The following is a 69616-nucleotide window of genomic DNA, read 5'->3' on the forward strand; positions in this document are numbered from 1 at the left end:
TGGTACCAGCATGGATTTCTTTATGTTCAGCTGCAGGCCCAACTACCGGAACAGAGCAAGGGCCATGTGGGTGGAAGATGGCACTGTCTCGAAGGAACGGCCCTTGGGTAGCCAGTCATTGAGGGATGGGAAGACCAGCATGGCTTCCTCCCAAAGGTAAGCTGCCGCTACCACTAGGACCTTTGAAAATACCACTGGGGCTGACGATAGGCTGCAGGGGAGCACTTGGTACTGGAAATGGTCTTGGCCTATGGTGAAGCATAGGTATTTCTGATGTGAAGGGTGTATCGTTATATGGAAGTAGGAATCTTCTAGATTGAGGGCCAAAAAACAATTTCCTTCCTCCAGTGAAGGAAATATAGTCGCCAGAGTCACCATTAGGAACTTTTGAGGCTTTACGAACATGTTCAGCTGTCTTAGATCTAAGATCGGTCTCCAACCTCCGTCTGTCTTTGCCAGAAGGAAATATATTGAGGAGAACCCCCGCCTCTGTGAGGGGAAGGGATCAGTTCTATTGTTCCTAGTCAGAAGAGAGAGGGAGGGAAGTGACAGAAAATGGATGGTATAGCCTGACATTATGACCTCTGAGACCCACTGCTCCATGGTGATCCATTCCCCAGCCTGGTGGAAATGGGCAAGGCAGTCCCCAAAGGGAGTGAGGGGGGGCTAAAGATGCATCTGTAAATCCAGAGGAGTGGAAGGACTCGAACCCTCGACCAGCCCATCAAAACTGCTGTTTAGATGATGCCTGAGCGGTTGTGGAGGGTGGTTGGGTGGCCCTCTTCCTCTGAAAGCTATCTCTTGATTAAGCAGTCTCATCAATGATTTAGATAATGGCATAGAGAGTACACTTATAAAGTTTGCGGATGATACCAAGATGGGAGGGGCTGCAAGTGCTTTGGAAGACAGGATTAAAAATCAAAACGAGCTGGACAAACTGGAGAAATGGTCTGAAGTAAATAGGATGAAATTCAATACGGACAAATGCAAAGTACTCCACTTAGGAAAGAACAATCAGTTGCACACAAACACAATGGGAAATGACTGCCTAGGAAGGAGTACTGCGGAAAGGGATCTGGGGGTCATAGTGGATCACAAGCTAAATATGAGTCAACAGTGTCATGCTGTTCCAAAGAAAGCAAACATCATTCTGGGATGTATTGGCAGGAGTGTTGTAAGCAAGGCACGAGAAGTAATTCTTCCGCTCTGCGCTGATTAGGCCTCAACTGGAGTTTATGTCCAGTTGTGGGTGCCACATTTCAGGAAGGATGTGGACAAACTGGAGAGAGTCCAGAGAAGAACATCAAAAATGATTAAAGGTCTAGCAAACATGACCTATGAGGGAAGATTGAAAAAATTGGATTTGTTTAGTCTGGAGAAGAGAAGACTGAGAGGGGACATGAGAACAGTTTTCAAGTATGTAACAGGTTGTTACAAGGAGGAGGGAGAAGAATTGTTCTTCTTAACCTCTGAGGACAGGACAATAAGCAATGGGCTTAAATTGCAGCAAGGGAGGTTTAGGTTGGACATTAGGAAAAACTTCCTACCTGTCAGGGTGGTGAAGCACTGGAATAAATTGCCTAGGGAGGTTGTGGAACCCCATCATTGGAGATTTTTAAGAGCAGGTTAGACAAACACCTGTCAGGAATGGTCTAAATCAGGGGTGGGCAAACTTTTTGGCTTGAGGGTCACATCGGGTTTCCAAAATTGTATGGAGGGCTGATTAGGGGAGGCTGTGTCTCCCCAAACAGCCAGGGGTGGCCTGGCCCCTGGCTCCTATCCGACCCCCCCCCACACTTCTCGCCCCCTGATGGCTCCCCCGGGACTCCTGCCCCATCCACTGCTCCGTCCCCTGACCCCACACCCCTGACTATCCCCTGCCGCCCCATCCAACGCCCCTGTTCCCCGTCCTCGGACCGCCCCGACCCCTATCCACACCCCTGACCACACCCTCAAACTCCTCTGCCCTCTATCCAACCCCCCGCCTCCTTACCACGCTGCCCGGAGCACTGGCTCAGGACACAGCTCTGCAACAGCGGCACGCTGAGGCTGCGGGAGAGGGGGGGAACAGCGGGGGAGGGGCCGGGGCTAGCCTCTCCGGCCAGGAGCTCAGGGGAAGGGCAGGAGGGTCCCGCGGGCCGTAGTTTGCCCACCTCTGGTCTAGCTAATACTTAGTCCTGCCATGAGTGCAGGGGACTGGACTAGATGACCTCTCCAGGTCCCTTCCAGTTCTATTATTCTTTCTGGGGGGTTCCATGGGTCCATGGTACCTCAAGAACTGAGCAGTGTATGACCTCTGGGCAAAACCTATTAAAACCAGTTAATTCCCCTAGAAGGAAATTGTTGATCTGTGGAACTCCCAGCTCCAAGATCTCAGTGAGGAAAACAGCTCACCAGGCTCCAGGAAAGGGCCAGCCCCAGACGTGAGTGATAAGCATGGCACCTGCCCATGCACTGGCTGGCTGTACTGGCGTATCTCATGCTCCTGGCAGAAACCAATCAGTGACAGCCTGGGCTTATTTCCCCCAGAGGCATGGTAGGACCTGAGCCAGCGCCTGCTGAAGACTGGAAAGACTCCCCCAGCTTCCCTAACTTCAGCCCAAACCCTGGGGCCGGGTTTTCCACAGCCCAGCACTCTGGGGTTGGGGGTGATGAGTAGAGCCGAGCAAAATGTTTTCAGCAAATGTTCACCCCAAAATGCCATCGGACGGGGCGGGACCCCCGAGCTATTTACAAAGACAGGTGGAACGCAGGTCAAATTCAGCAAATTTTTTGGCCCCAAAAAATAAAATGGGGGGGAAATCCCCAAAGTTGAACCAGTTCATTTGGGGGTTTGCTTTGAAATTGTGTTTCTTTCTGAAATTTAGCTAATTTTTTTTAAAAGCGTTTTTTATAAAAAACCTGAAAATGACCCAAAACAAAAAAAATCACAAATTATTTGCAGGTCAAACACAATGTTTCAATTGACCTGGAATGAATTTTTTTAAATGTTTTGTTTGTGTCAGTGAGAAAAAATGAAACCCCTGAGCTTCAGTTCAAACGAAACACATTTTATACAACTTAGTTTATTGTTATTTTTCAGTTCGGCCCCAGAGCCAAACCCTGCCCTACTCACCTCGCTCTGTGCTGAGCCCTCGGGTGACTGCCCTGATACAGAACTCTGGGAAAGGGTCAAACCTTCCTCTGCAGCCTCTGGTGCTGGCCAGTGGGAGACACTGGTCCAGCTGCGTCTGCAATTCCTCTGGCCCCCTGGCAGTGCCCAGGCCCCCATGAGAGTAGTGAAGAGCTGCGCTAGCCACACCAATCAAGCAGAACGGAGGAGGCAGGGCTGTGTGCTGGATTTAGGGATGCAGGGTCAGGTGTTTCGCTGTCAGAGGCAGAGATTCCAGGTCAGCAGCCAATTAATGAGAGGAATCGGAGAGTCCGATTCCATCCCTGGATGATTCGGTAACCGGAACCCTCCGTGTGCTGACTGAGAGCAATGGGGCTATCTCAGGCAGGGTCAGGAGCGGGAGCCAAGCATATGATCTGCCTGCAGCTTGGGGGAGCAGCTTGGTGAGGCCGGAGGCCAAGGATCAGGGGGTTAGTATGCAGATGGCTGGCGGAGGCTGGCCCAGTGAGTAAAGGGCTGGCTGCTGCATGAATGAATGAGGCGCTGTTCTGTTTCTGTGCTCCTTCTCCTCCCCAGCAGCTAACTGGTGTGATCCCTGGTACAGTTCACCCCTCTTCCCTCCCCCAGGAAATCCCCTAGGAACTCTGGCCAACCTCTTCCAGCTCTTGGGACCTGATTCCTCCTAGTACTTGTTTGAAGGGGCACAAGGTGGAAGCAGCTCTCCCCCGGGAGCAGGTTGAGCGACACCGGAGTGCCCTCTGCCTAGGTGAATAGCGCCTGTGCACGGCACTCTGGGACCTTGTTGAGTCACCAACAGTGTGCCCTTGTTGCCAAGAAGGCTAACAGCATTTTGGGCTGTATAAGTAGGGGCATTGCCAGCAGATCAAGGGACGTGATTGTTTCCCTCTATTTGACATTGGTGATGCCTCATCTGGAGTACTGTGTCCAGTTTTGGGCCCCACACTACAAGAAGGATGTGGAAAAATTGGAAAACGTCCAGCGGAGGGCAACAAAAATGATTAGGGGACTGGAACACATGACTTATGAGGAGAGGCTGAGGGAACTGGGATTGTTTAGTTTGCGGAAGAGAAGAATGAGGGGGGATTTGATAGCTGCTTTCAACTACCTGAAAGGGGGTTCCAAAGAGGATGGATCTAGACTATTCTCAGTGGTAGCAGATGACAGAATGAGGAGTAATGGTCTCAAGTTGCAGTGGGGGAGGTTTAGGTTGGATATTAGGAAAAAGTTTTTCACTAGGAGGGTGGTGAAACACTGGAATGGGTTACCTAGGGAGGTGGTGGAATCTCCTTCCTTTGAGGTTTTTAAGGTCAGGCTTGACAAAGCCCTGGCTGGGATGATTTAGTTGGGGATTGATCCTGTTTTGAGCAGGGGGTTGGACTAGATGACCTCCTGAGGTCCCTTCCAACCCCGATATTCTGTGATTCTATGACCTGGGACACAGGCCAAGGGCCATCAGCCCTTCAGTCTCCCCCTCCAGAAGCACGACTCTTGACTTCTAATGGACACTGACAAGACAAAGCTCTGAACATGAGACCCAAAGAAGCCGTGAGCCCCTTCCATTCCCAGCCTCCTCCCCATGAACAAACATTCTCCCCGACCCCACAGGGCCCTGCTGCCAGGACTGGGAGCCACAGGGTGGCTCTTGCTCTGTGGCATCTCTAGGCCCTTCATGCCCACCATGCCTCATGCCCAGGCTCAAGGACAGAGATAGGTGGGAGTGCAACAGTGAACCCTCCTGTGGAGTAGCTCAATATTCTCCCCACTTTGCAGATGGGTAAACTGAGGCACAGAGCCAAAGTACTTGCCCAAAATCACACAGTGACTCAGTAGCAGAGCTGGGAATTGAACCTGGGAGTCCTGACTCACAGTCCTCTGCTCTGTCCAACCCATCACACATCCTCTCCCAGGAGCAGATTACCTATGGTGTGTAACATTCTTGTTACAAGAACGAGGAGTACTTGTGGCACCTTAGAGACTAACAAATTTATTTGAGCATAAATACATTTGTTAGTGTCTAAGGTGCCCCAAGGACTCTGCGTTCTTTTTGCTGAGACAAACTAACACGGCTGCCCCTCTGATTCTTGTTACAGTAACACAACCTTGCTGCTGTGAGAGCAGCACCTGTGATGTCCTGGGAACAGCTCCCTGCAGGCTTTGGAACAAGCAAGGAAGTGACAGCCCCCGAGAACCCAGGCCAGCTGTTACACTCAGCCTGGGCAGGACTTGGGGGTGGTTTGGGACCTGCTGATGGATGCGGGGCAGGGCAGTCTGGGTCAATAGAGGGTCTGACCCTGGCTATCGAGTCTAAGGACCTTGATGTAAGCAGCTCCCAGTAATGTTGGCTATTCCTAGGTCCCACGGCCAGAAGGAGCATGTGATCATCCAGTCTGACCCCTGTATAGTACAGGCCAGAGACCTGCCCCACAGTAATCCCTAGAGCAGAGCTAGAAAACCAGCCCATCTTGAGTTTAAAACCTGTCAGTGACTGAGAACCCAGCCTGGCCCTTGGGAAATTGTTCCAGTGGTTAATTACCCTTACTCTTAAAAATATACAACTTCTTTCCAGTCTGGATCTGGCCAGCTTCAGCCTCCAGCTGTTGGATGGTGTTACGCCTGTCACTGCTTGACTGAAAAGCCCCTTTGTTCCCCATGTAGCTACTTACAGGCTGTGACCAAGTCTCCCCTTAACCTTCTCTTTGTTAAGCTAAATAGATTGAGCTCCTCGAGTCTATCGCTAGAAGGCAGGTTTTCCAGTCAATCATTCTTGTGGCTCTTCTCTGAACCCTCAGCAATTTTTCAACATCATCCTTGAATTGTGGGCACCGGAACTGGGCACCAGATTCCAGCAGCGATTGCATCAAATACGCAGGTAAAAATAAACCTCTCTGCTCTCCCTGAGATTCCCGTTTATACATCCCAGGATGGCATTAGCCCTCTCGGCCAACGTGTGGCAGGGAGCTCATATTCAGCTGATTATCCAGTGCCAAACCCAAATCTTGTTCAGAGTCGCTGCTTCCCAGGCCAGAGTCCCCCAGTATGGCAGTTAGTCCTTCTTCCTACAGGTACATATTTACATTTAGCCGTATTAAAACGCATATCGTTTGCTTGTGCCCAGCTTACCAAGCGATCCAGCTTCCTCTGGATCACTGACCAGTCCTGTGCATTATTTACCACTCCCCCAATTTTTGTGTCATCTGCAAATGTAATGGAAAGGAGCACAGGGCCAAGAACCAATCCCTGCAGGACCCTACTGGAAGCCAACCTGTTTGGTGACAATTCCCCATTTACAGTTACATTTCGAGACCTATCAGTTAGCCAGTTTTTTAATCTATTTAATGTGCGCCCTGCTCATTTTAGATCATTCTAAATATTTAATGAAAATGCCATGCGGTCTCAAGCAAATGCCTTACAAAAGTCTACGTATCTAGCATGTGCCTCGTCTTGTCACATTGGGATGATCCCAGATTAGACCTGTATAGGTCACTTCTTTGTCTGAAACACGGTGCCAGCAAAATAGAAATTTATGCGCAGCCCCACAACACCGAACCAGCCAGGCCGGCCCCCAGCGCCCGAGCAGCCCCACGACACCGAACCAGCCAGGCCAGTGCCCGAGCAACCCCACAATACTTATTGAGGGCAGCCCAGCAGTCATGAGCTACTTTCCAGTAGCTAATCAGTGTGGGAAGCTGCAAAGTCCCCAGCAGCCCCACGCTAACAACCAGTCCGGCTAGCCCTGTGCTCCTCAGCAACCCGGCAAGAATAAACCAGCTGAGTTGGAAAAGGTCACGGCAAGAGTGGCTGGTCAGGTGATGTGGATGGGGCAGGGAGTCAGGGTATTTTGGTGCTAGGCTTGGCATGACACCACTGAGCTGTGCGACCGCTGTCTGCTCAGACGGCTAATGGGGAGCGTGACCTGTCGCACCGCCCGAGGGGGTTTCAAGGATTGACTCACTAATGCCAGCAAAATCAAGGGAGCAGCTGGGATGGGGTGCTCGAGGAGTGCAGGATATTGCCAATAACACTGGCCTCGGTCCCATTCCCAGCTGGCTCCCTTGATTTTGCTGGCATTAGTGAGTCTGACCTTTGGGCCAAACAGCCCTGGCTAGCGTATAAAGCAGCAGGGTCAGGCACCTGTGTGGTGTAACTGCACCCGGGTCAGGGGCTGGCACCAGCAGGGCTGAGGGAGGGCAGGAGAGGGGTCAGAGTAAGCATAAGGAAAAGGGGGCCACCAAGCGATGTAAAAACACTAGCATGAAGTGAAAGGCTGCCCTGAGCCAGCGGAGTGAGTCAGGGTGGGGTGGGCGTTGTCTGGGCTCCTGGAAACCAGCTTTTGGCAGGTCTGTGGCTGTGCAGCGTGGGGGTCCTTCGGACGCAGCGTCTGCACCATCGCACAGCAGGGACCCTCACCAGGCCCTGCTCCATGCTCTGCAGAGAAGAAGGGCTGCTCCAGATCTGCAGCTTCCCAACAGGGGTCTGGGGCCACGGGGAGTCTTTCCACAGACATTGGTGGCACCAGATCCAGCCCCTGCACCATGGGAGAGCAGCAGCCACAGACTAGATTGTAGGCAGCATGCAGCTGGGGGTGGTGTAGGCCCAGTCTCAGGGCTTGAGCCTGCCTGGTGATTTAGTGGCACCTGGAATCTGCAACGCCCCTTCCCCAGGGGCCTGCAGCCACTGAGAGGTGCCAGCTGGATGATACCCTCATGCTCCAAGGCCTGCTGCCATCAGAGCCCGTCCCCGCCCCGGGGGAGGGAGGGGAAGCAGGGATCCTCGCTGAGGCAGAGAGAAGCAGCCCCAGCTGGCATGGCCACGCCTGGCCTTTTTCAGCCTGTGGCTGATTCCAGAGCACTTTGCCTGGCACCTCGGCAGCTCTTTGCTACCCACGGGGAGGGTCAGAGAGAAAGAACCTGCTTGGCTTCCTAAATGCCAGGGAAGCTGCTCTAACGAAACCCCTGTGGGGTCGTCAGCAAGGTTTGAACCTGGGGCCTCCAACCCTGCACCATAGACTCCACCCCCACATTAAAGGAACAGCTCCATTAGCTGCTCACAAAAATAGGTTATTATTCTTCAGTGAATCAGCCAGTAGGGGACACCGAGAGTCCTGTGCTGGGAGATTGAAAAGCCATTTTGGAGCCTACTCCCATAAGCCCTCTACCCTGGGAGCCCCCCAGATTCCTGGCCGAGATCCAGAGCCAAGGGCTGTCTGGGTCTGTTTTGAGCAGGCTGGTGTAGTGGGGCTGTATCGACAGCGGGCAGGGGGAACCTCTGGGCACGCCGTGGGTGGTGTGGGATGAACACGTGGGGCTGGGGGGAGGCCTGGTGGGGTTCTGGAGTTTGGATGCCTGCATTCAGAGCTGGGCTCACTGGATCACTCCATCACAGGCTGCAGCCTCCTGGGCCCAGAGTCTGTATGGACTGAATATGCCCGAGCAGTAACTGCCCATGACTGGCCAGGACCCATCAGCCAGTGGATTGCGACGGTCCCAGGGGCTCTCCCAGAGCACCACAGGGAGCAGGATCCCTGCCTGTCAGGTCTGTTCCCCCTTCAACGGATCAGTCAGCCCCAGGAGGAGGCTCAGTATGGGTGTGGTAAGTGCTGCAGGCCAAGGCACATCCTACCCAGCAGCCTGTGTGCCCCCAGGGCAGGGCCCAGAGCGTGGCGGGGGCCCCTAACAGGGGTGGCAGGTTTGTATAATTTTTGGTGGTGCCCAGAACATGTCCAAGTCCTCCCCCGACACATACACACCCCCCAGCCTCTGAATTTGCTGGAGCTCAGGCATCACGGGCCCATACAACTCGCCCCCCTTGCCTAGGCACCGTGTGCTCCAGCCAGAGCGACCCATGGGGGGCTCTGTCTTGGTGCAGGGTTGGATGCAGCCACAGGAAAGGGTTCAAGGCTGTCTGTTTGCTGGAACAGAGTGAAATGGGCCCAGGCTGCTGGTCTCTGCATAGGGCTGGATCCCATCTCCCATGCAATGCAGGCAGGTGGGGTTTCAGCGTGGCCCCATGGCAGCGTCCACCCACACGGCAAGGCCAGGGAATTAGCCTGTGAGAGTTGATAACTGGCTCCTGGTTACAGCAAACGTGCTTTCTCCTCCTGTGCCCGAGTGAGTCTCCCATTCATTATGCATGAGCCCTGCCCGCGGGCTCCCATGTAATCTCCCCACCCGCCCCAGACCTGCAGGCCCCAGACTGTAATGGGCTACGCTAGGGGTTCAGCAGCTGGTGGGAGGTGCCAGGCAGCCCCAGCACCCTGAGAGCTCTGGGGCAGCCCAGGATGGGTACAGCAGGGGCAGGGTGCCTCCCTGTCCCCCCAATCCCCAGGACATGCTCAAGGAGGGGTGCAGCACCAAGGACATGGCGCAGGCCCTGAGCTGTGATGGTGCAAGGCGCTGCTACACCGAATCTGGCTACACCAACCATCTCTTCCCTGGGGCATTTCTAGCAGCTGAGCCATGAAGCAGCTTTTGCCCCCTCTCTGAAGAGGTCTTTGCCATCCACCCACCCCAGCGCGCAGGCCCTGGGCCCTCTGGCTCCCCAGCCCAGCCCCCAGCTGGGAATGCCTCTCCTCCGCCCCTGCCCGGGGGCCCGGGGAGCACTTGCAGCCCTGGGTGCAAGGCGCTGACAGAGTGGAAGGGGGATGCTTGTACAGATTCACTTACAGGGCTGCCTCCTCCTGGAGGCTCATTCCTGACCCTGGTGTCCAGCTGATGCTTCTGGACTTCTCCTCCCGCGCTCTGCCCCACTAACCTGCTGGGGTGGGTGAGTTCTGAAGCGACCGGCCTTGTGTCCCATCTGGGGCTGGGAAACCTCCCCTGCAAAGCACCAGGCTGCGTCTCCGCCTTGGCGCGACCTGCTGAGTGCAAAGGAGAGCAGACGCTGCAGCGGAATTAGAGTTCACCAAGGGGCGGCTGGGCGTTAGCCGGCAGAGTGGGGTGAGTGGACTGGCCGGGCTCAGCTAGCGAGGGAATCAGAGCCTGCCAAGCCTGGGGGAATCCCCCCTGTGCCCCCAAACAGGTCCTTCAAGAACTCCCTGCTCCCACACCTTGGTGTTGGGGAGGCACTGCAGAAAAGCATGTGGATGCAGCAGAAGAGATCTCCCGTCACTGCTGGGGAAAAACCGAGCAGGGACAGAAAAGGGGTGGGGGATGGCAGCCGGGCCCTGCTCACTGCCAGCAGGAAAGGCATGCGGGGAGTGGGTCCGGGGGCGTGCTGGAGGTCAGCTCCTGACCTGCAGCCCCAGCCTGCATGCGCCAGGACCAAAACACATCCCTGGAGGGAAGGGGGAGCCCAAAGTTGAGAGGCTGCCTTGGGCAGCACTTACCTGACTGAGGAACGAGGGAGATGAAAGCTGCTAACACCCACTTCTGCAGGAGGCTCATGTTTGCCTCATAATCCCCCCAGGCTCGGCGTGTGCTGGGATCTGCCCCGGCTGGGCTCACGCTGCTCTGGAGAGAGACCTTCGTGCCCTTTCTTCTTCTTGTGGCTTCGCATTGAGAGGTGGGCGCGCTCTTCCTTTGCTTTCTTTTGCCAGATGAGGAGAGAGGGAGAAAATGGACCTTTGAAAACCAGCACAAATGGAGAGTGTGGGAGAGGAGCAGCAACTGGGGCAGGGGGTTCTAGGCTGCAGTGCCCAGAGGCTGCTAGTTCTCCATCCTGAGCCTGCAGTGACAGAGAGAAAAGCCCAACATTAGCAGGGCGAGAGGAGGAAAAAGGCAGAGGAGACACGTGAGCTGCTCAGATCCCTCCCTCCCTGCCTGCCAGCATCCTCTGAGCTCTCACAAGCACCTGCTCCAACCTACATGCACAATGCACCAGTGCAGGCAACCACAGCTGCTACGAGGCAGCCTCCACCTTCCCTGCTGCTCTGCAGGGCGGGAAGAACAGTCTCACGCACCCAGACCACCTCTGCCAGGGGCTTTCCCCCTCCCCAAACAGAGACGGGTCTCCCCCACGCTGGGTTCTGTGCCAGCTGTTTGAGAGGGACCTCTGCTGCCAGCACCCTGGTTTGTGTGGGGAGCTGTACTCATGCCTCTAACATGCCATCTCCAGGCACATCTCTAACAATACTGCTCTGCGCCCAGCCCAAAGCCCTGTGCCCACTTGAAACATTCAACCCTGCTGAAAACAGCCACCTCTGGGCTGGAGAGCAGCAGCCCACTGGACATGCTGGCCAAGGGACAACAGAGCAAAGCCCTGCTCTTAGGAAAAGCGCCAAGGGAATCATTAGCAGCTGCGCAGGGCCCAGGTCTCAACCAAGGACACCCCCGACCCTACACACCTGCTGCCCACAGCTCAGCCTGCATGATGTAGGCTAGGGATTTTGAAGACCCCCTGCATGTCCCGGCCAGGGCTGCACGGCAGACTCTGTCGGAGGGTTCTGACGAGGTGCAATCTCTGACCAACAGAGCTGTTCTGGCAGAAGCCCCTGGGCCATGGCTTGTCTCGCTCGGGGAGCTGCATCCCCATGTAGGACTGCTCTAGCTAGAGCCACAAAGTGCTCCTAGGGCTCCTAGCCCCACTCTGCTGGGATCTGAGCCTAGCGCTCCAGGGAGAGGGGGCGTAACTGGCCTGCAGCTCAAACCACTGAGCTCCCGCTCCAGCGAACCAGCGTCCCGCCCAAGTGCCCAGTGCTAGGACACTGCTCAGCCATGGCTCAGGCCGCCCCAGGGAGTGCTGGGGGAGCGGGCTCCTGGCCATGCCACAGCCACTCTGTGCTGTTATTGTGGCGCACCCCAGGCCTACTGGGGAGGGACAGGGATGGCTGCACACAGGGGAGCTGGCCCCAGCCCCGCAGGGTGGAAGCTGGCTCTGCCTGTGTGGCAGAGGGGAGGGCAGGCGGGGGTCACTGCAGCAGGTAGCCTGAGCCCAGAGGGGCCCTGGAGGAGGAATCCAGCAGCCATGCACAGAGCCATAGACTGGGTCACTAACTTGCTAATAAGCGGGGCAGCGGCCCAGGGCTGCCTGGCTGCAGGGTTCTTGCTGCTCTCCGAGCCAGTGGGCTGGCAGCAGGCCCAGGCTGGGTCGGGGACACCAGCGCCAAGGGCCCGGTCCAGAATAGGGCTCCCGTCACAGACTGCAGTGAGCTTTGGCTCAGGCCCCCGCCCCATTGGCCTCAGTGCAGTGACCCAAGCGCAAGGACCGGAGACGCTCCACCTCTGCCAGGGACCCCTGTCCACCTGGCTGCTTCCCCACTGGCCTGCCTCTGGGGGGAGAGCAGCCAATCAGGGTGACTGCATGGGGCAGGCAGATCCCCCTCCCCCAGGAGTGGAGCTTTGGGGTAGGGGAGGGGGGAGCAGAAAGACCCCAGCTGCTCTGCCCCTTCCTCCCCAACCCCTCCTGTGAGCAGTGGGGACAGGACAGTGCCTCTGCCCTGCCCCTGCTGCATCCAGGGGGGATGGGTGAGGTGAAGAGCACCTACAGCTGGGGGGGCAGACGTGGGGCGGTGGGACAGACAGGGCTGTGGGGGAGCTGTGAAGCTGTGTGGGACAGGTGTAAGGTGGAGGGCAGACGTGGGGCTGTGGGGGCAGATGGGGGGCTGTGGGGCTGGGGCAGCAGAAATGATTAATGAGGTTGGGAAGAAGGTGGCAGATCTGCGCTGCCATGGGCCAGAACCCCCGGTGCTCTGGGGCTGCTGGCAGGATGCCCACTGGGGCAGGGGCACGGGTGTGGAGTTCCCCAGCCAAGACCGATCAAACCCACAAGAGTCTCTTTTACAAAACAATCTCACGATTTTGGGGTCCGCCTCGGGATTGTTGAGCTGTTGAGGCTGGTGCCACCATTAGTGGGAGTAGGAGGGCCAGGCTGGGCAGTCTGAAGGAGTCGTGGGGTGTTAGGAATTCCATTGGGATGCAACACGTGTTGGGTGCCTAAATCCCCTGGGGTCCTTTGAACATCCCAAACCCAAGCCCTGTCAGTCCCTCTGCCCCCATCCAAGTGTGCACGTCCCTCTTCAACACCAGGTGCTGGTACCTTGCACGGGCCTCCATGGGGGCTTCTTTACAATGAGTTTTTTGGGGGTTGTGAGCTTGTAATCCTGGAAATGTTGTGTCCTCCTTATTTTTGCTGGAGAGCCGGGAGACAGCTCAGCCTTGACTGAAGGGCTGGGGTGGTGGACTGGCGTGATGGTGGTGTATCACTGGTAGGAGAGCATTTAGCTTATTGGTATAGTCCTGTGTGACCTTGGGCAGTCGCCTAGTTGCTCTGTGCCTCAGTTTCCCATCTGTACAATGTGGTTAACAGCACAGCCCTGCCTCCCAGGGCTGAGTGAGGACAAACACCTGAACAATGCTGAGGTACGCTGGTGCTGGAGGCAGAGAAGTACCGCAGAGAGGTAGATCACACAGGACTTTTTAAAATATGAATAGCATGGATTCAAGGCTCTTCCTTATTATTTTAATCCAAGGTCTTTTTACAACAGTTATTGCTATTTTACTGACAAATATTTTGTAACAAAACTCAGGGGTGAGCAAAGAACAGAACAGAGAAGGGAAGGCCTGGGAAGAGCGCAGCCGGAAAGAACGGGGAACGGCAAGCAACACCCCGCTTTCCAGCCACTCAGGCTTCATCAAAGCGTTCTTAAAAAGTCTGAGCCAATCTTTTCCAGTGCGTCTGGGATCCCTCCTCTCTGCAGCGGGACCTGCGCGGCAGTCCCAGGGCAGGCAAGCGGCTGAGCCAGGCTCCCGCCTGCGGAGGCAGGCTGCTGTCCCAGTGAAGCACTAGGAGTTGTTTAACTACAAACACCGTGGCTCGTTTTCAGCATCAAAAATAAACCCAGAAAATTCTACCCCCAAATACCCACTGGAGTCCAGGAGCCCTTGAGGAGGGGTGAATGGGACACGACCCCCAGGAGCTGTGATGCTGCCCTGGGTGAACAGGCTCCCTGGCTAGCTGGCTGGGCATGCTGGAAAGGTCCCTGGCATATTGGTGTTGGAGGGGCAACGAGGGTGCATTCCAGGGCACGTGGGGCCACAAAGCTTTCTGGCGTTTGGCTTGGCCATTGAGTAGCTGATGCTACTATTCTGCAGGATGCTGCAGGCGGCGATGGTTAGTCTCCGTCTTCCCAGGACACTCCCAGGTCCTGGACAGGTGGTTTTTACAACACGAAATCTAACCAGATGAAAGAAGAGGAGGGTTGTGCCAGGTCCTGTTGGTTGGGAGACGCCCAGGGAACACCCAGGAAGCAGGTGGGGGCCATGACTCGATAGCTGGCGCTGTTCCCGCTGGATGAGCGTGGAGCCAAAGCCACAGCATGGAGCTAGGGGATGCTGTGCTGCTGGCAGTGCCAGCTTTCCAAGGGCATGAAAAACAGGTGCTGAGCTGAGCCCACATGGTCATTCAGGACCCTGAGAGTTTGGCCACACGCCAGCTCAGGTAACTACACTCCTCCTTATGGCAGCGTCAGCTGGATACAGCATCCTCCTTCACTTCCCGACTGGCGAGCAGTGTTACTGTGCACCGTTAACCAGCTGCTGCGTTCCACCCCAGACACGGCTGCATTGCAGGGGTGGGTGTCGCGATCCTTAGCTCTTCCTTACGAATCTCCCAAGGTGCCTTGTCAGCGTCTGCATGGTGCTTTGCAAGGATGTGCTGGGTTCCTTTACCCAACTGGCCACGCAGGAGGAGGGCCGGCTGCTGCCATAACGCTGTGGGGCGCTGCGCTCCAGCGCCAGACTCCTGTGGGGGAGAGTAGGGAACGGGGATGGTGGCAAAGGGCCTTTGTGGGGTTGGAGAGTAGCAGAACAGGGGCACGGAGGGATGAGGGCGAGTGCCCCAGCCCTGGCTACCGCCAGCCAGCTTGCTGATAAAAGCCCTGTTCTGTGCCAGTCTCTCCCGGCGTGCCCCTCCCCCAGCATCTCCGGAGCGTGCAGCACACGTGGGACAGTTCAAAGCCTCGCAAAGAGCAGCAGCAGCTGCCTTGCATCTGCCCTTTGGACACGGACCATCCTGGCTGCAGGCTGGGCCGGAGCGGAGGCTCACTGAACGTGGAAACTGTCACCTTCCCCATCGCAACTGGCTGCAGCCCCAGTAGCCCTGCCTGGGAAGACACTGTCCAGGTGGGGTGGAGTGGGGCCAGCAGGAGAAGGGGATTCTCAGGGGCCAGCTGCTGGTCAAGGCCCCCAGCACCAGGCCCAGCAACCCCACATGCTGGGTCAGCCCCACTGAGCCTGATGCCAGCCCCCCGCTCAGAGGTTACATCATGGCTGCACTAGCCCCTCTGGGAGATGATGCTTTGCTGCAGCCGCACCCTGCTCTGCTCGCTCTGTCTGCAGGGGAGGGCGGCTTCATTGCTCTCTCCTGCCTGGCCCCTGGCAACGGAGCCCCACAGGGCAGACAAAAGGCCCAGCTATCCCAGCGTCCCATCCTGGGCGGGGCAGGGCCAGGTGCTGCAGAACCAGGGGTCCAAAGCCCACAGCAGCAGTGCTGGGCCAAGCCCCCCTCAGAGGCTGGCTACTGTCCTGGAGGGGTGCACAGCAGGGGCCCTCTCCATTAGCGCTACAGCCATTTGAATCCCCGTGGGGGGCTCCATAGGGCCTGCTGCCTCCCCCAGCTCCCCCTTATTGCTAGAACTGCACCTCCCACTCCAGCTGCTGCAACACAGCCTCTGGCTCCAGCAGACAAAGGTGAGCAGGGCCAGGCTGCGGTAAGCTGAGGGGGCACGGGGGGCTCAGGAAGGAATCCTCCAGCAGGCCCGACACATTGGGGGGTGCTTGCTCCCACCCTGGGATGCAGCAGTGTGGGGGGCCCGTGACCTCCTGCAGCATGGCAGGGCCCAGGACACCACACCTGATGGGATGTGGCCTAGCAACTCCTGTGTGCCTCTTCTGCGCTCCCCCAGCCCAGCAGCCGCCACCCCACCCACTGGCTGGGCCCCCCGGCTGCTGCTTCCCCCTGCTGGGGTCACTTACCCACTGTGCTAAGGGGCTGGGGTGGGGGGCTGTGAGCTGAGGGGAGGTATTCTAGCCTCCCACAGGAATGAGCCCCCAGTGTCCCTGCAGCAGTTGTGTGTAGCACCTGTGCAATGGTGCAGGCACGGGCTTGGGAGCCACACAGAGAACATGCTGGTCCCACACCCGGGTCAGCCCCCTCAGGCCCCACCCAGCTTCGCAGGCCCCCAGGAACACCAGCGCATGTCCCCACACGGAGGTTGCAGCATGGAATAGTTTGTGGCGTTGTTCCCAGAGTCCATTCACCGAGTGTATTTCTCCCAGCCCCCAGCGCTGCGTGGTAAGACTCTGCCTGCTTTCCCAGGCTGCAGCACCGCTGCCAGACTGGCTGGGAACGAGGCAGCAGCTCCGAGGCCCAAATCCAGCAGGAAACCTGCCTAGCTTCCCTGGGGTGGTTGAACCAGTGAATTGAGCAGTTCAAACCAGAGCCTCCCCCCACCTCCCAATCTCTACCAGCTGGCATGGTCAGTGTCACTATCCCCATTTTACAGCTGGGAAAACGGAGGCATAGAGCAGGGCCAAAACTTACCCAGCAGGGCAGGGGGAAGAGTTGGGAATAGAGCCCAGCTGTGCTGGCTTCCAGTGCAGGGCTCTGTCAAGAGCTAAACCAGGCAGATTCCTTTTATCACCACCACCACACAACAGTAACTAGTCAAGCCTCACCGCAGCCCTCCAGGGGCAGGGCCCATCAGCTGGATTTTCCTGAGGGAGAACCAGAGATACTGAGGATTTAAGGGCCACCTTTAGTGTGTGTGCTAAATTACACCCACTCAGCCTCTACTGTGCGCATACAGGTGTATACATATGTAATGCATGTGAGAGTGCGTACAGGTGTGTGCATGCAGACAGGTCAATGCCTTTGCAAGTCAGGGGTTGGGCCTATGCAGTTTAGCAGGTCTGCACTTCGGAAAATTTGTTGCCAAATGCCTGTCAGTAGAACTGGATATGCAACGCGGGACTCTCAAATCCTTGCCTGTGCACCAGCCCCACAGCTCCCTAGAATGCATAGAATTCTGCGTCCCTGGCAGGGAGTGCATCAGTCAGTGCTTTAAAAACTCCCATGCGGGCAACCCTCAGGCCCCTGCCCCGGCAGCCTCAGCAGCTCCCCCTGCTGCATGGGGGATCAGGTAGGGGCCTTTAAGTGGGCAGTGCAGTCTAGCCCGACCCCCACTCACAGAGGTCTACCCTCTCCTCAGACTTAGTAATGAGGCTCCATCTCATGGGCAAAGCTAGAGACCCTGCATGCAACAATTAACGGGACACAGGGCAGGAGGGATCCCTTTGAGATACAAATGAGTAGCCAGGCCTGCACCTAACAGGGAGCTGGCATGGCCTCGGCTACTGCCGCTGCCTTCAGAGCAGCCACCAATTCCCTCTAGGAGAGCATCTGATGCTCCAGCTGCCTTGCCCGCATGAGCCAGCTGGCATGGGGGCTGCAGCATCGAGGCTCTGGGAACAAGCTTGCACCTAGAGATGACTGGGATGGCAGGGGCAGGGCTCCTGGACTCTGAGCAGGGAGGTGGGGGACACAGCTGGTCTCACACAGTGCAAGGGGTGTCAGCATGAGGGGGGATGGATACGCCCTTTCAGGGGTCCACATGTGCTGGGGGCCATGTGCATGCAGCATTGCAGTGATGAGCAGGGGACGGAGGGGCCTAGCAGGACTGTTTATCTCAGCTAGGGGGAGGGGTCAAAGGGCCAAGAGCTACCAGGGACTCAGGGTTTGAGGGCCAGCTGGAGCTGCCCTACAGGTTCTCAGCACCTCTCCTGGGCCTGGGAGCGGCAGGGGTGGAGCTCTACCACCCTCAGCCTTCGCAGCACACCCTTTGCCATCAGGAGCACCTGAGCAGACAGAACATGACTCTCAGCCCCTAGCTGAGCAGCGGACCCAAGAGAGCATGACTGGGCTTCGTGCTGGGGTCTGGGCTGCACTTCAGAGACCTGTGCCTGGTAAAAGGGGTGGGTGTCCCTAGGGCAGAGCTGCCCTCAACACCCTCCTTCCTAAGCCCGAGGGAAGAGCGGCTGCCCAGGAGCTGGCGTGCACTGGCTCAGCTGACACAGCTGTGCTCCTGAGAGCAAGGGCCGGGCCCTGCCCCCATGTCTCCAGGACTGTCCACACCACTTGCTCCCAGCCGAGCGGGACAGTCACCCAACCTGAGATTGGGAGCAGCAAGGCACACCCGGCACTGCTGCTCCCCATGCAGGGGGGAAAGACACCCTGTACCCTCAGTATCTCCCGCACAAGCAGGGGCTGGGGCTGACTTGACTGGGCCTCGCAGAGCGAGCCAGCCCTAGGAGCTGCACGGACCCCCCGCCAGGAGACTGCAGTATCCAAGCAGACAGCATCATGCCAAGGCCTCCTTGGCAGAGCCGTGGATCACGGTAGCAGAGGAATTGCCTCCTGCTCCGGTAGGCAGAGCTGGTGGCTGTGCTGATGGGTTCACTCCTAGCTCCTGGGCAGCTAAAGCCTTTCAAAACAGGCCAGGACTAATTAGTCAGGCCAGCCGTCTCCGTGCAGCTGACTGCAGCCAACCTTCACCCTCTGCGCAGATGCCTGCGGGGAGGGACTGTCCCTAGTACAGAAGTGCTGCCAGGGCTGTGCACAGAAGCAGCTGTGCTGAGAAGGGCTCCCAAAAGCACAGCCCCTTCCTGCAGGTGAAGATTGGGGGGAGCGGAGGAGGGCTGTGGAAACCCTCGGGGGCTGGATGTACCTCAGCCTACCTCCTTGGAGAAGACCAAGCGCCAGGATGTTTGGACCCACCCAGACCGGCAGCGCCCCCACCCTAGAGCAGTGCCCCCATCCAGTGAGGCCACAGGGTCCCAGCTATCAGCCTTTGGGGGTCTTCTCCCAGGCCTCACACAGGGGAAGGATCAGCAGCCAGGTTAACCCCAGGCAGCCGCATGATGAAGTGGAGTCTCACACTGGATCATTACACTCATTCAGTTTATTTTGGTTTAAAATGTGTTTTTAAAACAAGCAGGAAGTTTTAAACACCAATTATCTGCAATGGCCAGTGGAGACGAGAGACAGGGGAGCTATGGCCCCATGGAACAGAGCAGAAGCTAAAACAGGAAGAGGAATCGATCCAGACAGCAGCTCATTTCCCCCATTAACTGCACCACAAGTAGGAAGGAGCCAGGGAGATGCAGAAAGAGCAGAGAATCTGAGAACAGAAAGATACTGTGGGGAGCTCAGAGCAGTCACTTCCAGAAGACAGCAGCTCTTTCTGGGCGAGGGAATGGCAGCATTGACTGCCTACCTGCCTGCTGCACGGGAAGACGGGAGAAAACCCTGCTCCGTCTGCAGATCAGACTAGGGGCTTCCCGCCTCCACTGGCTCTGGCATCAGCTAGCTGCACACTTGACAGGTGAGGTCAGGCCAGGCCACTGGTTAAGGGAACGTTGTTTTCCTGGTACTAAGTGCTCACGTCTCCCTCCTCCAGGGTCAGGCTGCAGAGGGTGATGGAGGAGCACAGGAGGTGCGTGTATGAGCAGCACTAATGAAATGCGGCAGGCCATTAAAAAGCCACTATCGAGCAGTTGGACACACGGTGCAGTCTAGTCTAGGCAAGGGAGTCTGCTTCCTGGTCGCTCCATTGAGGGGAGAGGAGAGCCAGGCCATTGCTGGTCAAGGCCAGGCCAGGCCCAGTGGTCTGTCCCCATGGGAAGCCAGGGCTAGCATGGCCAGGCTGGGGAGAGCTCTTCCTGTGGCTGAGCTCCACAAGCAAGTGAACCGACCAGATCAGTCTTGCCTAAAGCCTCCAGGCTCAGCCCCACCCTCCATTTGCAGCCAGTCCTTATTCCAGTGCCCGCAGACCGTCTCCGGCCAGCCTTGTGCCTTCTGATGGCTGCGGGGAAGGTGGTTTCCCACAGCCATCTCTGTGGGGCTCCCTTAGCAACCGTGCTTGGGGGTGAGCCCTAGTTCTTGACAGGGTCTGCGCAGCTAGTGGCTAGCTGGTCCAGCTGCCCAGGCAGGCCTCAAACACAGCGAAAGGGGCTCCTTCTGTTTCTGCACGACAATTCCGACAGCTCTGGTCATCTCTGCCTAAGTCCAGCTCAGACTTCTGCTTCAGGACCGAGTAGAGATGGGACTCATAGCCGCTGTCTTGGACATTGATGCAGGTCCTCCGGAGCACCTCCAGGTCTACTGGCCGGTTCCTGGTGCCCTGCAGAGCGTCCAGTGAGCAGAGCAGCTGGACGTCCCAGTCCGACTCTGAAGAAGAAGATGGTGGCCCCAGATTTGGGCCAGTGTGGGTTCTGCAAGGGGCAGGCTGGAGGGTGCTGGGATGGGCGGCCAGGCTTTCGCCAAGGTCTGTGCTGTTGGGTGGCTTGGGCAGCGCACCTTCAGCTACTGCAGGGCAGCACAAGCGCCTGGCTGGGGGGATTGGCAGGTGTGGGAGGGCCGGATGGACTGCAGAACAGCTGGCCTTGTCCCAGGTAGGTGATTGCAGCTCGAGGCCAGTCTCGGCCACACAGCAGGGAGGCTCTGGGGCCTGCTCTGTAGACTGCCCCTCTTGCAGGCCCGGAGTCCCGCTCTCCCAGCCCTGCTGAGTGGCTGTGCTCGCCAGGGTAGCCTCAGTGTTGGCTATAGCCATGGGAACAGGTTCTGGGAGCACATGGGCTCTGTCCTGAGGCGTCGCTGAGGCAGGGAAGCTGCAGAGCCTGCTGGAAAGCAGCAAGAGCTCTGCTCCAGTAGCACCAGATGGAGCAGTGCCAGCAACCCCTCCCACAGCCAGCCCCACACCCCGATGAACTGAGCTGCAGCAAACCGAGCCTGTCTGCTTCTCCAGACGCAGGGGGTCGCTGCTCAGCTGTATTATCCTCGGCCTCTTTTCCAGCCGCATGCAAGGGCTGTCGGAGAGTTTGCGTTTCCTGGAGCAGGGTGATGCTCCCAGAGGGTGACTCAGGGACTCGAGTGCATCCTGGGGAACAAGTTCAGGGGAGCAAGCAGCTGCCTCTCCAGTCAATCCATCGCTGGCCCGGGTCCACTGGCTGAGATCAGGAGCAGTGGCCAAGGCAGTAGCCCCCACTGCAGTGTTGTCAACAGCAGACTGGTCTGTGTTCTGACACCAAGCATGGGCCCTCCCAGCTGGCCCTGTGCTAGCAGATGGCCTGGCTCGCAGTGTCTCCTCAGCCCATAGCCCCAGGAGGGGGTGCCCAGCGGGCAATTCTGGAGGAGGGAGCTCGCTGACCTTCTCCTTTGGCGTCTCCTCTGGGCCTGTGGAGCATTCCCCACCCAGCACAGACAATGCATTGAGAGACAGCTCTGCTTTGTCCTTCCTGGCCAGCTGGTGCTTCCATCCCAGCTCTGCAGCTGGTGCGCCCAGGCCTTCCACAGCCTTTGCTCGAGAGCCACAGAGTTCGTTGTCAGCTGCAGGAGAGCAGGGCACCCTGGGAGAGAAAGCTTCTCATTTAATATGGGAGCCCCTTGCATGGAACAGAAGCCAGGGCAGTGCAGCACTCTAGCAGGGAGCCAGCACGATCTGTGCAGGGATGGGGTATTTAAGCCCCTCTGCTCAGAAGGTGAGGCCGAGTAAATTGGGAGATCGCCTGGGAGGAGCAGTGGCTTGAAATGCAGCTGTGCAGAACTCCAGCCCAGGAGTCATCAGGGTCACCTTCACCAGGTCAACTTCACCAGGGTCACCTGCTGGCTGAGCAGGACAGCCTGACCCAGCCCCAAAGGGACACACCCCAGCACAGAGAAACAGGAGGGGGACTGAGGAGCAGATGTGTATTTTGGGCAGTGAGGGGTCCTGCGTCACAGGAGATGAGCCACTCTTGGGTAAAGGCATGAGAGGGGTCTGGGAAATTCCCCACAGGAACCAAGAGAACAGCCCCAGGGCAACAGGAGCCCAGAGTGGCTCGTGTCTTTGAGGGTGCAGCAGGGGAAGGAGCCAGCCTGTCTACCCTGGACACCGAAGGGAACTTGTCCCCTAACCCTGCTCTGCCAAAGGAAGCAGGGCCCCTCCACCAGAACTGCCTGCCTGTCACTGAGCAGCTGACTGGCTGTGGATTTTAACCCACCATGATCCAGGCTGCCCAAGCCAGACCCTCAAGCCCCAGGGCAGCAAGCTGTTTGTGTGTTACCTGGGGGGAGAGGACCAGGCTGGGATCTCTGCAAAGTCGTTGGTGAGCTGAGCGATGACGTGATCCACAGCCGCATACTGAGAGGCGTCCAGCGCGAACTGCCTGTGCCGGGGGCTCTGGAGGTGCTGGAACAGAGCAAGGGGAGCGTGGGGCCAGCAGCTTCTTCTCGCAGCAGCAGGCCCAGGAGAGCAGGGTGCAGCTGAGCCACAGCCCCATGCTGGGGAGAGTTCCAGGGAGCAGCAGTAGCTGCTTGCCCTGCAGGTAGCTGCATGGCAACTGCTGGGGAAGGCTAGAGGCCCTCAGGGACAGGATGTGGGGCCAAGGGGAACGGATATGGGCACAGAGGGAATGCAGCTCTACCCCTGCCCATGGCTATGGTGCTGGGAACATCCCAGGGCCAAGGTAGGACAAGTATGGGGCAAGAGCAGTGCAATCTGCAGCTTGGCTCCCAGCTGCTGGGATGGGCAACAGTGCTGGCACCCTAGGTTCCCCCTGGGCCAGGGGCACAACTGCCCTGCGGGACTGCACACTCCCAGCTCCCAATGGACTTGGGCTGTTCTGCTGAGACAGGTCAGAGGAGCGGCAGACGGAGCCAAGGCACACCTGTAAGATTGTCTGCTTCCCCACTGGGCACGCCTGCGTTGGGCATATCTGCAGAGGCTCTGCCTGCCTTGAACCACGAGCAGGGGAGACCAAAGCAGCTCCTGCAGTGCTAGGCCAGCGGAGCCCTTACCATCTGCAGCTCCCCGAAGGTCTCCTGGCAACATTCACAAAACCCCTTCCTCCTCTTGGGCACGGTGGCTGGGCTGGACCGGGGGCTCCTCTCTCTCTCGCTGTGCGTCAGACAGCCCTCGGGGGCTCTGCAAGGGGACACAGTACAGGCTAGATATCCATATTATCCCCATGCCTAGGCATCGGTTGGGCTAGGTGTGGTACAAACAAGATGGCCTCTGCCCCCAGGGGCAGACAATCTTAGGGACGAGACGAGACGGGGAGCACGAGAATGCGGTGAGAATGCTGCTCAGCGTGACAGGCTGTGGGCTCTGCACACTAGCGGCCTGACTGTTGTCGGGTCCATGCAGGCACTGCAGCAAAGGAGATTTAAGGTGGGATCTGAAGGCGGGCAGTGAGGCAGCTGTGGGAGATCTACAAGGAGCTCATCCCAAGCGTGAGGGGCAGCAGAGAAGAAAGCACAAAGGGGAGAAGAAGGCTAGCATCACTGGGCTGATCAGAGGTTGGAGTTGACTTCTTCATAGCCAAGGAGAGGTGAGAGGTAGGGTGGGGATAGGCCACAAAGGGCCTGCAGAGTGAAGACAAGCAGCTCATGTTTAAGGCAACAGAGAAGGAGGAGTCCGTGGAAGGACACAACAAGGGTGGGGGAGGACATGGTCAAGACAGTGGACGAGGAGAACGATGTCTGTAGCAGTGTTTTGGATATGAGAGATGCACGTGTCCAGGCCAGACAGAAGGAGGCTGCTGTAACTGAGAGGTGAGATGGGCCTGGATAGGAGCTCTAGGTCTGTGGATGGATAGGAGAGGCCAGACCTTAGGGATGTTCTGCACAAAGAACTGGTACAATTGACACAGTCTGGGTGCAAGGACCTAGAGGGAGGTCAGAGTTGAAGATGATGCCTGGGTTACAGGCCTCAGTGACAGACAGGACAGTGGGGCTGTCCATACTGAGCAAGTCAGAGTTGAAGGCAGCAGGGACCCCCAGCTCACCGAGTCTGACCTCCTGGGCACCAGCCCCACCCAGCACCCGCACACTGAACGCAACTGAAATGAGCCCAAAGGGTCACAGCCTCAGAACACTGGACTATACTGTGCCACAGGCCGAGGGGCACCAGGGCCCGAGGCCCTTGAAATGGGAGGGGAATGATGTGCGATACACCCAGATAATCCTGGCCAGTGACCCGCCCCCCATGCTGCAGGGGAAGGCGAAACCCCCAAGCTCACCACTAACCTGACCTGGGGCGGAATTCCTGCCCCGGGGCGGAATTCCTGCCCCACCCCACATTCGGTGCTCGGTTAGACCCTGAGCTTGTGAGCTAGACCCATCAGCCAAGCACCTGAGAGAGAAAATGCCCAGGGCCACCTCAGAGCCCTGGCGCTCCCATGCAGTAGCCCAGCCCAGCCACGACCATCCTGAGGCTTCAGAGGAGGGAGGTAAACCCAGAATTCCTGACTGGGACTGAAAGCAGCCTGTATTCACATCCTACACACCACTGTAATAATCTTTGCACAAAAAAAGCCTTGTGAGGTACCAATAACTCGCTGCTCATTAACATTCTTGCGCAAGGTCTGCATGTGATGGGTATGGAGAGTCATGGTATCATCATCAGAATGTGTGTGAACCAGGTCTGTCCCAAACAAAGGGATGAGAGTTCCCTGTTTACACACCCCCACCAAGCTGACAAGGGGCAGAGGCAAACCTCACACTAACAAGGGGAGGGGAAAAAGAGGGCAGCATGGCATCTGTACCCAGAAGGAGACAGACACTTGTCTTGGGTTTCGCTTTTCCAGAGGAATCCACTGCAAAGGCTCCCTGGGCTATAAAGACAGGGGCTGAACCTCCAGTGATAAGCAGCTGAATCAGCTGCTGATGTACGATATTACTGTACTACAAGAGTTTTGAGTGAGGCCTTTTCTGACAGCTAAGGGGATTAATATCACTGAACTGGCTGTATTAACACTCAGTGAGGAATTCTGGACACTCACTGATACCAGGCTGTACCGCCTGCCCAGACAGGAGGGGATGGCACAGCTTTCTACCTCTCTCCTATGTACATGAAGCCTAGAGGAATCAAACAATGGAAGCTGCTTTTCATTGAACTCAAAGGGGATGGGAAGCCCACAGGAAGGGAAGAATAGCATGAGAACATCCTGCTTCTTGAAACAAGGTCATTGACCTTCAGAAGATCTAAGCAAGGACTGAAGCCATCTTTGGCATCCATCACTACACAGACAAGAGGCTAGAACCCTTGCAAGCTGAGAAAGAAGAGTCCTTCAACGAAGTGGGGGGGTTGCGCGTGAAGTCGCTGGAACTGAATATAGGTAAGAAGTTGTCTTAGGTGAAAGATCTTTGCCTAAGCGGACAAGGGAAGCCAGCACCTTGTACCTTTGTGAACGTCAGCCATGGCTGGGAAGGATGACCGGTGAGAGAAACCATCTTGAAAGCCTATATCTTGCTAGATTAAGTTTTAGGCCTTTAGAAGCATATTTTATTGTGTTTTACTTGTAACTCTACCTTCATTCTTTAAACTTATTAACAAAATTAAGTGAAATCAAGTATATTTCATTTTTATCACAAAAAAATATTTAAAGAGAAGGGTGAATTTGTGCCCAGTTAATAAGCTGTGGTGTGCATATATCCTGAAAGGAACAAACGAACCAAATTATGTCTCTGAATGGTCCAGGCGAGGGTTGGACGTAGCAGAGCACATGGTTTGGCGACATTTGGGACTGAGAGTTGGGGTCACCCTGCAGGTAGTAACCCCGGCTGATGGAATCCACACAGTGCTGTTGACAGGCTGCTGACCCAGCACTGTCCAGCACAGACACTTGGGGCATGCACTGGCTGTCAGCAGTCCAGGTTGGGAGCTACACCAGCAAAGCAACAGGTTCCAGGGTAGACAGTGAGAACATTGCATCCTGCAATGTGACCCTGACCCCTGCAGGGGACCAGCTGGGTCCCTGAAGCATGGGTTTATAGGAACACGCACTGGAAGTGGCCCAAGGGCCGCTGCGTCAGTCAAATGGGTCCAGCTCTCTTAAAACTAAATATGTGCTTACCCCAGTAGCTCCTGCAGAAGAGGTTGTTCCAGAATCTCACCTCTCTGCTGATTAGAAACCGCATTTCCAGCCTGAATGTGTTCATGGCTAGTTTATCCCTGTCTCTTCTTGGGCCAACAATGTCCTTCAGCTTCAACAGCTCCTCACCCCCGCCATAATCAGAGACCAATCATGCCCCACCTGAGCCTTCTCGCTAAGCTGAACAAGTCATAAGGTCGGCTCTCCATTCCACTAGTCATCCTAGCGGCTCTTCTCTGCACCTGTTCTGGTCAGAATTTACCTTTCATGAACATGGGCGACCAATGTTCCAGATGAGGTCTCACCAGTGCCTTGTACCATGGCATTGCTCAGCCCAATGAGAAAGGAGGTAGTGGGCGGGGAAGGAGGTGGATTAAGAGCTCAGTTTTAGCCATGTTGAGCTTGAGCTGATGGCTACACATCCATGAGGATATAGGAGAGAGAGAGGGGCTGACAGGAGATAGGTCTGGAGCAGAGAGGAAAGTCCACGTGTTGTCAGCACAGAGAGAGTTGCTGAGCTGGTTTGTGGAGGAGATTAGCCAGAGGTAAGTGCAGAAGGAGAAGAGATGTGGACCAAGGACAGTCCTGTGGACCCCCCGCTCCCAGAAAGCTGGCGGAGGAGCAGCAGCAGCAGCAAGCCCCAGAGTGCTCAGGAGTCACGAGGGCTGCAGCTGGGTCACACAGACTCACTTACTCCCTTCCCCAGAGGAGTCTTTGTGAAACACAGGCTCAGGCACAAGCCACCTGCCAGCCAGGGGCCCTCCCCATCCAGTTGGCAGTTTTCCGACCTAGAAAAAGGTCACAGCTCAGATTAGCTCTGATCAGGCTGAGCCGCGGAACAAAGGAGCTCAGGAGAGAGTCTATTTGGCCCCATGCAAAGGAGCTAGGAGTCTCTGGTGTCCGCAGGGAGTCTGGGATACCAATGGCACCAAGGCAGCAGTGGGGCTGTAACAGCCACACTCCCTGGCAGCTTGCACCACCTACCTGACTCTGCAGGAGCTTGAGGGGGTTTTCAGAGGCTCAAATGGGCTGGATCTGTTCGGTGCCAGGAAGTTCAGGTCAGGGAAGCTCTTGAATTGGTGATGGAAGGGCCGGAATTTCCTGCAAGAACCATCAGTGTCAGACGTCAGGCATGGCTGTGACCCATTTTGGCCCAGTTCTCACTTACCTGGGCTACCACAGGCTCCCCCACACCTCCTCCCTGAGCCTTCCTCCAAGCACAGAGGCTCAGTTTCTGCGCCCCCGACCCCTGCTTGGGGCTTCCACGTCCCCATTTAAATGACATGAATAGGCAGCAGGTTTAAAAACAAAAGGAAGTACTTCTTCACACAACGTAGAGTCAACCTGTGGAATCCTTGCTAGAGGATATTGTGAAGGCCAAGACTATAAACAGGGTTCAAAAAAGAACTAGATAAATTCGTGGAGGATTGGTCCATCAATGGCTATTAGCCAGGCTGGGCACGGATGGTGTCGCCAGCCTGTTTGCGAGGAGCTGGGAATGGGTGACAGGGGATGGATCACTTGATGATTCCCTGTCCTGTTCATTCCCTCTGGGACACCTGGCACTGGCCACTGTCAGAACACAGGATGCTGGCCTAGATGGACCTTTGGTCTGACCCAGTATGGGGCTGTTCTTATGTTCCTGTTTCCCTTGTTAGATTGAGATGAGAGTGGACCCCTGGGGTAGTTTCAGGATTCAGCATGTTTACACCAGGCCTTGATTTGGCCCAGAGACTCTTCCTTGGGAGACTGCTGGGGCAGGCAGCTTCCTACAGAGCCCTCAAGTCCCCCTGCTCTCTGCTTGCTCAGAGAAGGTGGGCTGAGCTGCAGGTCGAGGGTTCAGCTCTGGAGACCTGTGTTGACTCCCTGTTGCAGCTCCAGCCTCTGTCCCCATTTCCCCAGCTCCCTCACTTCCATACCGCTGGACAAGTCCAACCTTTGCATCCATGGAGGGCCCCATTGACTGCAATGTGGACAGCACTTAAACTCATGTAAGCCAGACTTGCCTCCTGTTCAGGGGCAGACAGCAGCTTCACAGACAGGGCACCACCACCGGTGGAGGCCATAGGGCAGGCGTTTGCTGCCTAGCCCTGAAAGATGCTGGTAATTCCGTGGGCATCCTGCATCCCATAGCTCCAGCTGTTGCTACCACTGGTGGATGTGTGCCACTGGGCAGTTACGTACTTGATTTTTCCAAGTGTAGGACAAGGCCTTTGGAACGGTGAATCCCAAGGCAGCCTTCTCCTTGCACCCTCCCATCCCATGTGCGGAACTGCACTGGGCCTAGAGTACAGGACGCAATCAGCAGTTTGTGAAAATCTTTGAGGGACACAGTCTCAGCTAGAAATGCCTGTTACCAGCACCTGAGATTAAGCTGATAGCATTGAGAGACCTAGTTCTCCTCTCACGCCTGAGCTTAGATTGCATTACACTCCAAGCCAGGGACATTAGAAACTGGTGCTGACTATTATCAGTGTTGTAATGGCACCTATGAGCCTGTCATGGACCCAGCCCCACTGCACTAGGCCCTGCATAAACATAGAACCAAGATGGCTCCTGGCCCAAGGAGCTCACACTTGCTATCAATCCATTTCACTCTGCTTCTTACGCTCTCACCCAGTGCAGGGGTGGAGTTTCTTGCACTGCACGGAAGGTTTTACCCGAAACCTGCTGATACTTTAGAATTCACCCTTCTGCTCTTTGTGCTTTGTTACATATTACTCCCAGACCTAACACTTGGTCCTGTAGCGGCTTGTTAGTGCCCCTTCAGACGTGGACCTCAAAGAGTACTTAAGGCACTCGAGTTCTGGACGCTGCCGTTTCCCACGCCTCTCTAAAGCAGTGATTTTCAAACTGTGGGTTGCAACCCAGTACCGGGTCGTGGAATGGAAGGCACTGGCAGCTCTGGTGAGCACCCCTGATTGGGCCGTTAAGAGTCCCATCGGCGGTGCTGCCTGGCTAGTCCCTACCTGTTCTGACACCACACTGTACCCAGAAGCGGCCAGCAGCAGATCTGGCTCCTAGGCCTGGGGGGCCCCCCCGCACGGGGCTCTGCGTACTGCTCCTGCCCCAAGCATAGTCTCCGCAATCCCAGCCAATGGGAGCCATGGGTGCAGTGCCCGCGGGTGAGCGCTGCACAGAGCCTCTTGTGTGGCTCCGCCTAGGAACCAGACCTGCTGCTGGCCGCTTCCAGGGCGCAGCACGGTCCACAGTGCCAAGACAGGTGGGAAGCCTGCCTCTGCACCCCCGCTGCGCCGCTGACCGGAAGCTGCCAGAGGCAAGCCCATGCCCCAATCCCCTGCCCCAGCCCTGAGCCCCCCTGCACCCCAAATCCCTCATCCCTGGCCCCACCCCAAAGCCCTGACCCCCTCCTGCACCCCAACCCCCTGCCCCAGGCCTGAGCCCCCCCAAACCCTGAACCCCTCATTCTGGGCCCCACCCTGCAGCTCTCACCGCAACCCTCTGCCCGCCCCACACTCCAAACCCCTCATCCCCAGCTCCGTTGGGTTGCAGGCATCAATTTTCTTCAACTGGGTCGCCAGAAAAAAAAAAGTTTGAAAACCATTGCTCTAAAGGATTGTATTACTTAGCTGCGCAATGAGCTACACCCTAGAAACAACTGCTTTCTAGTAAGAAAAGTGCATCATAAACATCACAGTCCTGTAACATTTGCTACTTCCCAGGGCTAGTCACATCTGTTGCTACAGGGACAAACGCAGCTCAACAAGTGGCAAGAATCTCTGTTCCCTGTGGCTTGGTAGGCTGCAATTCTGCAAGTTACTTGAGCAGCACAAAGAGGCCCAGAGATCAGGGCCCATTGTGGTGGCTGCTGTACACAGACAGGCCCTGCCCATGGAGTTTATCTCTAAACACACTGGGGGACGAACACACAAGAAATGGGGCCCAGAGAGATGAAGTGACTTGGCCAAGGTCACACAGGGAATCTGGTTGAGCTGGAAATGGAGCCTCTGTCCAGTACTGTCACTTCACAGTGCACACAGGTAACCAAGGCTACATTTCCGCACTGCATTTACCCTTCTTCCCCAGCACCGGAAGTGCATCAACAACTCTCTTGTCAATGGAGGGGCTTGGAGGGTTCTATGGGTAAGAGGGGAGGGAGCATCTGCCAAGGGACTCCTCGCAGCTCTTCAGCCAGGAGAGCAAAGTTTGCCCACAAAGTTAAAAGAAGGATCAGATTGAAAAGGCTCATTCACCTGCTCCGGTCCTCAATCTTCAGAAACGGGGGCTTCAGTTTTCCCACTAGAAGGAGAATTCTGCAGTTAGCAGCTGGCCTGGGCAGGCATTCCCTCCCCCCCCGCCCCTGCAATGCACACCCTATCCCCATCATCCAATCCCTGGCTACACAGAACTGGACTCCAAAATCTAAAGTTTGTTTTTTTCCCCCCCCAATATTTATAACACTTCTGGATGCGAAGAAATCCTGAAAAAAGAATCAAGATCTATCTGCCAGAGTCTGCAGGCAGCCTGAAACAATAGCCCGGAGCAGCATCAATTTTCCACTTATCTCCACCAGTGGACTCTGAAGCCTAATGCTAAGGATGCAGATATTTCAATGGACAACTTTCAGGGCAGATAGTCATTTAGAAGGCAAAACATACAATCTGTGTTCAGAACCTTGGTGGGGACTGTTAAGTCTAGAGAAGATTTAATGGACAGCTGAGAGACAGCGAAGAGTTAAAAGCTGCTGCAGATGAGCGAGCAACAAGATAGTTAGTTCTAACAATAAGGGCCCAAGTTGTGGTCAGGCCCAGAGCCAAAGCGCGGCTGTTGTCAGAATGCACTCCATGCCAGGCGGACAGCAGGTACCAGCGTGCGCTGGGGGAGTGGTAGCTGAACTCTGCCTCAGCAGAGTGTCAGGATTCAGACAGCCTCTTCTGGGGCATCAGGTTGATTATTCCCATAGGCAGGATCTTAGGGCTGTGCCTTCCTGCTATGTGGGTAGCACAAGGCAAGTAGCCTGGTGTGTCCCAAGCTGTGCCAAGGTGCTCGGTGCTGCACTTGAGGAGGAGGATTTGGCCGACTGAGGAAAGCACAGGAGCAGCTCCAAGTGCTTTTGTAGAGAGTGTCAAACTCACCACAGCCACAAGGGAGACTGGAGTCTTTGCTTCTTTATGATGGGCCCAGGCCTGAGAGGTGGGTAGCCCCCTGCCCAGCCTTGGGAGATCAAGAACACCAAGTCTGACCACCCCTGCTGGGGCTGAGGCACCCAAGAGGCCTCTGAGCAGGTTTGAGCCAAGATTTTTCTCCAGGATGTTAAGTCACTGAAGGGAAGTAGCTGTTCAAGCACAAGGCTGAGACTGTTCCCATGCAGTTGCTAGGTGCTCAGCATTTTTGGAAGTCAAACTGTATATTTAGGGACCTAAAATGAGACTGGAAGCACCATTTGGTGCCCGCATGAGTGGCCTGGCCGGAGAGTTTTGATCGGTGACAAACCCCACCCCCAACGGTTCCGCTTTCACTCTCCGGTCACAATCTTTACACTAGCTCTCAGTCACTGGAGGTTCTTCCAGGCCAGACGAGACCGAAGTCTCATGTCAGCAGGAAGCAAGGTTTCCTAGAGATCTCCAGCCATCTCTGTCCCATTATATAGGGGCAAGAGACCACTCATGGCAGTGACCATGAGTTGGTTGAGTTCAGGATCCTGACGCAGGGAAGAAAGGTAAGCAGCAGGATACGGACCCTGGACTTCAGGAAAGCAGACTTCGACTCCCTCAGGGAACGGATGGCCAGGATCCCCTGGGGGACTAACTTGAAGGGGAAAGGAGTCCAGGAGAGCTGGCTGTATTTCAAGGAATCCCTGTTGAGGTTACAGGGACAAACCATCCCAATGAGTCGAAAGAATAGTAAATATGGCAGGCGACCAGCTTGGCTTAATGGTGAAATCCTAGCGGATCTTAAACATAAAAAAGAAGCTTACAAGAAGTGGAAGGTTGGACATATGACCAGGGAAGAGTATAAAAATATAGCTCGGGCATGTAGGAATGAAATCAGGAGGGCCAAATCGCACCTGGAGCTGCAGCTAGCGAGAGATGTCAAGAGTAACAAGAAGGGTTTCTTCAGGTATGCTGGCAACAAGAAGAAAGCCAAGGAAAGTGTGGGCCCCTTACTGAATGAGGGAGGCAACCTAGTGACAGAGGATGTGCAAAAAGCTAATGTACTCAATGCTTTTTTTGCCTCTGTTTTCACTAACAAGGTCAGCTCCCAGACTGCTGCGCTGGGCATCACAAAATGGGGAAGAGATGGCCAGCCCTCTGTGGAGAAAGAGGTGGTTAGGGACTATTTAGAAAAGCTGGACGTGCACAAGTCCATGGGGCCGGACGAGTTGCATCCGAGAGTGCTGAAGGAATTGGCGGCTGTGATTGCAGAGCCATTGGCCATTATCTTTGAAAACTCGTGGCGAACCGGGGAAGTCCCGGATGACTGGAAAAAGGCTAATGTAGTGCCAATCTTTAAAAAAGGGAAGAAGGAGGATCCTGGGAACTACAGGCCAGTCAGCCTCACCTCAGTCCCTGGAAAAATCATGGAGCAGGTCCTCAAAGAATCAATCCTGAAGTACTTGCATGAGAGGAAAGTGATCAGGAACAGCCAGCATGGATTCACCAAGGGAAGGTCATGCCTGACTAATCTAATCGCCTTTTATCATGAGATTACTGGTTCTGTGGATGAAGGGAAAGCAGTGGATGTATTGTTTCTTGACTTTAGCAAAGCTTTTGACACGGTCTCCCACAGTATTCTTGTCAGCAAGTTAAGGAAGTATGGGCTGGATGAATGCACTATAAGGTGGGTAGAAAGCTGGCTAGATTGTCGGGCTCAACGGGTAGTGATCAATGGCTCCATGTCTAGTTGGCAGCCGGTGTCAAGTGGAGTGCCCCAGGGGTCGGTCCTGGGGCCGGTTTTGTTCAATATCTTCATAAATGATCTGGAGGATGGTGTGGATTGCACTCTCAGCAAATTTGCGGACGATACTAAACTGGGAGGAGTGGTAGATACGCTGGAGGGGAGGGATAGGATACAGAAGGACCTAGACAAATTGGAGGATTGGGCCAAAAGAAATCTGATGAGGTTCAATAAGGATAAGTGCAGGGTCCTGCACTTAGGACGGAAGAATCCAATGCACCGCTACAGACTAGGGACCGAATGGCTAGGCAGCAGTTCTGCGGAAAAGGACCTAGGGGTGACAGTGGACGAGAAGCTGGATATGAGTCAGCAGTGTGCCCTTGTTGCCAAGAAGGCCAATGGCATTTTGGGATGTATAAGTAGGGGCATAGCGAGCAGATCGAGGGACGTGATCGTCCCCCTCTATTCGACATTGGTGAGGCCTCATCTGGAGTATTGTGTCCAGTTTTGGGCCCCACACTACAAGAAGGATGTGGATAAATTGGAGAGAGTCCAGCGAAGGGCAACAAAAATGATTAGGGGTCTAGAACACATGACTTATGAGGAGAGGCTGAGGGAGCTGGGATTGTTTAGCCTGCAGAAGAGAAGAATGAGGGGGGATTTGATAGCTGCTTTCAACTACCTGAAAGGGGGTTCCAAAGAGGATGGCTCTAGACTGTTCTCAATGGTAGCAGATGACAGAACGAGGAGTAATGGTCTCAAGTTGCAGTGGGGGAGGTTTAGATTGGATATTAGGAAAAACTTTTTCACTAAGAGGGTGGTGAAACACTGGAATGCGTTGCCTAGGGAGGTGGTGGAATCTCCTTCCTTGGAAGTTTTTAAGGTCAGGCTTGACAAAGCCCTGGCTGGGATGATTTAACTGGGAATTGGTCCTGCTTCGAGCAGGGGGTTGGACTAGATGACCTTCAGGGGTCCCTTCCAACCCTGATATTCTATGATTCTATGATTCTATAAGAGAGGCACAGGGCTACTGTCCGCCCCAGCTGTGGAGGTCAGCTTTTAACAAACAAACAAAAAACAAAAAGCTGCCTTCGCGGTTTAGGAGTTAGACTTGACTCCAGGCTGAATGCTTTGAAGGCAGCAAAGGCTTCTCTGAATGCTCCCTGACCAGACTGCACGTTAAGGCACGGTCAGTCCCACATCGGCACCACCGCGGCATAGCGCAGCCTTCTGCTAGCAGGAGTGAGTGGGATGTGGGGGACACATCCTCCCCTCCATAGGGCTTCATTTCACAGCCAACACGGATTCAGAGACCGAAGCACCAGTACCGCAGTTCCTACCATGACTCTCAATTCTAGAAGCCCTGCCGGAGAGTCTCTCATAGCACAGGGGAGACCAGGTAAGTGGACAAATGATTAACAGGATTTTAGACAAGATCCCGCTGGAAAGCGACAGTAGAAAGCCAGCCACACAGGAAGCATCCTAGCTACGCTTTCAAAATGCTGCACAAGCTTTAAAGCACGACAAGGAGAGCCTGGCAAGAGGTTTCTGTCTGAGTTTGGACAGTAAACGGCTTTGAGGGAACAGAAGTTTTTGCAAAAACAAGTCGTTTTGTTGAAATATCACAGTGAGGCGTTTTCACAAAGTCTCCCAACCAGCTCGACACCAGCTGAGAGCAAAGCTTCTGTACTGACCTTTAAGGACTCCTGGCCCCACTGAGAAACACTTCACCTAGACAGAAAAAACAGATAGCATTTAGGATGGGAGCCAGCCATAGACAAGACTAGCAGCCCACTGATTCCAGAGCAGTGAGGGGGAGATGCCAGCACAGGGCATGCTCATCCTTAAGGCAGTCCACGGCTGCTGTGCCCCTGGTGTTTGGCAGATCGGACTTGGTTTGCATAGCTCAGCACTGCCTAGACCAGACTGCTGGAAAGAAGATCATACAACTGGCCCTTCCTAAAGGAAGGCCAGCCTCACCCGTCCCCAACCCTAGCACAAGCCTGCTGGCAGACTGACTGTATACCACATTGTGATTTTACCTCCCTTGCAAGTTGGGTGGAGAAAGCTGGAGTTTCCCCCTGTAAGTTGGTTGGGATCTGGGCCTGTTGTAGGTTGAGACCCCAGCTGGTCATCCAGCCTTGCCAGCCTAGCACTAGGCCTGGACTGCACCTGAAGTTGGCTTGCTAGACGTATTTCAGCTTGGGTGAGCTTTTTTAAGCGAATCTAGTTTTACCAGTAAAAGTATCAGCACGGACTCAGTTATACTGAGCTAAAGGTGCCTCCTCTTCCTGAATAGAATAAGGACTTTTCTACCAGTATAACGACATTCCCACTAAGCTAGGTTATACTGGGTTAACTATACCAAGCGCATCAGAGTTTCAGGCCAGCACCATCAGATCATCTAGTCTGACCACCTATATATCACAGACCACCCCCAACCCCTGGACACACCTGTATTGAGCCCTGGACACACCTGTATTGAGCCTGATAACTCCCTAGGCTAAAGATTTCAGCCCTCAGGAGATGAAACAGTTGCATGCCACAGGCACAGAACAGAGGCATTAGTGGCATCTCACTCGAGGCCCCTGCAGTGGCAGGGAATTGATCAGTGACCTGCTCAGAGGATCTGGTTTGTGACCCACACCGCATAGGAAGGTGGAAACCCCCACCTCACCCCTGCAAGGTCTCTGCCAGTCTGACCTTGGGGGAAAATTCCTTCCCAGCCCCAAAGCTAGTGATCAGTGAGACCCTGAGCATATGAACAGGAGACATCAGCCAGGCAATGGAGAAGAAATTCTCTGCACCATCTCAGAGCACTGATCCACCCTGTCCAGTGTCTCATCGCTGCTTCAGAGGCAGGTTAAAGAAAAAAAAACCCCACACAGAATACCTCTGGCCAATTGTGCCCTGGGGAACAGACTCCTTTCTGATCTCAGCAGGCAACCTGCTTAAGCCCTGAAATGTGAGATTTGATAATAATCAAGGTCTTCCTACTGATCTGCAAGTGTTAGGAACATGCAGAGGACAATGCTGGGGGCAGTGCAGAGCTTCCTGTTCCCCACCATAGTCCATGAAGGAAGGGGATGAACAGGGGTTCAGAGATTCAGAGTCCCTGGCCAGAAAGGGCCACCGCAAGCACTAAACAGCTGCAGCATTGCTCCTAGAGCAGGATTAAAGCATGTTGCAGAAAGATTCTAATCTCACTTTAGAGACTTCAAGCAAGGGTGAGTCTACCACCTCCCGGGGAGGCTGTTCCAATGTTCACTCACCCCCAGTGCTGGCAAACTGCCTCTTACATCCAGGTGGAATTTGTCCAACTTGACCTTCCAGTCACTGGGTCTTGTTCCGCCTTTGGCGGCAGAGTTGAATAGCCCCTCTCATGATCAAAGATCTTGCCCATGTGTCAGTGCCCAGGTGCAGTGAGCAACTCACCCTTCAACTTTAATGTCAGTAAAACCAATAGATTGAGTTTAAGCCTCAAATCACGAGGCTCCTTTTCCAGCTTCTGGATCACATGGGGCCCCTTTGAACTCTCTCCAGTATGTCCTCATCTTTGAGGTTTGGACACCAGAACTAGGCAGTGTTCTAGTAGCTGTCTTACCAATACCATACAATCACAGTAATGAAGGTCTGGAAGGGATCTAGAGGGATCATCCAGTCCCATGCTAAGGTAAGATTAAGTCAGTCCAGACCATCTGTGACAGGTGTGCATCTAACCCGGTCTAAAAAAGAAACACAAAACCATCACTTCCCTACTTATACCCGATATTCCTTTCCATACTTGTCCTTTTTGTCATGCTTTTACACTGAGCTCTCATGTTGAGGGACATTTACAACAAACACTCTGCCCTTCTGAGTCCCTACTTTCTCCCAGTCTTCCATCCTGTACGTATAACCTGGATTCTTGGTTCCTAGATGTACTACCTTACATTCGGCTGTATTAAAATGCATTTTATAGGATTGTGATCATTTAACTATTTAGATCATTAACAGTATCCTTTCCTCATTACTTACTGCCCCAATCTTTGGGTCATCTGTAACTTTACCAAAGATTTTGCATCACCTAGAACGTTTAGGGAAACTAACTTGATTTGTTTTGTTGCGCTTATAAGATTGGTCGAAAGAGGTAACAGTGTTGATGTAACAGACTTCTGTAAGGCCTTTGACTTGGTACTGTATGATAGTTTTATATTCTGGTTTTTAATCAAAGTAACATGGCACACACTAAATTGATTAAAAACTGGCTAACTAAACAGAATCATCCTCCAGCAGCTGCATTTCTAGTGGGGTCCTGCAGGGATCAGTTCTTGGCCCTAAGCTATTTAACAGTTTTTATGTTTTCTACCAGGTCATGATAAGTCATCACGGATACAGTTTGCAGATGTCAAAAATTGGGGGTGGTAAGTGACGATGAGGGCAGGTCACTGATTCAGCATGATCTGGATCATTTGGTAAGCTGCATGCAAACAATGTGTGTTTTTAATATGGCTAAACATAAAATGTATACATCTAGGAACAAAGAATGTAGGTCATATTTACAGTGGGAAAATGTCCTGGGAAGATGTGATTAAAGATTTGGGGGTCATGGTGGATAATTAGCTGAACATGAGCTCCAGGGGGACGCTGTGGCCAAAAGAGCTAATCCTTAGATGCATAAACAGGGGAATCTCGATTAGGAGCAGAGAGGTTATTTAACTCTATTTGGCCCTGGTGCAACCGTGGCTGGAATACTACATCCAGTTCTGGTGTCTGCAGTTCAAGAAGGATGTTGATAAATTGGGGAGGATTCAGAGAAAAGCCCCAAGACTAATTAAAGGATTAGAAAACTTGCCTTGCATCGAACGACTCAAGAAGCTCCATCTATTCATCTTAAAGAGGTCAATGGGTGACTTGAGCATAGGGTGTAAATACCTACCCGGGGAACAAATATTTAATAACGGGCTCTTCAATCTAGCAGAGAAAGGGGCAACACCATCCAGTGGCTGGAAGTTGAATCTAAACAAATTCAGACTAGAAATAAGGCACAAATTTTTAACTGTGAAACTAATCAACCATTGGAACCGTTTACCCAGAGTTGTGGTGGATAATCCATTCCTGACAGTTGTTAAATCCAGACCGGATGTTTTCTAGAAGATCTGCTCTAGGGATTATTTGGGGGAAGTTCTGTGGCCTGTTTACACAGGAGGTCTGACGAGATCACCACAAAGATCCCTTCTGGCCTTAGAATTTAGGAATGGTTGATAAAAATACTGATTGGCACTGGACAAAACCAGTCCCTCTGGGGCCTTGCTCATTGACCTTGTATGTCAGACAAGGCCTAAAGTGACTCTGCTGTAAGAGGACTGCATCCTGGGCTAGTTGGGAAGGACAAAACCCACTTGTTACCAGGAAGCCCTGGACTGGGGGGAAGTTTAGGTCAGTTACCATCGTCTTCTCACTCTGCTTCCTTGCTCCTGACACGCGGAACAGCAGCTGCTGCACATAGGCCATCATTTCTATGTGGGGTGGGAAGTCAAGGAGCTAAAGCCCAGAGAAACAGAGGGAGCTGCTACTCCTCAGCACCCATAGTGAACAGAGGATGAAATACAACTCCATCGAGCTACCCACCACACCCGGGAAAGTGCTTTAGCACCCTCCTCTGCCATCTGTGGGAAAAGAGTTGTACTGCACATCCTCCTTCCATGGAGGAAATAAGGACAAGAGCTAGTGGCCAGATGGGAGAGGGAGCGCTGCGTGTTGTGTGCTACAATCTGGCTCTAAGTGTCACAGTGGGAGCTAAGAGCTTTCAGCCCTAGATGGCAGATTGCTGTGTTCGCCCTGAGAGACCAGGTGGGTGAGAGAATCTCTGTTCTTGGACCAACTCCCATTAGCCCTAGCCAAGGCAGACATAGCAGCGTTTCCCTTTACAGAAAGATGCAGAGGAGGTGCAGCATGCCTTGGAATTGGACAAACAGGCAGAAGCTGAGCTGCCGCCCACTTTAGCCCAGAAACTCTAAACTCACGTTGGACAGTGCTGGGTGTGCATGAGCCCAGGGTACAGAGCCTCAGCTGTTGGCTCAAGTCCAGCAGAGACCTAGTGCCCCAGCCCCATTGTCAGTGAGAGGCATTCCCACTGCTCCCCTCCCTCACTGAGGATCTCAGCCAGCTGCTCTCGTGGGGGTTGCTACATGCCAGGATCAAGGCACTTCAGCAGGGCTCGCTGACATGGTCGACATTAAACATGTCTGCTTAGAGAGAGGCCTGCAGGGCCATCAATCCAGCAAGGACGTGCCTTTGACATATAGACCAGGTATTTTCCACTGCATGCATCCAATGAAGTGAGCTGTACCTAACGAAAGCTTATGCTCAGATAAATTTGTTAGTCTCTAAGGTGCCACAAGTCCTCCTTCTCTTTTTGCGGATACAGACTAACACGGCTGCTACTCTGAAAACAGACCAGATGTTATTCTAAGGGGTAGTGGTGGTTCTGTGCCGGTGTTTAGAACCCTTGGATCAGGAGAGGAAGGTTACAGTCAGACTACTAGGAAAAGAACAGAGTGGGTCTGACCAAGCCCACACCCCATTCTCCACACACAGACTTTTGAAGACCCTCCTCTCCTCTGAAAGCCTGTTTCCCCAGGCCAGCAAAGCCTCAGTCAGTGTAACCCATTGTCAAATTCTTGCTCCTCCCCCCATAACCAGCCATTCACCCCCCAGGTCATTGATTTAACAGATTCAGAAGCTAGATATTAAAGATCAGAGTCCCATCTCCACAACACAAAGTTTCTGTAGAAGGATACCATCCACATGCAAGATCCGAACGCCCCAGGAGCGAGCATTGACAAGGATACTACTGCCACTGCTGGAATCCTGCACAAACAAGAGGAGAGACTCAGTGATGTACAGCCCAGGGCAGAGTGGACATCTCAGACTGTTTGCTGGCCTCGACAGGGTATGAGATTATAGTGTGTCACATCATTGTCAAATCATTAACATTGGTCTTTCCTGCCCCCCATCCTCAGTCAGCAGCAGGATTTTAGCAGATGTCATTTTGAGAACTTCTAGAGTTGGGAAGCCTAGTGAAAAGGCTGCAATCCCACTGCTCAGAGGCTAGAAAACTGCTTATCTTGACTGACCAGAAATCAGTGGTAGCTAAGATCATCTTGGTATAAGAGTTGCCAGCTTGCTCTTTTCAAGACTAGAAACAAGAGCTATCCTGCTGTAGAGATGGGATTTTTGAGTAGCCACTTCTGCCTTTGCCATTTCAGAAAGCTCAATCCTGGGCCAGCTCCCTGACCCAGAGGGGATCTGTTGATTTGCAGATGAAATTGGCATTTCCAAGTCCTAGGGCACATGGTGCAGGGAAGAGGAGAAATGTTCTTATCCTGACTCAGAGCTGGAAGCATGAACTAGACTATGTCAGCTGTAGCATGAACCTTTTAGTTAAGCATTAACGCCATGTACCGAGTGATCGGAAACCTTTCAGCATAAGGTCTAGAGGCAAAGCCTCTCACAACTCTGCAGCCAGGCTATGTGGCTAACCAAGTCCATGTCACACGTGGCTTTAGAGCTCCCTAGGTTATTGCTACTTCTGATGCTGCTGTGATGCTCTTATAGGCCTGGTCTACACCTAAAAGCATCAGGTCAACCTTACTACATCACGTACTTAGGCCTACCAGACCCCACTGTCGTCTTCCATTGAACTAGTCTGGAGAGGTGGGTTACCTACACTGACAGAAAGTCCCCTTCTGACGACGCACAGTCACTGTTACGCAATCGTATGCGTTGCGTTAGAGCAACAGGAGTACAGCTACCTGTATGAGTGTCCAGCCCAAGGGGCAGCACGTGGGAAAGGAACAGGCCCCATAAGGGGCTGAAAGGCTTGGAACCCCAGGCAGCGTTACAGTCTTGCATTTTCAAATGGAGGACTTGTCCAGGCAATGGCCCACATGGAATCTAGTGATGGGCCAAGTCTCTGCACCGTTCCCCAAGCACAGGCTGGATTGCTGCCCTGCTCAGGAATGCCTTGCACCTACCTGCCTAGAGGAGAAGCCCATCACCGTGCCGCTCACCTGGTTCCTCATGGCCTTCTGCAGCAGCTCCTTCCCCCTGCTGATCAGAGCCTGCAGAAGACACAAGCCAAACAGCATTTAGACCAAAAGCTCCTGAGCAGCCAGCCAGGTGGACCAGTACGCTACTGCCCAGATAGTTTTAAAGGGCGAGGGCACAGATCCTCAGTGTCCCTGGCACCCCCAAACCTCACTACCACCCCAGATTACAGACCTCCAGGGAGATGCAATAGGGTTTAACCTTCCCAGGAGAGGATTCCGCTCAGAGCCCCCAGGCTTCCCCTCTCCACCCAGGCTCCTCACTGCAGATGTCCTCTGGAAAAGGACAAGCTCCTCCTGGGCAGCAGCAAGTGCAGTGGGGGAGGTTTAGGTTGGATATTAGGAAAAACTTTTTCACTATGAGGGTGGTGAAACACTGGAATGCGTTACCTAGGGAGGTGGTAGAATCTCCTTCCTTAGAGGTTTTTAAGGTCAGGCTTGACAAAGCCCTGGCTGGGATGATTTAACTGGGAATTGGTCCTGCTTCGAGGAGGGGGTTGGACTAGATGACCTTCTGGGGTCCCTTCCAACCCTGATATTCTATGATTCTAAGTGACCTTTGTACTTTAAGGCTCTGCTCTATGGGACTGAAAGTCTGCCCTGGACACCTAGAGCCCCCTGCCTGCAGGTCAGCCCGGTTTCAGCCTGATGGATCGGAGACTACAGAACAGGTCAGGTGAACTGTGCAGCAGGAAAGCCATGGGAATCTGCTAGGGAAGCCATTTGGCCTCTGCATAGGCATGCCCAGCAGAGGCCATGTTACAGTAGGATGCCCTGTCAGACCGCAGTGAGACAGCAAGGTTTCTTCTAGTTTGGGGGTAGGACTCAAGCCATCTGACCTTGTATTTCTTTATTACTCTGGGCAGCCCTCACCGCAGTCATGGCCAGCGCCCCACCCGGTGCTGTATGTTCTACTGTTAGCAGTTCAATGGAGTCTGACTGTTTTACAGGCTGGGAAGATGGGCCTTGAAGTGCAACACTGAGCCCCTTTCTCGTGACCTGCCAGCTCCCTTCTCTGGCGGCATGGCTGCTTCCCAGCCCACCTATATCTTACCCCTGCTGCCTCCACCTTCTCCCCCTGCTCCCTCTCCAGCATGTCCTCCCACCTCTGAGGGTGCACAGAGAGTTCAACTTAGACCTGTTGAGTCCAGCCCCCTGCCCCAGACAGGGATTTGCTGACTCTGAGCAGAATTGGCAGGATGCTTTCCTTGCAAGCTGGAAGTTCTAGGTAGGGGACCCTGGGTCTCATCCTACCAGCACCTTGATGATCGTTCCTCTGCTCTAGCGACATTTCTGAGCCTGGGGCAAAACCCAGTGACATGCAGAGCTGGTCCCTGCATGCTATCTGGAGTAGGGGAGGGGCACCATTCACATCCATCCCACCAGCCAATACCAGGACAAGTCACACAAAAGGAAATTAGAAGCAAATCCATACAAAAAACAAGCCCCTATTATCTCTGTTGAGCAGCAGGATTAATCAGCCAAATAAACAATTTCTTCCAGCATTTAGGCAGGTGCAGCACATCTATACCTCCAGCTGAGGCAGCGAGGCCTGCCACACCTCCAGTCTGTAGCGACCCTGAAGGGAAGTATCAGTTTTTATGCCACCATATCCTGCTACAAACCTGTGTAAATTCCTACGGTATTTATCCCTTCACCACTGATTAGCAATAGTCTGGATGTGCCGGCCATTTGCTGCACCGTGGGGAGTTTGTCTGCCACCCTAACATTTCCAGTTTTGATTGTGAACTGTAGGCTAGTAAATGAAGGGCACATCGTAGTGCCACTGTATGCTGTTGGATGGTGCTGCACCCCAGAGGCAGTTGCACCAGTCTCGGTGGACACTTTGCAGAATGTTTGGAGATTAAAAATGCTATAGAAAGATTTGGCATCTCAAGCCACTGCCCAGAGGGCAGGGCTCATTTATCGGAGTGTGAACAGCACCAGGACTGGGACAGCTGAATAGAGAGGTGTTCTCAGTGAGGCAGACAAGCTCTTCTGCAGCTACTATTCTCAGGCTCTGCTCCCCACCAGCCACTGCCCCAAGGCTTAAGACTGCCTAGACCCTCACAGTCCTTACACTGTCTGCTGGCTTGTGGTGATGCCCCGCGTGGCTCCCTTTGGGCACAGCAGAGGGCAGAGTCTTTGCCTTGGCATCCCCTGAAGCTGCGCTGCTCCGTTTCTCAGTCGGTCTCCGAGGCCCACTGTCCAGTTTGGCCTCTTTGCTGCTGGAAACCACATAGCTGACTTCTTTACTCAAGAAGCTTTCAATCACCTGGACCAAAGACAAAAACAGAGTCAGCTGCAAAGCCACCAAGTCCACAGCAAGGTCTGGAACATCTTAAAGAAACCACCATCTTCAGTTGCCTAGATGCAGGAACAGGGCTGCATGAGACCTAGTCTTTAAGCTAGACATTTCTCCCCTTCCAGCTCCATCCCTTACTGTCTTCCAGTCTTAAGGCCTCCTCCCAAGTCACGCTGGACTATTAGTTACATGCAACTGAAAGATACCTTGTAAGGACTATACTGGTCAGCCTAGTGAGCTGGGACACTCGAGAATCAGTTTACACGTGTACTCAGAACCCTTCCCTAGCCCCTCTGTACAGCGCATTAACCACAGTGCCCCCATCTGCCAAATGCACTGTTCTTGAAAAATTGGCCCTTGGTGTCTTCAAGAGCTCAGCTCCCATTTAATGGCCAAGTTTTCACAAGAAACCAGCACCCAACATGCATCCAGGGGCTGAGCTCCTGAAGAACAGGCACCACTCTTGGGAGCTGACTCTTTCGAAAACCTGGCTCCACGTGAATAGACCTACAAGCAGCTTGTGACGGACTGTCCCCATCTTTGGGCTTAAAAAGAGCATTCAAGACTTCCTGAGCCCCGCAGATGGGAGCACAAAGGGTAAAGTGACAGGGCCGGGTCTTTCCAGGAATGCATTCCTACCCACCACTCCCACTACCATTTTAGGTTAAGGTTTGGACTAGAGGCACTGAATTCCACCACCCCACCCAAGTCCATTCAGCAACTCTGCCCCTTGTCAATGCATCACCCCTATAGCAGCATCCATTCAAGTCTTTGGCTCTTCTGGAGCTAGAGCGCAGCTGCTTCATGCTCTCCAACAGGCAAGGTGCCTCCATACTCACCCCACCCAGCTGCTTTATTGTCGCCACCAGAAACTCCATGTTCTTGTTATTCGGCAGGTCCAGGTAGAAGGATTTTCCCAAAAAGGGCAGGTTCTTGGATGACCCAGTCACCTCCTGCTGCTGTTTCTCTGGGGGTCTCCTTTGCCTTTTCTCTGATTGGCAACCCATCCTACCTGCTAAAAAACACAGCCACCAAGAGAGTCAGCCTCTCAGATGAGCAGTGGGGAGAGCACAAGGGACGAGGGTATCTGTCAAACATACAACTAAGGGTAGCATAAAATCCCTCCTTTACCTGTAAAAAAAGGTTAAGAAGCTCAAATAACTTGGTTGGCACCTGACCAAAAGGACCAATAAGGGGAGAAGATACTTTCAAATCTGTGAGGGAAGGTTTTTGTTTTGTGTTTCTTTGTATTCTCTCTGGGTCAGCGAGGAACCAGGGCAGGGAAAATACATCTTCTAAAGCCATATCTGAACTAAGCATTTAAGATTACAAATTGTAAGTAATAGGAAAGAAATGAGTTTGATTATCTTTTGTTTTAGCTTGTGAATTTTCCCTAGGCTAAGAGGAAAGGAGGACTTGTGGCGCCTTAGAGACTAACAAATTTATCTGAGCATAAGCTTTCGTGAGCTACAGCTCACTGCATTGGATGCTCCTTTTCTTTTGCAGATACAGACTAACACAGCTGCTACTCTGAAACTAGGCTAAGAGGGAGGTTTATTCCTGATTTTTCTGGCAACTTTAAAGTTTTGCCTAGAGTGGAATCCTCTGTGTTTTGAATCTGATCACCCTGTAAAATTACCTTCCATCCTGATTTTAGAGGTGCTTCTTTTATTTTGTTTTTATAATAAAGTTCTGTTGTTAAGAACCTGATGGGGTTTTTAGGACACTTACAAACCAAAGGGGCTGGTCTGTGCTCACCTTGTTAACCTATTTGGTTGGTATATTATTCTCAAGCCACCCCAGGAAAGGGGGTGAAGGGGCTTGGGGGATATTTTAGGGAACCAGGAACTTCAAGTGGCCCTTTTCCTGAATCTTTGTCTAACTCACTTGGGGGTGGCAGCAGTACCCATCCAAGGGCAAGGAAGGATTTGTACCATGGGGAAGTTTTTAACCTAAGCTGGTAAGAATAAGCTTAGGGGTCTTTCATGCGGGTCCCCACATCCGTGCCCCAGAGTTCAGAGTGGGGAGGGGACCCTGACGCTATCACAGCTGCTTTGGGCGGCTTCTGCCCAACACACAAGAGAAACAAGCGGCAACACACCCCCAGGGAAGAAAGGGACAAGCAAGTCTTTTAACTCCTTGTTGCCATTACAGAGGGGTTTGGGGCGGGGGGGGGGCATGTTTTAAAGCTGGTGTTCGCCCTGAGGCCATCACCCCCCCAGGCAATTGCATCCTACCGCCACAATCTCCCGGGGGCTCGCGGGGGGCGCGGCCCGCCCTGGCCCCCCGGGGAGCGGCTGCCGCTCGGCGGCGGCGGGGGGCTCGGACAGGCCCCGCGCCGGGGACACAGGGGGCGGGGGCAGGGGCAGCGGCCGGGCCGGAGCGGACGCGGAGAGGGGGCGGGCCGGGGAGCACCTGGCGGCGGCGGTGCCCGGCCCGGCCTGCCGGGAAGCGGCGCCCACCCCGCCGCTCGCGTACCGGGCTCCGGCTCAGCCATCGGGGACGGAGCAGCGGGCGGGTCTGGGGCCGCGCCGCCCGGCCCGGAACAGAGCGCTCAGGACGCGGCGAGGAGCGAGGCCTGCGCCCCGGCCACGCCGCAGAGCCCCGGGGGCCCAGAGCGCTCGCCGCCACCTTCGCCTCACAGCGGCCGCGGCTGCCGATTTAAATTTCCGCCCCGCCCCCTCCGCCGCCGGGCCGACCCAGCGGGCTACGGCGGCCGGGGAGGGACCAACCGCCCCCCTCCTAAGCCAGCGCCCCCGCCCCGAGAGAGGGCGGGGCCCAGGCCCGGCGCCGGGGGTTGGGCCCCTCCCCCCCACGCGCCCAGCGCCTGGGCCGGCGCCGCGGCACGACGTGCTGGCGTCACGGCAGCGCGAGGGCGCCGGCCCGGGGGCAGGGGGCGCGCGGGGGGCTGCGGGGCGGGGCGGGGCTCCGGGGGCGCGGGGCCGGCTCCCCTTCAGCCCCAGGCGGGGCGGGGCTCCGGGGGCGCAGCGCGTGTCCACACGCGAGCGGCGCCGCTGCCGGCCCCGCTGTGGTGGTTTGTTTTCGGGCGGGCCGGGCCGCCGGGGGCCGCGAGAGCGCCGGAGTCTCCCCGCCCGTCGCACGCGGGTCCCGGCGGCGGCCGCTGGGGCTGGGCGGGCGCGGTCAAGCGCCGCAGGGGCCGGGGGGCTCCGGGCCTTTGCGGGCGGGAGGCGGGGTCCGTGTAGCTGCCCCAGGGCTGAGCCGGGCCGCGGAGCTCAGCTCCCGCCCGTCGGGCCCCGCTCCGGTCTGCCTCAGGCCGCGCTCGTCTCGGCAGTGGCCGTAGCGGGGCCCCTTTGGGTCGGGGTTGGGGGGCAAAGGCAAGCAGCCGGCTGTGAGGGGAGGGAAGCCCATGCCGGTGCTGCCTCCGCGGTGCTCTCCTTCTTCTGTGGCTAAGTCTCCTCGGGCTGTCAAGCTGGACTCATCCCCGGCCTAAATTCACATTGATTTTCCTTTATACTGCTTTTCGTTTGAGGCTCTCAGAGCCCTTCGTACAGCGAAACATCGTTCTCCCCATTTAACAGATGGGGGAATTAGGTGCTAAGGGACTGCAGTGACTTCCCCTAAGTCAGGGGACTTCCCCTAAGTGCGGTCCCGACTCACAGTCCTGTGCCCCTTCCACGGGGCCACATCACCTCATTACTTTGACAGGTAGCGTAGGTAACGCACTGACGCTGTCTGCAGATCAGAACGCGGGAAATTCAGGATGCTGTTGGAAAATCCATATCTGGTGATAAACAGGTAGCTTTGGGTCAAGGTGAAACACTGCAAGTGAGGACTGTAGTTCCTGCAGGCCCCATCTACCCACTCAGAACAAGGTGCTGCATTGCACACTTTGATCTGTTGTTGCCACAGAACACAGGACGGCATTAGAAATGAGTGTGGCTTTGTATAACTTAGGGGCAGCTTTTGGGCACTGAACAGGGAGATAGAGACCTAAGTTCTATTTCTGGCTCTGCTACTAACTTCTGAATGACCACAGGCAAGTAAGTCACTTCCCTTCTCTGTGCCTCAATTTCCCTATTTCTGAAACTGGGGAACAAAGATACTGTCTCATCTTTGCAAAGCAGTATAATTTAAGGACTAAGTATTATTGTCTATTTAAATCTATCCTGACATTACCTAATCTGTCTTTCCCACTTTTAACTATACCTAAATCAACCTATTCCAGCTTTACCTACCCACCTACCTTTCTATTCCTCCAAGCTTTATCCAATCTATCTGTCCATCCAAACTTTATTCCATCTATCGGTTCATCCCAAATGTATCTATCCCCTCTTTATCTGATCCATCTGTCTATCCATTTATCCATTCATTCTTCTGTCCATCCATCTATTCAAGTGAGAGAGAAGGTATCAGAGTGTCACAGATTGGAATTATCATAGAATATCAGGGTTGGAAGGGACCTCAGGAGGTCATCTAGTCCAACCCCCTGCTCAGAGCAGGACCAATCCCCAACTAAATCATCTCAGCCAGGGCTTTATCAAGCCTGACCTTAAAAATATCTAAGGAAGCAGATTCCACCACCTCCCTAGGTAACGTATTCCAGTGTTTCACCACCCTCCTAGTGAAAAAGTTTTTCCTAATATCCAATTTAAACCTCCCCCACTGCAACTTGAGACAATTACTCCTTGTTCTGTCATCAGCTACCACTGAGAACAGTCTAGATCCATCTTTGGAATCCCCTTTCAGGTAGTTGAAAGCAGCTATCAAATCCCCCCTCATTCTTCTCTTCTGCAGACTAAACAATCCCAGTTCCCTCAGCCTCTCGTCATAACTCATGTGTTCCAGTCCCCTAATCATTTTTGTTGCCGTCCGCTGGACGTTTTCCAATTTTTCCACATCCTCCTTGTAGTGTGGGGCCCAAAACTGGACACAGTACTCCAGATGAGGCCTCACCAATGTCAAATAGAGGGGGACGATCACGTCCCTCGATCTGCTGGCAATGCCCCTACGTATACATCCCAAAATGCCATTGATCTTCTTGGCAACAAGGGCACACTGTTGACTCATATCCAGCTTCCCGTCCACTGTAACCCCTAGGTCCTTTTCTGCAGAACTGCTGCCGAGCCATTCAGTCCCTAGTCTGTAGCAGTGCATGGGATTCTTCCGTCCGAAGTGCAGGACTCTGCAGTTGTCCTTGTTGAACCTCATCAGATTTCTTTTGGCCCAATCCTCTAATTTGTGTAGGTCCCTCTGTATCCTATCCCTACCCTCCAGCGTATCTGCGTCTCCTCCCAGTTTAGTGTCATCTGCAGACTTGCTGAGAGTGCAATCCACACCATCCTCCAGACCATTTATGAAGATATTGAACAAAACCGGCCCCAGGACCGACCCTTGGGGCACTCCACTTGATACCGGCTGCCAGCTAGACATGGAGCCATTGATCACTACCCTTTGAGCCTGAGAATCTAGCCAGCTTTCTATCCACCTTATAGTCCATTCATCCAGCCCATACTTCTTTAACTTGCTGGCAAGAATACTGTGGAAGACAGTGTCAAAAGCTTTGCTAAAGTCAAGGAACAACACGTCCACCGCTTTCTCCTCATCCACAGAGCCAGTTATCTCATCATAGAAGGCAATTAGATTAGTCCGGCATGACTTGCCCTTGATGAATCCATGCTGACTGTTCCTGATCACTTTCCTCTTCTCTAAGTGCTTCAGAATTGATTCCTTGAGGACCTGCTCCATGATTTTTCCAGAGACTGAGGTGAGGCTGACTGGCCTGTAGTTCCCAGGATCCTCCTTTTTCCCTTTTTTAAAGATGGGCACTTCATTAGCCTTTTTCCAGTCGTCCAGGACTTCCCCCGATTGCCATGAGTTTTCAAAGATAATGGCCAATGGCTCTGCAATCACATCCGCTAACTCCTTTAGCACTCTCGGATGCAGCGTATCTGGCCCCATGGACTTGTGCTCATCCAGCTTTTCTAAATAGTCCCGAACCACTTCTTTCTCCACAGAGGGCTGGTCACCTCCTCTCCATGCTGTGCTGCTCAGTGCAGCAGTCTGGGACCTGACCTTGTTCGTGAAGACAGAGGCAAAAAAAGCATTGAGTACATTAGCTTTTCCACATCCTCTGTCACTAGGTTGCCTCCCTCATTCAGTAAGGGGCCCACACTTTCCTTGACTTTCTTTTTGTTGCTAACATACCTGAAGAAACCCTTCTTATTACTCTTAACATCTCTTGCTAGCTGCAACTCCAGGTGCGATTTGGCCTTCCTGATTTCACTCCTGGATTCCCAAGCAATATATTTATACTCTTCCCTGGTCATTTGCTCAATCTTCCACTTCTTGTAAGCTTCTTTTTTGTGTTCAAGATCAGCAAGGATTTCACTGTTAAGCCAAGCTGGTCGCCTGCCATATTTATTATTCTTTCTACACATCGGGATGGTTTGTTCCTGTAACCTCAGTAAGGATTCTTTAAAATACAGCCAGCTCTCCTGGACTTCTTTCCCCCTCATGTTATTCTCCAAGAGGATCCTGCCCATCGGTTCCCTGAGGGAGTCAAAGTCTGCTTTCTGAAGTCCAGGGTCTGTTTTCTGCTGCTCTCCTTTCTTCCCTGTGTCAGGATCCTGAACTCGACCATCTCATGGTCACTGCCTCCTGGGTTCCCATCCACTTTAGCTTCCCCTACAATTCTTCCCGATTTGTGAGCAGCAGGTCAAGAAGAGCTCTGCCCCTAGTTGGTTCCTCCAGCACTTGCACCAGGAAATTGTCCCCTACAGTTTCCAAAAACTTCCTGGATTGTCTGTGCACCACTGTACTGCTCTCCCAGCAGATATCAGGGTGATTGAAGTCTCCCATGAGAACCAGGGCCTGCGATCTAGTAACTTCCGTGAGTTGCCAGAAGAAAGCCTCGTCCACCTCATCCTCCTGGTCTGGAGGTCTATAGCAGACTCCCACCACGACATCGCCCTTGTTGCTCACACTTCTAAACTTAATCCAGAGACACTCAGGGTTTTTCTGCAGTTTCATACTTGAGCTCTGAGCAGTCATACTGCTCTCTTACATACAGTGCAACTCCCCCACTTTTTCTGCCCTGCCTGTCCTTCCTGAACAGTTTATATCCATCCATGACAGTACTCCAGTCATGTGAGTTATCCCATCATGTCTCTGTTATTCCAATCACATCATAATTCCTTGACTGTGCCAGGACTTGCAGTTCTCCCTGCTTGTTTCTGAGGCTTCTTGCTTCAGGCACTTGAGATAACTTGCTGATCGTCCCTCTTTCTCAGTATGAGGCAGGACCCCTGCCCTCTCACGCGCTCCTGCTCGTGCTTCCTCCCGGTACCGCACTTCCCCACTTTCAGGGCTTTGGTCTCCTTCCCCCGGTGAACCTAGTTTAAAGCCCTCCTCATTAGGTTAGCCGGTCTGCTTGCGAAGATGCTCTTCGTTAGGTGGAGCCCGTCTCTGCCTAGCACTCCTCCTTCTTGGAACATCATCCCATGGTCAAAGAATCCAAAGCCTTCTCTCCGACACCACCTGCGTAGCCATTCGTTGACTTCCATGATTCGACGGTCTCTACTCAGGCCTTTTCCTTCCCCGGGGAGGATGGACGAGAAGACCACTTGCGCCTCAAACTCCTTTATCCTTCTTCCCAGAGCCACGTAGTCCGCAGTGATCCGCTCAAGGTTATTCTTGGCAGTATCATTGGTGCCCACGTGGAGAAGCAGGAAGGGGTGGCGATCTGAGGGCTTGATGAGTCTCGGCAGTCTCTCTGTCACATCGTGAATTCTAGCTCCTGGCAAGCAGCAGACTTCTCGGTTTTCCTGGTCGGGGCAGCAGATAGATGACTCAGTCCCCCTGAGGAGAGAGTCCCCGACCACCACCACCCTCCTCCTTCTCTTGGGAGCAGTGGTCGTGGAACCCCCAACCCTAGGACAGTGCATCTTATGCCTTCCAATCGGCGGAGTCTCCTTCTGTTCCCTTCCCTCAGATGTATCATCTAGTCCACTCTCCTCATTAGTACCTGTGGAGAGAACATGAAAATGGTTACTTACCTGTATCTTGTACTTACCTGTATCATGTACGTTGCTGGTACGTGGACGCTCCCCTTTCTTCTTCTGGAGGTCACATGCTGCCAAATTTCTGTCCCAGATCTGAGGAAGAGCTCTAAGGCAATGTCTACACTACGAAAGTACTCCGATTTTACAGACGTCGATTTTTGGGAACAGATTGTATAAAGTCAAGTGCATGCATCCACACTAAGCATATTAATTCAGCGGCGTGCGTCCACAGTACCGTGGTAAATGTCGACATTCCGAGCGGTGCACTGTGGGTCGCTATCCCACAGTTCCCGCAGTCCCCGCTGCCCATTGGAATTCTGGGCTGAGCTCCCAATGCCTGATGGGGCAAAAATTTGTCGTGGGTGGTTATGGGTAAATGTTGTCAGTCAACCGTCCCTCCCTCCCTCCGTGAAAGCAACAGCAGACAATCATTTCGTGCCCTTTTCCCTGGATTGCCCGAGCAGACACCATAGCACAGCAAGTATGGAGCCCGTTCAGCTCACTGCAGCAGTTATGACCATTGAAAACACCTCGCACATTATGGTGCAGTTTATGCAGAACCAGCACCTGAAAAACCGGGCGAGGAGGTGACAGAAGAGCGGTGATGAGGACATGAACACAGATTTCTCTAAAACTGCGGTCCCCAGCAATTTGGAGATCATGGTGTTATTGGGGCAGGCTCATGCCGAGGAATGCCAATTCTGGGCATGGGAAACAAGCACAGACTGGTGGGACCGCATAGTGTCACAGATTTGGGATGATTCCCAGTGGCTCCGAAACTTTCGCATGCGTAAGGGCACTTTCATGGAACTTTGTGACTCGCTTTCCCTTGTCCTGAAGTGCAAGAATACCAAGATGAGAGCAGCCCTCACAGTTCACAAGTGAGTGGCAATAGCCCTGTGGAAGCTTGCAATGCCAGACAGCTACCAGTCAATCGGTAATCAATTTGGAGTGGGCAAATCTAGTGTGGGGGTTGCTGTGATGCAGGTAGCCAACGCAATCATTGAGCTGCTGCTATCAAAGGTAGTGACCCTGGGAAATGTGCAGGTCATAGTGGATGGCTTTGCTGCAATGGGATTCCCTAACTGTGGTGGGGCTATAGACGGAACGCATATCCCCATCTTGGGACCAGACCACCAGGGCAGCCAGTACATAAACCGCAATGGGTACTTTTCAATGGTGCTACAAGCACTGGTGGATCACAAGGGACATTTCACCAACCTCAACGTGGGATGGCCGCGAAAGGTTCATGATGCTCGCGTCTTCAGGAACTCTGGTCTGTTTAAATGGCTGCAGGAAGGGATTTACTTCCCAGACCAGAAAATAACCGTTGGGGATGTTGAAATGCCTATAGTTATCCTTGGGGACCCAGCCTACCTCTTAATGCCCTGGCTCATGAAGCCATACACAGGCAGCCTGGACAGGAGTCAGGAGCTGTTCAACTCTAGGCTGAGGAAGTGCAGAATGGTGGTAGAACGTGCCTTTGGACGTTTAGAAGCACGCTGGCACAGTTTACTGACTTGGTTAGACCTCAGCGCAACCAAAATTCCCACTGTTATTGCTGCTCGCTGTGCGCTCCACAGTCTCTGTGAGAGTAAGGGGGAGACGTTTATGGCGGGGTGGGAGGTTGAGGCAAATTGCCTGACCGCTGATTTCGTGCAGCCAGACACCAGGGTGGTTAGAAGAGCCCAGCAGGAAGTGCTGCGCATCAGAGAAGCTTTGAAAACCAGTTTCATGACTGGCCAGGGTACTGTGTGACAGTTCTGTTTGTTTCTCCTTGATGAAAACCTGCCCCCTTGGTTTTCTCTACTTCCCTGTAAGCCAACCGCCCTCCTGCCTTCGATCACAGCTTGCTTGCAAAGGAAATAAAGTCTCTATCGTTTAAAAATAATGTATTCTTTATTAATTGATTACAAAAATAGGGAGATAACTCACACAGTAGCCCGGGTGGGGTGTGGGAGGAAGGTAGGAGGGAAGGAAAAGGCCACTTTAAAACTGCTTGAATGCCAGCCTTCTGTTGCTTGGGCTGTCTACTGGGGTGGAGTGGTTGGCTGCCCAGAGGGGGCCCCCCCCCTGCGTTCTTGGGCGTCTGGGTGAGGAGGCTATGGAACTTGGGGAGGAGGGAGGGCGGTTAAACGGGCTGCAGCGGCAGTCTGTGATCCTGCTGCCGTTCATGAACCTCCACCAGACGCCGGAGCATGTCCCTTTGATCCCGCAGTAGCCCCAGCGTTGCATCCTGCCTCCTCTGACCTTCCTGCCACCACCTCTCCTCACGTTCATCGGCCACTTTCCTGTACTCTGCTGTTGTGTCCCTCCACGCATTCTGCTGAGCTCTGTCAGTGCCGGACGGCTGCGTGAGCTCAGAGAACATTTCATCGTGCGTGCGTTTTTTTCACCGCCTTATCTGAGATAGCCTTTGGGACGGAGGAGGGAGGCTTGAAACATTTGCAGCTGCTGGAGAGAAAAAGGGAGTGAAGTATTTTAAAAGATACATTTTACAGAACAATGGCTATACTCTTTCACGGTGAACAACACTATCACATTACATAGCACATGTGATTTTGGTACAAGGTCACATTTTGAATCTCATATTGAGTGCCTGTGGCTTTGGTGATAGAGATCACACACGCAGGGCCGGGCAACAGAATTCGGCTTGCAGGCGGCCATGGTAAGCCATAGTCTTTCGGCTTCTGCAACCTTCATAACAGCAGCCCCCTCGTCTCCCATACTAAGCAAAGCCCATTGAGTTGGCCATTTAGTGCTGTGGTTTTCCTGTTAACGTGCAGCAGCAGCAGAAACCAAACTAATCCCCCCTCCATCCAATTATCTGGGATGATCGCTTTACCCCTCACCCCACTGCATGGCTGGTATCAGGGAAGATCCATGCTAGCCAAACACGAACAGCTCAATGCCAATGCCCCCCCACCGTGTGGCTAACTGCGGGCGCAGTGGGGATTTCTTTTCAGCCACAGGCAAACAGTCCAGTAGGACGGCCACCTCTGTGTGTCCCCTTAATTAAATTCCCCTATTTTAGCCATGTTACCATGAACGATATCACTCTCCTGAGGATAGTACAGAGAGATAAAGAACAGATGTTGCTTGAATGCCAGCAAACACCGGGACCATACGCTGCCAGGCTTTGTCATGCAATGATACCAGATTACTTGCTACTAGCATGGCGTGGTAAAGTGTCCTACCATGGAGGACGGAATAAGGCTGCTCTCCCCAGAAACCTTCTGCAAAGGCTTTTAGAGTACCTCCAGGAGAGCTTCATGGAGATATCCCTGGAGGATTTCTGCTCCATCCCCAGACACGTTAACAGACTTTTCCAGTAGCTGTACTGGCCATGAATGCATCCCAAGTCCTCAGGGCAAATTAATCATTTAAAAATGCTTGCTTTTATAACGTGTATTATATTTAAAAAGGTACACTCACCAGAGGTCCCTTCTCTGGCTTCGTTGGGTTGGGAGGGTATTTCAGTCAGGGTGATAAAAAGATCCTGGCTGTCAGGTAGAACGGTGTGCTGTGTGTGCTCTCCTCAGGCTCGTCCTCCTCCTCGTCATCTTCCCTGTCCACAAAATCCTCAGCCATGGCAGAGAGTACCCCATCATCGGAGTCCACGGACAGGGGTGGGGTAGTGGTGGCGGCCCCCACTAGCATTGCATGCAGCTCAGCATAGAAGTGGCATGTCTGGGGCTCTGTCCCGGAGCATCGGTTTGATTCTTTGGTTTTCTGGTACGCTTCTCTGAGCTCCTTAAGTTTCACGTGGCACTGTGTTGCGTCCCTGCTGTAGCCTCTGTCCCTCATGGCCTCGGAGATTTTTTGAAATGTTTTGGCATTTCGTCTTTTGGAACGTAGTTCTGGTAGCACGGATTCGTCTCCCCATACAGTGACCAGATCCAGTACCTCCCGTTCGGTCCATGCTGGAGCTCTTTTTCGATTCTGGGACTGCATGGTCACCTGTGCTAATGAGCTCGCCTGGCCAAACAGGAAATGAGATTCAAAAGTTCCCGTGGCTTTTCCTGTACACCTGGCCAGTGCATCCGAGTTCAGAGTGCTGTCCAGAGCAGTCACAATGGTGCACTGTGGGATAGCTCCTGGAGGCCAATACCTTTGAATTGCATCCACACTAACCCTAATTCGAAACGGCGATGTCGATTTCAGCGCTAATCCCTTCATTGGGGAGGAGTACAGAAATTGGTTTTAAGAGCCCTTTATGTTGAAAAAAATGGCTTCGTTTTGTGGACCGGTGCAGGGTTAATTTGATTTAACGCTGCTAAATCCAACATAAACTCGTAGTGTAGACCAGGCCTAAAGCTTGTCTCTCTCACCAAGCTAATGTCTCTAACATCCTGGGAACGACATGGCTCCGCAACACTACACATCCACCCAGCTGTCCAGCCAGTCATATGTCTGTCCATCTGTCTAGCTACCCAGCCAAGTATCTATTTGTCCAGCCAGCCATCTACCCAGCCATGTGTCTGTCTGGCCAGCCATCTAGCTACCCAACTATGTGTCTGTCCATTCAGACAGCTGTCTAGCTAGCAAGCCATCTGTCTGTCTGTCCAGCCAACCATCTAGCTACCCAGCTGTGTGTCTCCATCTGTGATAAACGAAGGGGGGGGGGTGGGTACCTCCCTTTTATGGACCCAGCCAGCCAGTTAGCTATAAAATCCCTCTTAGTATCATAGAATATCAAGGTTGGAAGGGACCCCAGGAGGTCATCTAGTCCAACCCCCTGCTCAAAGCAGGACCAATCCCCAATTTTTGCCCTGATCCCTAAATGCCCCCCTCAAGGATTGAACTCACAACCCTGGGTTTAGCAAGCCAATGCTAAAACCACTGAGCTATCCCTCCCCCCCAGTATCTGTTCTCTACTTGCTTTACCTGTAAAGGGTTAAAGGTCACTGCTATGCATGGGTAAAAGGGAGTGAGTGAGCACCTGGCCATAAGAGCCAATGGGAAGGCTAGAACTTTTTAAAATTGAAACAAGACTCCCCTTTTGTCTGTCTGTTGTTCTCGGGGAGAAGCAGCGACAGGGCTGGAACTATGCTGTAAGAAGCTTGGGACCAGATATGAAAAATCATCTGAATCATACCTAGAAACTACTCACTTGAACCTCTCAGATATGTAAGTAGACCAGGAAATGTCTAGGAAGACGTGATTAGGTTTATTTCTTTTTATTTCTTTATGACTTGTGGACTCCTCTGTGCTAACCCCCAAATGCTTTTGTTTTGTTTGTAATCTTTAAGCTGGATCTCAAGAAGGTTATTCTTGATGCTTAATTCTTGTAAGTGGGTTTTTTAAATCTAGCAATAGCTTGAGTTTCCAAATGTATTTACTTTCTTTTTGTTTTTAATTAAATTTATATTTTTTTAAAGAACAGCATTGGATTTTGTGTCCTAAGAGGTTTGTGCACAGGTTCTTTAATTAGCTGGTGGCAACAGCTGATTTCCTTTGTTTTCTTTCTCAGCTCCTCCATGGATAGGGGGTGAAAGGGCTTGGGGGTACCCCACAGGAAGGTTTCAGAGTAACAGCTGTGTTAGTCTGTATTCGCAAAAAGAAAAGGAGTACTTGTGGCACCTTAGAGATTAACCAATTTATTTGAGCATAAGCTTTCGTGAGCTACAGCTCACTTCATCGGATGCATCCTGTGGAAAGTGTAGAAGATCTTTTATACACACAAAGCATGAAAAAATACCTCCCCCCACCCCACTCTCCTGCTGGTAATAGCTTATCTAAAGTGATCTCTCTCCTTACAATGTGTATGATAATCAAGTTGGGCCATTTCCGGCACAAATCTAGGTTTTCTCACCCCCCCCCCCCCACAAACCCACTCTCCTGCTGGTAATAGCTTATCTAAAGTGATCACTCTCCTTACAATGTGTATGATAATCAAATTGGGCCATTTCCAACACAAATCCAGGGTTTAACAAGAACGTGGGGGGGGGGGAGGTAGGAAAAAATAAGGGGAAATAGGCTACCTTGCATAATGACATAGCTACTCCCAATCTCTATTCAAGCCTAAGTTAATTGTATCCAATTTGCAAACGAATTCCCATTCAACAGTTTCTCGCTGGAGTCTGGATTTGAATTTTTTTTGTTGAAGAATTGCAACTTTCATGTCTGTAATCGCGTGACCAGAGAGATTGAAGTGTTCTCCAACTGGTTTATGAATGTTATAATTCTTGACATCTGATTTGTGTCCATTTATTCTTTTACGTAGAGACTGTCCAGTTTGACCAATGTACATGGCAGAGGGGCATTGCTGGCACATGATGGCATATATCACATTGGTGGATGTGCAGGTGAACGAGCCTCTGATAGTGTGGCTGATGTTATTAGGCCCTGTCATGGTGTCCCCTGAATAGATATGTGGGCACAGTTGGCAACGAGCTTTGTTGCAAGGATAGGTTCCTGGGTTAGTGGTTCTGTTGTGTGGTATGTGGTTGCTGGTGAGTATTTGCTTCAGGTTGGGGGGCTGTCTGTAGGCAAGGACTGGCATGTCTCCCAGGATTTGTGAGAGTGTTGGGTCATCTTTCAGGATAGGTTGTAGATCCTTAATAATTATAATAATCCCTCCTCAGGCCCTACGCTACCAGCACTCCCAGCTACCTTCGAGACACCACTGACTTCCTGAGGAAACTACAATCCATCGGTGATCTTCCTGAAAACACCATCCTGGCCACTATGGATGTAGAAGCCCTCTACACCAACATTCCACACAAAGATGGACTACAAGCCGTCAAGAACACTATCCCCGATAATGTCACGGCTAACCTGGTGGCTGAACTTTGTGACTTTGTCCTTACCCATAACTATTTTACATTTGGGGACAATGTATACCTTCAAATCAGCGGCACTGCTATGGGTACCTGCATGGCCCCACAGTATGCCAACATTTTTATGGCTGACTTAGAACAACGCTTCCTCAGCTCTCGTCCCCTAACACCCCTACTCTACTTGCGCTATATTGATGACATCTTCATCATCTGGACCCATGGAAAAGAAGCCCTTGAGGATTTCCACCATGATTTCAACAATTTCCATCCCACCATCAACCTCAGCCTGGTCCAGTCCACACAAGAGATCCACTTCCTGGACACTACAGTGCTAATAAACGATGGTCACATAAACACCACCCTATACCGGAAACCTACTGACCGCTATTCCTACCTACATGCCTCCAGCTTTCACCCTGACCACACAATCCATCGTCTACAGCCAAGCTCTACAACCGCATTTGCTCCAACCCCTCAAACAGAGACAAACACCTACAAGATCTCTATCAAACATTCTTACAACTACAATACCCACCTGCGGAAGTGAAGAAGCAGATTGATAGAGCCAGAAGAGTTCCCAGAAGTCACCTACTACAGGACAGGCCTAACAAAGAAAATAACAGGACGCCACTAGCCGTCACCTTCAGCCCCCAACTAAAACCCCTCCAATGCATTATTAAGGATCTACAACCTATCTTGAAGGATGACCCAACACTCTCACAAATCCTGGGAGACATGCCAGTCCTTGCCTACAGACAGCCCCCCAACCTGAAGCAAATACTCACCAGCAACCACATACCACACAACAGAACCACTCACCCAGGAACCTATCCTTGCAACAAAGCCCGTTGCCAACTGTGCCCACATATCTATTCAGGGGACACCATGACAGGGCCTAATAACATCAGCCACACTATCAGAGGCTCGTTCACCTGCACATCCACCAATGTGATATATGCCATCATGTGCCAGCAACGCCCCTCTGCCATGTACATTGGTCAAACTGGACAGTCTCTACGTAAAAGAATAAATGGACACAAATCAGATGTCAAGAATTATAACATTCATAAACCAGTCGGAGAACACTTCAATCTCTCTGGTCACGCGATTACAGACATGAAAGTTGCAATTCTTCAACAAAAAAAATTCAAATCCAGACTCCAGCGAGAAACTGTTGAATTGGAATTCGTTTGCAAATTGGATACAATTAACTTAGGCTTGAATAGAGACTGGGAGTGGCTAAGTCATTATGCAAGGTAACCCATTTTCCCTTGTTTCTTCCTAACCTCCCCCCCCCACCAGACGTTCTTGTTAAACCCTGGATTTGTGCTGAAAATGGCCCACCTTGATTATCATACACATTGTAAGGAGAGTGATCACTTTAGATAGGCTATTGCCAGCAGGAGGGTGGGGTGGGGGAAGGTATTTTTTCATGCTTTGTGTGTATAAAAGATCTTCTACACTTTCCACAGTATGCATCCGATGAGCTGAGCTGTAGCTCACGAAAGCTTATGCTCAAATAAATTGGTTAGTCTCTAAGGTGCCACAAGTCCTCCTTTTCTTCCCACAGGAAGGAATTCCCAAGTGCCCCTTCCTTCAAAGGGGGTTTTGCACTTGGGTGGTGGCAGCATCTACCCATCCAAGGTCAGAGAAAACCTGTAACCTTGGGAGTTTAATACAAGCCTGGAGTGGCCAGTATTAATTTTTAGAATCTTTGGGGGCCCCACCTTCTGCACTCGGAAGTGCCAGAGTGGGGAATTAGCCTTGACATTGTCCGTCCAGCCAGCTGTCTAGCGAGCCAGCCGTGTGTCTGTCCCTCTGTCCATCCCCGCCCAGGCAGCCCTCTGGAGAGCCAGCTGTGTCTGTCCGTGCCCCCCCCGGCAGCCGTGTGTCTGTCCGTGCCCCCCACCCCCGGCAGCCGTGTGTCTGCCCGTGCCCCCCACCCCCGGCAGCCGTGTGTCTGCCCGTGCCCCCCTCTCCCAGCAGCCGTGTGTCTGCCCGTGCCCCCCCCCCCCGGCAGCCGTGTGTCTGCCTGTGCCCCCTCCCCAGCAGCCCTGTGTCTGTCCGTGCCCCCCCCTCCCAGCAGCCGTGTGTCTGTCCGTGCCCCCCCCTCCCCAGCAGCCCTGTGTCTGTCCGTGCCCCCCCCCGGCAGCCGTGTGTCTGCCCGTGCCCCCCTCTCCCAGCAGCCGTGTGTCTGTCCGTGCCCCCCCCCCCCAGCAGCCGTGTGTCTGTCCGTGCGCCCCCCCCGGCAGCCGTGTGTCTGTCCGTGCCCCCCCCCCGGCAGCCGTGTGTCTGCCCCTGTGCCGGGCAGGTCGGGCTCCAGGCGCCAGGACAGCAGCAGTTTGGCCCAAGCGGCTGCCGTAGTCTGGGCGAGGGTGCTAAAGCTCCCGTGAGCCTCCTGTGCCCAAGGCTGCGCATGCCCGAGCCCCTGCGCATGGGCAGAGAGGACCCCTCGGCGGCCCGCGTGTGGCGCCTTCGACCCGCCCGCTCCAAGATGGCGGCGCCCAGCGGCGGGGAGGCGGCGGCCGGGTCGGGCGGCTTCGAGCCGTGGCTGGCGGGGCGGCTGGACGCGCTGGGGCTGGACCGGGCTGTCTACGCCACCTACATCCAGGGGCTGCTCCGGGAGGAGGAGAGCGACGAGGAGCGGCTGGACGCGCTGCGCGGGGTCCTGGCCGCCTGCCTGGTGAGGAGGCGGCGAGGCCGGGTCCTTCCCCGACCGCCGGGGGCTGGGAGCGATGGGGGCCGGGGGCTGGGAGGACTTATTCCCCCCCGACCACTGGGGGGGGGCTGGAACCGGGGGGGGCAGCTCACTCACCCCCCGCCCAGTGTCTTCTGCGTGTCAGTTCCTCCCTGGATCTGACCCCCTCAGGGCTTGAGACCCCGGGGGATGTTAACCCCCAGCCCTGATGCCCGAAGACCCTGAAGGCATCCCCACGTGACCTCTGAATTGCCTCACTTGTGTTGATACCGTACCCCAGTCCTGGGGTCCATCCTCTTGATGATTATTAATCCCCATCCCCACCATCCTTTTTCTTGTACTTCTGTCTCTGGGCTCTGGTCCTCTATCTGTTAAACCCTGACTCGTGTCTTTTCAAATCCCCTGGTAGGGTTACATCCTGGGACCCATGTGGCTATTCTGTGTCTTGTTATTATCTCCCTGACGTTGCCCTCTCTGGATATACCCTGGGACTTTCCTTCCCGCTCCCCTGATACTCTCTTCCTGTGGCTGGTTTGCTTTGTCCCATGGGAAGAGCTTAGTCCTGATTGACCTCTCTGTTTTTTCCGAGGCTCCATGCAGTTGTCTGTTTATAAGGCTGGATGCTCTAGGTTTTGCAATTCTGCTCATTTACCAGCTTATATAGGGTTAAATTGCCTTTGATTGTGAGTCAAATAACATGGCATTGTAATAGGCCCTTAAAACTACATAACAAAAACATATGGTCTGTCATGATCATCTGTCCACTGAGAAACATTTAAGATCTAACTATTTGACTGATGAATATATCTGTTTCTGAACTTCAGGGTCGTTAGCCAGTGAGTCTGGTGAGCTGTCAGATGAGATTCCTGTAGACCAGAGGTCGGCAAACCTATGGCAAGTGTGCCAAACATGGCATGCGAGCCAATTTTAATGGCACGCTCTGCCTGCTGGACCTGGGCAGACAGCAGCATGCCACTAAAAATCCTGCCTGGCCCGGCCCGCTCTTTTCTGCCCCCCGCCCACTGCGCTCTCCTTGCAGGGCAGGCAATCTTCCCCCTCCCCCCACCTCTTCCCCCAGTGTGCGGGGTTCCTGCCCCTCCGCCTCTCCTTCCCTGCGGCCCATTAGCTGACGGCCCTTGCTACGGAGGGGGGGAGGGAAAAGCGGAGCCGCAGTGCCTCTCTGCTCCGGGGACCTTGGGGAAGGGGGTGGAATCAGGGCATAGCCCCTCCAGCCCCCTGCCGTGAGCCGCTCACCATGGGAAGCAGCTCTCAGCTGGGTTATGCCACACAGCGCATCTGGTGCCAACGCTAATGCTGCCACCAGGGGAGCTGAAGTGGCGGAAACAGTAGTGGGATGTTTTAAGCAAAAAGTCACTGTGACACTTCTTTAGGGGCTCCCTTTCAGAACAGCGCTCAGGCTGCCTGTTGGTGGGAGACTTCTGCCTTGCTGCTGCCCGTGTTGTGCCCGCTCTGCACTGCAGCCAGAGGGTACCACTCGCTAGGGCTATGAGCCCAGCACACCTTGCCAGCGCTAAAGAAAGAAAAATACCAGCACAGCATCTCCTGAAATGCTGCCAAGTGATCAAAACCTTTGTGCTGATATTTGTGTGGGGATTACATGAATGTACACCTGAAGGCTGTCATAGATATTTAAACTACGTAAGGGCCTTGGAAAACTTCTCCGTGTTGGCCAAAAGTGTGTGTGTGATCCCCAGTTCAACAAAGAATTTAAGAACTGCTTATATCCTATTAACTCTTCATGCTACACTTAAATCTCTACTTCAGGCTTGGCGCTTGCTGTTCTTATTCTTTAGGAGTCTTTTATTCATGCTGATTTTAAAGCAGACTGACTTTCAGTGCAGAAACTGAACATCTCTGTTTTTCTTACTAGGAAGAAGATCTGTTGCCAGATGTCTGCAGGGAAATAGTCGTAAAGTGGTCTGAAGCGCAGAATGTTGGTGTAACAGAAAAGAAAGCAGGTAGTGTTGACGCTTCGCATGTCTTAGTCAAACAGCACGTGTAAGACAAGGGACGAGACGAGAATCTTGCACCTAAAACTGCCTAGCTTTGTTAGCAGTAAACCCTGTGATTATTAATCTGGTTGCAAATCTCATTTACTGTTCATTGGCATTGCTGCATTTTTGCCTTTCACTCTCTGCTTAGAACGGTTGGTTGGTTTTACCGCTGCTGTTTGGGTTCATAGTCCTGCAGGGGGAAGAGAGTACTACTTCTGTTAGATTGTGTAAAACCTCCCTTCACAGAAATCTACAGCTTGGGCTACACTTGGGTTTCCATAGGTGCTCAGCCCTGGACCATGCAACCTGCCTTGGAAGGGTTTGCGTCTCTTTGCTTGTTTAAAGAAAGATGTAACTAAATTTTACTGGCATAGCTATGTGGTTAGGGGTATGATCGGTATCAAAATGCTTATACCAGTATAGTTTATGTTGATTCCTCAAACTGTCATAAGCTGTATTGGGATAAGCACTTTTATACTGGTATAGATGTTTAACAAGCACCTTCATGCTTTTGCCCACGTTGCCCCTCATGTCTGGGAGGAGCGCCACGTAAACATCCACAAAGCTACCTCATTATCCTCTTTCAAATCCCGCCTTAAAACTCCTTTGCTGTGATGTTTACAGAAAATTTGAGAATAGTTAAGCAGCTGGTTTGGTGAGATCACAGCCCATCATGAGGACCAGTATTGTGTCAGTGTTTTCTTGTGCTCCCCGTTTCTGTATCCCTCTATTATTTCTTGTTTTATACTTAGATTTTAAGCACTTTGGGGGAGAGTCTTTTTGTTCTGTGTCTGTACAGCACCAAGCATGGTGGGGTCCTGCTCTGTGACAGACAACACAAATAACTACTCCTGGGGGAATTCTACACCAAAAAATTAAAAATTCTGCACACAATATTTTAAAATTTGTCAGAATAACACCATATAATCAAACCAGTTTCAATTATTTTTGATCATTTATTTCAGAATACCTGTCAGCAAGTATGTCTGTAACAATACAGACAACAAAAAAGATTCAGGAAATGCTTTTTGACAAATAGATTCCTTACTAGGCATATTAATACAATACTCTGAGTAATAATTCATTTAAACTACAATACAGAACTGTATTTCCAGCACCACTCAGAAGCAGTTCAAAGGCTTGGGGGAGTCAGGGGTAATGGAGGGGCTGAGGGAAAGGGAAGTAATTGCTGGGAAGGAGCTTTTGGTGTGGACTCAGTTTTCTCAGAAGGGGTAGGACTAAAGGTCACCTGGCCAGAGGCCCCAGTCACAGGGTGAGGCAGGGCCACAACGGCTGTCGGCAGGGGCGCCGGAGGAGAGCTGCTACAGTATCCCCAGCTGTGAGAGGGTATGCCTACAGTCAGGAGACTTCCCCACGCGGCTTCTTGGCATCCAGTAGGATATCCTCGAACAGTTCCTAGGTTTCCCACTTCGATGTTTCCAGGGAATTGTCGACAGCTGCTTTAAGCTTTGGAAATTTGGCCTGTTGGACGTTCCAGGTACACGTATTGCTGCTTGGTGCCATCTTCTCTTTGCACAAAGCAAATGGAACCAGATCACAATCATTGAGGCAACTGCTAATTTTTAGGCCAGCGGCTAACTTTGCTGTCTGTCTCTGGCTGGGTCTGGTATTGTACATTCCTTCCAGCACAGTCTGTCTTTGTTTTGCATTTTTTCTTAGTTCACATTTCAACAGGCTGCAGTCAACTTTGGTCAACATGATACGGGTAACAGTGCTCCCCTAAGAGCCCATTATGTAAATCAGAGTATTAACAGGGCTTTTCAGCTGTAGATCTCAAAGCACCTCTCAAAGGCGAGTGTCATTTTGACAGGTGCTCCATTCACCACTCGACGATGCCACCTCCTGGCAGTTCGGAGGATTTGCTGCACCAGGCCCACGCACTGTGCTGTGGCTGCTCCCTGTCTCTCTCTCTGCAGCCCTTCTCTAGTTCCGGGAGCTGCTGTCTCCTCTTCATGACGCGGCCCTCCAGCCAGGTCACTAAGTGGCTTGGCCTTCTGGGGTAGAGTCCTTCAAAGCCTTTCTGCCCAAGTGGCGTTAGGCAATCCCATGCCCGCCGCACTGACTCTGTCACTCCTGCAATGACCCAGACAGTCTGCTAGTTCGCTGTTCCAAGCAGTACCACTTGGCAGCGGGTGGCAAAGAACCTACGCCCGCCTTCTGCTCTGGGTTCCAGGCCAGGGCCCTGTAGCAAGCAGTCCAGGTCTGCAGCTTCCCGAACCTTTCTGGTCTCACTCCCGGGCTACTTCCTACCCTGCTTCCACTCATTCTAGTCAGACTCCTAGGGTCTGCTAGGTCTCAGATTCCTCTCCCCCCTTCCCTCAGGGAGAGTGACTCACTCTTCACCCTGCAGCCTTCTCTCTGGTGCCCATCTCTTGGCTTTATGTAAACCCTGCCTGTTCCTCAAAGATGAGCTCGCTTCCAATTAGCGGCCTCCTCTCCTCTGCTGCTTATTTGGCTGATTGGGCCCACTCGGCCTAATTCAGCTCTCTCAGGGCCAGTGTGGGGAGCACACCATCACAGTCATTAACCCCATTTTACAACTAGCACAATTGAGGTACAGAGAAGTGGCTTCCCCAGCATCAAAGAGCCTTGCACAGTTGTCATGAAATCCGGCCAACCCAGGCCTCAGATGTGGATGGAAAAACGTACTGCTATCTTGTTCATCAGATAAAGTAAATGACACTCTGGGGACAAGGGATTGTTACAAGACACATGCTGGCTTATGACTAAATCAGAAACTTCCTTCTCTTTACCATCTCTGCTGTGAACGATACAGGGGTCTGAAACATCGTGAACTGGTTAGATCTCCCATGCAATAGCCTGTCTTCTGACTGGATCAACAAGAGCTTTATTTTCCAGACCATGTCTCTGATGTGGACATTCAGAATGTAGGTAGCAATATATATTTGTACTTTGAAGAACCATCAGGATTTATTGCACTTAGATCCTTATTTTCTTCTTGGCTTTCTAAATCTCTTAACTCTGAGATCGATATCTTTGGAAAAATGCACCTCTTCTGCTGGCCTTTGCCTGGTATTAAGAAGCTGACAGTAAAATTGACTATAAACAAAGGACTGACTTAACTTTTACTGTCTAACTTGAGACAAATGGTGGGGGAAGGGGAGCATAAATAGCATTCGGTGATATGGATTTTTAGAAGTCTTTCAGTTGTTAACCTACCATGATAGCAATGCAGGTAAAGAAACTTGTTTACAGGCATGATTGTTAGCTTAAGTGTGCCTTTAAACTGCAAGGGAGAGACCAAGAGCAGAATGGATTTTATTAACTAAATCTTATTAATTTACAAGGATAAATTCCACTAAAATAGTTCTTTGAAGTGGGATTGATTTATGCTGAATGAAGCCATTTGTGTGATCGGGCCACAACTGGTATTACTAGAACACGAAGCTCTGTGTTTCAGTAGTCTTTAAGTTCCTTACACTGAGGCTGAAATCAAGATCTTGTGAAATAAGGAAATTAACGAGCAGTGAACTTCCGCTCCTCCCCCAGGAGTATTGGGTGCCCACTTACACACGCAGAAGGGGGAACGCTTTCTTTTGAGCCAAAGGTGGTCGGTCTAACCAGATTGCGAGGGTCTGAGCCATTTCCTCGAGCAGCCAGTGGCTTGGATGCCTCAGCTCTGAAATAACCCAACTCCCTTGAGCCACAAGTTCAAATCTCAGCAGGGTCCAGCTCTGCCCTTCATTTTCTGAAGCACACAGCTAGAATTCCACACCTTACTTGCTGGGTTACAGGTTTAATGTCCAACCTGTCTGCTCTGTGGGAACACTGAAGATCCCATGGCAATTTCTGTAAGAGGAGGGATTTCAATGGCCAAAACTCCCCCCCCCCCCCCCGTGTGCTGGTTGACTATTGTGCTCCTCCCCAGAGTTGGCTGCATTTCAGTTGTGCTATGTGTGTGAAGCATTGTGACTGAAAGGCTTTGCAGACAGACATGCCAGCCATCGCCTGTTGAGAAAAGGCACACGGCCTCTATCTGGCCATGTCGGACGCCAGCTGCTGGCAGTAGTGGAAGCACTCATTAATGCCCTGATTTCTCTCCTTCCCAGATGAGATCCAGGCAATTGCCAGCATGATCGAAAAGCAGGCCCAGATCGTCGTGAAGCCAAAGAAGGTTTCCCAGGACGAGAAGCTGAGGAAAGCTGCCCTCCTGGCCCAGTATGCCAATGTAACAGACGAGGAGGAATATCCTTTCCCTGCCACAAGTCCCATGTTGCGAATGTGCTGGCCACCTTCCCAGGCTGCTTTTGAGGGCGAAAGTTTAAATCTGCCTCCCGTGGCTTTCTTGCCCCTTTGGATTTTAGTTAGTGACCTAGAACCACCCAAACCCCCTTCTATTCTGATGTAGCTGGTTTGGCAGGAGTTGTATCGCTCAGTGTTCTGTGCAGCACAGTCTGAATGAGCCGGGGAAGCAAATCAAAGGCAGGGAACTGTTGCTATGGGAAACTGTTTCATTTTCTGTCACTAGTTTTCCTAATAGTAACATCCTACGTCCTGCTAGATCAAAGCAGAGCAGATCATTGGTCCATTGAACTTGATTCCTTGCCTCTGGCAGCAGCTACTCCCTGAGGTTTTGGAGGAGGGTGTAAAAAGGGCTCTAATGTGCCTAGCTAATTGTGCAATGCAGGTTTGGGTAGCAGTGGGGAGAGACTTCCTGCCCCCCCGCTGTGCACTGACTTTGGCATCCACCACCTCCACCCCAGACCCCAGCAACAATATGGGCTGGGCCGCCGCCTGCAATAGCGTGTGAGATCTGTTCATGGAAGCCATTTCCAGGAATAGAATGGGCTGGTCACAGCAGTCTGCTCAGCTAATGTGTCGTATGCAGCCTTCGCTTTCTGCAGAAGACTGTCAAGCGGCTCCTCTGCCAGGAGTGAATAGGTGGGGCTCTTCGTGTGGGCGGAGGGCAGGCTTTTGTGGAGAGCTGGGTGTATTAAAATAAAGGGACTCTTACGTGGCGTTAGAGCTGAGGAAAAGGAGTTCGGACTCCTGGGTTCCATTCCTCACTCTACGAGACACTGAGCAAGTCCCTTGATCAGTCTGTGCCCCAGCCTCTGGCACCTCACCAGTTTTGTTGAAAGAATGAATGTCACATGTGTTTTGAGATCCTGGGACAAAGGAGAGACTCGAGGTGCAAAGTTTCATTGATAGTCTCCAAGTTTCCTTAGTTCTCTCACTGGAGCAGATGAACAGGATGGATCCACTGCAGCAGCACTAACGATTGGATCAGAAAAATGTATCCTTTTAAAATCCCAGCTCGCTAGCCACAGGGGCTTTTCTGGAAGGACTGTAAGTTCTGCATTGAATTTCCCTTTGTCCTGTCTCTGAGCTGTCACTAGCTGCTGGGTTTGGCTTGTTAAACTTGAAGCGTGGTGTTTCCAGAAGTGCCCTGTGTCAGCCTGACTTTGCTCCCATGAAGTCCAAGGTAAATCTGCTGATTTCAGTGGGGGCAGAGTTGGGCCAATACTAAACACTCTCAAAAAACTTAGGGTGGGGTTTTCAGAGAGGACAGAAGCAATTGGTGTGACTCCTCCATAACCAGTGGGACAGCTGGAATTCTAGTTCTACCCTCCACATCCACAATGTCAAACTCCACCTAGCTGTGTTTACAGTTAGAGAGCCAATTAATCAAGTTATCAAGGGGCAACTGCTGCTCAAAACTCATGTGTTAAGAAGTTAAAAGTATCCTGCTCTCGTCTCTGCATAGCCATGGCTGTAAATCACACCATGTGCTGGGACTCATGTTCCAGCTGGCGAGGTGAAATAACATAGGCATTTGCACTGTGTAAGATACAAAGGGAAGTGAGTTTAAAGGTGACTTGCCATGGAACAACACAGCATCGGTGCTCTCACCTGCTTCCTGATGTATAAAAATCTGAAAGTTACCATTCGCCCACTGTTGGGTTTTGTTACCTTGGAAATGCAGCTCTTCCCTGCAGACCCAAGAGGAATGACTTCTTCAGATCATTACCCTCTTAGTAACCACATTTCACTTAAGCATCCAGCACTCACGGGGGTGGAGGGGCACTCCTTGACAGATTCAGCTCCCCACTTCAGTTACACAAGGAGAGAGCCCAAGCCACGTCTGGGGCAGGCTCACAACTGATGCAAATCATCCGAGCTCCTTTGAAGTCAGTGGAGCTGATTTACCCCAGCTGAGGATCTGCCCCTGTTGGGAGGTGCTTGTACAACTCTGTACAATGCTTTGTACTGCTATCTTTCGATGTGTTTAGAAACAACCTGGTTAGTGGTACAAAGCTGCTGGCGTGGGTAAAGTTATATGGTTAGTCACAGTTGTATGCTAGGCCAGGATGAGACCTCTATATGGCTATCACTATGCCCACGGAAGGGGGATCGTACCACTTTACCTATTTATTTAGATTTTAAAATAATTAAAATGCTGCTTTTCCAAGGCTTTGCCCTAACGTTAACAGACAGTACATAAAAATCCCATCAGCTGCCACAGGTACTGGCCACCTGTCACCATCTCAGTTTTTAAGATGTACTGTTAAGGGTACAGACCCTGGGCAGTCCAGCTCTTAGTATCTCAAAGCAACACATGCTCTTCCAGAAAAAGAGGGGTGTAACCAGATTGCCATTCCTGATTGTTCTAATGTAAAAACCAAGCAGCACCTCCCTTGCTCTGCCCTCTGCCCCAAACTTTCAGGCTTACGTCATAAAGAAGCAAAAGCCAAGGGCACAAATCCATTCCCTCCCTTTGCACATCACCTGTAGCAGAAGCCATGGCTACTAGTATGTGAGCGCTGGTTACTCAGCGGAGCAGAGTTCTGATCAGGTGAATGGGGCATGACAAGTCTGAGCAGCGTG

At 52.9% G+C, this 69616-nt stretch overlaps 3 protein-coding genes across 4 annotated transcripts in view; 1 reads left to right on the top strand and 2 right to left on the bottom strand.

Annotated features, from left to right (window-relative positions):
• ADAM11 (ADAM metallopeptidase domain 11) overlaps window positions 1–10515 on the bottom strand; it is a 53935-nt gene extending 43420 nt beyond the window's left edge. The window contains exons 1-2 of the mRNA XM_077806208.1: window positions 10458–10515; window positions 9796–9986 (exon numbers count right to left, since the gene is read on the bottom strand). Coding sequence (XP_077662334.1) covers window positions 9796–9986; window positions 10458–10515 — 249 coding nt within the window. The remainder of the gene's footprint in view (window positions 1–9795; window positions 9987–10457) is intronic.
• Window positions 10516–19024: 8509 nt separating this feature from the next.
• On the bottom strand, window positions 19025–45860 carry DBF4B (DBF4B-CDC7 kinase regulatory subunit). 2 transcript variants are annotated; one of them, XM_077806510.1, is made up of 12 exons: window positions 45709–45860; window positions 44070–44245; window positions 43006–43200; window positions 40890–40940; window positions 39618–39687; window positions 38263–38333; window positions 34530–34566; window positions 30192–30237; window positions 26962–27078; window positions 22901–23027; window positions 22168–22292; window positions 19025–21471 (listed from the first exon to the last, which is right to left on the bottom strand). In XM_077806510.1, exons 1-12 carry the CDS (start codon window positions 45725–45727, stop codon window positions 20031–20033), a joined length of 2475 nt encoding a protein of 824 aa, XP_077662636.1. In that variant the 5' UTR covers window positions 45728–45860; the 3' UTR covers window positions 19025–20030. The 2 variants fall into 2 exon arrangements, with proteins under 2 accessions (XP_077662636.1, XP_077662635.1); XM_077806509.1 differs by having other exon boundaries at window positions 40854–40940.
• Window positions 45861–60449: 14589 nt separating this feature from the next.
• Window positions 60450–69616, top strand: part of CCDC43 (coiled-coil domain containing 43) — an 11632-nt gene continuing 2465 nt past the window's right edge. Inside the window, exons 1-4 of the mRNA XM_077806388.1 lie at window positions 60450–60716; window positions 62623–62710; window positions 66838–66973; window positions 67966–68024. Of these exons, the coding sequence (XP_077662514.1) occupies window positions 60450–60716; window positions 62623–62710; window positions 66838–66973; window positions 67966–68024 (550 nt within the window). The remainder of the gene's footprint in view (window positions 60717–62622; window positions 62711–66837; window positions 66974–67965; window positions 68025–69616) is intronic.

Source organism: Eretmochelys imbricata, chromosome 27 (assembly GCF_965152235.1).
Source record: "Eretmochelys imbricata isolate rEreImb1 chromosome 27, rEreImb1.hap1, whole genome shotgun sequence".
Lineage (NCBI taxonomy): Eukaryota > Metazoa > Chordata > Testudines > Cheloniidae > Eretmochelys > Eretmochelys imbricata.

Bases quoted from the DNA above. Each gene is read 5' to 3' on its own strand.
- DBF4B (XM_077806509.1), bottom strand. The intron at 34,567-38,262 runs GTAACTGACCTA...TTTTCTGTCTAG, and splicing joins AGCAGAGTGAGAAGACGATG to GTGAAGTGTTTCTCAGTGGG. The intron at 22,293-22,900 runs GTAAGGGCTCCG...GCTCTGTTCCAG, and splicing joins CCTTCGGGGAGCTGCAGATG to CACCTCCAGAGCCCCCGGCA.